We start from the raw sequence: 72,089 nt of genomic DNA, 5'->3' as shown, positions 1-72,089 counted from the left end.
AATTAGGAAAAATTATTTGTCTTTTCCTCTCCCTCCTAAAGCTAAGGAGGTGAACTTCAAAATTTTAAATGAGATTTATCCTACTAAAGAATTTTTAAGATTGAAATGTAATTTTGAAGTGAATAATTGTGTTTTTTGTGAAACAAATATTGAAAATCTAGAGCATGTCTTCTTTGATTGTGATCTGGTGCAACCCTTTTGGAGTGAGGTGCAGAATTGGTTAAGGTCTAGGAGGGTTGAACTCCCACCTCTCACGTGGAAGTTAATTAGGTTTGGTGTTTGTCTGGAAAACAAAGATTGTGATTTTGTTATTAATTTCTTGTTATGTTTTGGAAAGTTTTTCATTCATAAATGCAGATGGTTTAAATCTAAACCCAACTCTAATCACTAAATGAATGAGGTTAAACTCTTGTGCAAATCTTTAAAATTTGTTAAAAATCAGAAAGCCCTTAAACTGATTTCTCTTTTGGATACGTTTAAATTAATTTAAAAAGTCCCTTTTTATTTATTTTTTCATTTGATTTATTTTTGTTTTTTTTTCTATTTAATTATTGGTTTGTTCATAGTGTGTTTTCTGTTCTTTGTACTAGCTATGCTCAACCTATGGCTGAACAATTGAGGTAATATTCAGAGATTTGTTGATGTACCTTGTTTGTTTGTGTTGTTGAAGGATAATTAAAAAAAAAAAAAAAAAGTATGTCGAAACAATTTATGGCAATTGTAGACAGTAGTTATTTGAGAAAATTGTTATGTATATTTTGATAAGTCACTTGTGATTTGTATCCTTTTTTTGGCAATAAAGATTACTTTATTAAGCTTTAAAAAAAAAATCACGAACTTCAGTAGTCTATAAACTGATTGGCCGTAAAATGAACCAATCACAAGACATCTTATGGGGGGGCACCTGGGGTGGCCAGTCGAATTTCAGGGGGGCGGTGCCCCCTGGCCACCACGTAGACCCGCCCCTGCAAGGACTGTAACCAGCACAAAAAAGGCGCTTAGTTTCCTTGGAACGGTCAAACATATGTTCAGTGAGCAGGCCCATTCGGCTGCTAAATGAGTGCAACAAATTACCAAATCACTCCAATGACTTGCAAGAAATACTCCACAAAAAAAACTCCAGCCAATAGGAGGCATAAGCACAAAGAACATGCAGATTCATCCACAAACTGTCCCAAAGGAGTGTTACTTCACAAAACAAACTCCAGCCACTAGGCGGAACCCTGTGAAGTTGCTCGATTTCCAGCTTATGGCCTGTTATGTCAAGCAGACTCGGAAAGAGCCTGTCTAGGAATTTCATCATAACCTGTCCTTCTTCGGCCTCAGGAATTCCAACAATATGGATGTTATTTAGCTTCTACGGTTCTCCAAAGTCCTCCAACTTCTCCTAGACATGCTATAAATCCACCGTGGTTGCTAGCGAATTAGCAGATAATTCCCTCTCCGATTACTCCAGATAATCAATACATTTCTCAATATCCCCCACTCTTGTTACCACCTCAGTGAATTTCATCTCCATCGCAGTGATCGATCGATGTATTACAGCAAGATCCTCCAAGTCAGCATTACATTCACATACTCACTACATTAAGTTAGTCAAATACTGTTTCACACACAATAGTTGCTCTAGCTTTTTGTCAGTCTGAAAATAGTGTAGCTCCTACATCTCCTTATTTTGGAACAAGATTTCCTGGTGCTACTGAACTTCACACGCAGAACTGCTTACTGTCTGATGAGACTGACTGAAACAGATGATTCTCTCTTTAGCTTTTTCTAAATCTGATCTGTATAAGTTTCTGACAAAGCAGTAGCACATAGGATTGAGGGATGAGTTGGTGAGCCCCAGCCATTGCGTAAAGGGTCTGCTCTGGAGAACCCAGTGAATGGCTCATCTCATCATTTCAATCAGGAAAGCTGGGAATGTTGGAGTTGATCCAGATGTCCACAGCGTGGAGTGGCAGCCAGGAGCAGGTGAAGAGCAGCACGAGCACAAAGACCATCTTGGCGATCTTCTTGCACATCTTTAATCGGCATTCTGAACGAGTCAGGGAGAGGTGGTTGGACTCAGTGTCTCCTCTACTCAGTTTCCAGCACGCCAAGAAGCGAATTACCAGATTAAAGACCACCGGGAATCAATAAAAAGTGCAAAAGAGTGAAAAGTTATAGCTTTGGCGAAATTTCACTTTGGACCAGTTTTCCACGCACATGGTCACCGAATGCAATCCGCCTAGTAAGGAGACCGTTTTGGTTGTGCATAAGACATAATCCACATCACAGATATCATGTATGGGGTTTCGACTGGCAAGACAGAGCATGGCCTGGTGAGACAGGGTGTGAGACGTGGCCTAGCGAAACAGGGTGTGGAGCATGGGAACAGGGTGGAACCATGGAGGCTCGAGCAGAGCCGTGGAGCAGAGGCGGGCCTGGACCATGGAGCAGAGGTGGGCTTGGAACGTGGAGCAGAGGCAGGCTTATGACATGGCAAGGAGCAGGCTGAGGTGTGGCTGTGACATGGAGCAGGGTGAGGCATGGCTGTGACATGGCATGGAGCAGGCTGAGGCATGGCTGTGACATGGCATGGAGCAGGCCGAGGCGTGGCTGTGACATGCCATGGAGCAGGCTGAGGCGTGGCTGTGACATGGCATGGTGCAAGCTGAGGCTGGGCTGTGACATGGCATGGAGCAGGCTGAGGTGTAGCTGTGACATGGCATGGAGCAGGCAGAGGTGTGGCTGTGTCATGGCATGGAGCTGACTCTGGCGTGGCTGTGACATGGCATGGAGCTGACTCTGGCGTGGCTGTGACATGGCCTGCAGCTGACTCTGGCGTGGCTGTGACATGGCCTGGAGCTGACTCTGGCGTGGCTGTGACATGGCCTGTCTATTTTAGTAGACATTAATCATGTCTGATTAATGGAAAGTAGGAGGCGAGAACCATCTTAACAGTATAAATATATTTAATTAAATAAAAATACACACACACACACAAACACACACAGGGCAGCTACCCGAAAACGCTCTCTCTCTCTCTCTCTCTCTCTCTCTCACTCTCTCTCTCTCGCTCCAACCTCTGCAGTCGTCCTTTATTCCTTTCGGAGGCTTGATTAGCCTGATAAGGGACCGGGTGTGTAGAATCACAACACAGCCCCGCCCTCCACCCTGTCACATTCCTCCCTCGTTCTCTCAGGCCGGGGAGCCCCCAGCATGACATAAGGCCCCCTCTTTCACTGGGGCCTTACACCCCGTCTGCTGGCAAGTCATGCCTGCCTTCCTGAATCTGGGAGGGGACAGGGTGAGGGAAACAATAATGATTAAAATAGGGGGTACTTCCTCTACCAGTGTAGTACCCCCAACAACAACAAAAAACACTGTGATATTTAAAAGAGAGGGAAAAGGCCAACGTGGAGCGGCATTGGGAGAGAGAGGAGAAAAAAAAAACACTTACTCACCGGTTCTCTGATATGCCGTAGCTTGGTCCTCGGCCACTCCTCCACCCACTAACGGATGACAGCCACGACTCCCTGGGCAGATCGGAGGCAGTCCTCCAGCCCCTGGCGGATGGAATGCCCTGCCATGTTCTCTGGGAACAGAAGGGTTCCCCACTCACGGTTGGCGGTCCTCTCTTGACCCCGCCGCATTTAGCGGCTGGTAGGGGTCTCCCGCCACCCCTGGCAGTGGCCCTGACCACTCCAGGCAGTCGGCTAGGAGCCCCTTCTCCCCTCGCAGTCGGCGGACGTTCCTCCGCTTCCAGGCGGCTGGGATCCTCCGTCCCCCGGCAAATGGCCACGGCAGCTCCGTTGGGGTGGATGGTAGTGGCTAAAACTCCACTATGGCGTATCCCTCCTCCTTACCGGGTTTTTGGCACAAGTGTAAAGGGGTTAAGGGAAAGGAGGAAGCGAGAACCGGCTTGACAATATAAATAATAGTTTACTGAAGAAATAAACGAAAAACACACAAACATAAACACACTGAGCAGCTGCCTGTCATACTCTCTCTCTCAAACCTCCGTCCGTTGTTGGCCTTTATCCCTCTCTGAGGCTTGATAAGCCTGATAAGGGACGGGGTGTGTAGAATCACGATCTGGCCCTGCCCTCCACCCTGTCACAATCACAATTTGTGGGCTTCTACTTGTCCACTCACTTTTTGAGGATTTACCACAGGTTCTATATAGGATTAAGATCCGGGGAGTTGCCTGGCCATGGAAACAAAATTTCAATGTAATGATCTCTTTGCCACTTCATTATCACTCTTGCCTTGTTACATGGTGCTCCATCATGCTGGAAAATGCACGGATCATCACCAAATTGCTCCTGGTTCATTGGGAGGAGTTGCTCTTGCAGGACGTTTTGATACCATTCTTTATTCGTGGCTGTGATTTTGGGCAGAATTGTGAGAGAGCCCACTCCCTGGGATGAAAAGTAACCCCACACATGGATGGTCTCAGGATGCTTCACTGTTGGCACGACACAGGACTCATGATAGCGTTCACCTTTACTTCTCCAGCCTATCGATTTTCCAGATGTCTCAAACAGTCGGAAGGGGGCGTCATCAGAGAAAAATAACTTTGCACCAGTCTTCTGCTGTCCAATCCCTGCAGAATTTCAGTCTGTCCTTGATGTTTTTCTTGGAGAGAAGTGGCTTCTTTGCTGCCCTTCTTGACACCAGGCCATTGTCCAAAAGTCTTCACTCACTGTACGTGCAGATGCACTCACACCAACCTGCTGGCAATATTGAGCAAGCGATTCCATAGCTGACTCCTCAGGAGGAGACAGCCCTGGCGCCTGCTGGACAGTCTGGGACATCCTGAAGCCTTCTTCACTGCAGCTGAACCTCTCTCCTTGAAGTTCATGATGATGCGGTAAATGGTTCTTTCAAGTGCAATATTCTTTGCAGCAATTTCCTTGCATGTGAGGCCATTTTGATGCAAAGCGATGATGGCAGCTTGTCTTTCTTTAGAGGTAACCATTGCTAACAAGAACACAATGATTGGAAGCACTTCTTCCCTCCTTTTATAGCAATCAGTCTGCTCTTATAATCCAATCTGCTCTTATAATCCAATCAGAATGATAGAGTGATTTCACCTGACTAGGACTCATTCACACTTTCCCAGGTGCTGCTGATATGATTAGTGAATTGATGTTTGCTGGTCATTTTGGGCCAGGGCCAAAAACTGTGAAATTAGTTTTTTTGTGATAAAGTACATTTTATTGAGAGTCATATCAACTCCCTTAGATTAAAGAATAATCAACATAAATTATTGTACAGCTTCTAAGGAGTTTATAGCAGTTGTGTTTTGAGTTCTTTGGGCAATTAGGTTACAGTAGGTCCTGCTTCGGCTGCTTCGGCCAAGTGATGACTTTTTTTTTTCAAGAAAAAGTCCTTTATGAGGGCAAGTCTTATTAGGCATTGATTTGTCATTCCCTTGTAGTATGCTACCAACACAACAACTTTTCAAGGTGTTCATTTTGTGATAGGTAAAACCTTTTTTTTTCATCTTTTTTATTAAGTGAACAGAAGTTAGTTGGTCGTTCTGAACTACCCACAGGGTCGGCGCCACGAGGGGGCACCAGGGGGCCTGGCCCGGCCACCTAGGTCACTGTGCCCCCTCACCTCTGGTCAGCACACCACCCTGCCTCGTAACGCGATTTCAGCCGCTGAGTCTCAGCAACAGGCAGGCTACCACTGTGCCCTCTTATTCCTGACCTATTATAATTAACTACATATATATATATATATATATATATATATATATATATATATATATATATATATATATATATATAAACTATTTTGTAAATTAATTTAGTTTTACCATGATTAAATCAGCTTTGCAACTTTGCATCTGCACTCTTGACAGGCGATTAACTAAATTATGTCAGCTTGTATGTATGTGTGCGCAATCTCCGCAGCGAAGATGAATTCTGCATTCTCTGGGACACAGTTACAGCGAGCACGAAAGATACACCTGTCCCAGCAAAACAAAGTCGACAGGTAAACATGAACCTCAGTATGTAGTTGAGGAAACAACTGGAGCCAACATCAATGATAAAGTGGAGCTACGCAGGCTGTACTTCAATGCTTTGAATCATATTCTTGGTGAAATGGAAGTGCGTTTCAGTGAACGTAATTCAAAGTTACAAAGCTCTTGACCCAGAAAATGAGACCTTTTCGGATGTAAAGTTCATGGATTTAACTAATTCTACCATTGTGGAAACGGAGTGCATTGTTGCAAAGCAATATATCTCCAGAATCAAAACGGAGGAAAGCCAGCAGATGATGACTACTAGGAGACTTCTCTCTGAACGTCACAAAGTACTTGAAGTGTTTTGTCCGCACTTAAACTCGCTGTCACATTCGGGGCCTCTACCGCTATGTGTGAGAACTTATTTTCTGTGCTCAAGAACGTTTTCACGGACAACAGACGAGCAATGAACCACACTTGGGTGACCACCTGTCCCGCATTCTCCGAAATTGGAAGCTTTCCCGCAAGCAATAAGCAGTGTCCCACATTTCAATTTTGTCTGTATTATCTTTTTTTTTAATTATTATTATTATTATTATTATTTCGGCATCATTTTATTTCATCGTCCTTTAATTACAAATTCACTATAAAAAAGATAAAAATAAGAAAATACTGAAAATGCGCAGCGCAGCCTTTTTTTCTTGCCAGAGCGGAAAAACGAAAAAAAAAAACTGCAACAGAAAAATGGGTCTATCCGTAGCTCCCGAGAACAAAATGTGTCTTTGTTTGTATAATAAATAATTGGAGAAAATATATACATGGTTAAAACCAGTTACAGGTGACCCTAAAAAAGGAGAGTGCAGGGTATGCCACCGAAGTATCACATTTAACATCACTGCAAAAATACATCTAATATAAAATCAATATTTATTCACCTAATACAATAATAGTAAGTTATCTCTCCCTCGTGTCCCGTAAAATCAGGTCTGCTGACCTGCAACAGAACAATAGCCAGGTGGTCACTCTAAACCACACCCTTAAGGCTCAGCTCGTGCAACTTGCATTTGAGCGGGACCTTACAAAGAAAATACTTAATTAATGGAAAGACCTTGTTCTAAGGAAGTTTAACACTTCCACTAGTCGACTAGAGCTTTTCTAAAGGTAGGATGTGTTTTTTGCTTTTAGGCAGCGTTGCTCTGTATCGTCGCGTCGGGTTGATGCGTGATGGTTGTTGTTGTTTTTTTAATTAAAAGTGGGTGTATTATTATTATTATTGAGGGTGGGAGAGCTAGGCCCCCCAGTGATACATCGAGGCCCCCTCGTTCCGTATGTCCTGGCGCCGACCCTGACTACCCAGTCACTAGTTTGCCATTCACTACGAACTAATTAAATACTCTTCCATATCAGTTAGCAGTAGTGACTGAAGAGTTAATGATATACTCTTTATTCGTCCTGCATTAGTTCATACATATTTATTAACTATGGATCATTATTATAAATTGTTACCGAATTAATGGTTCTTTGTTTCATTTGAGTACTATAATGTGCTTTTATAGTGAATTTGTTTTCCTTATATAAATATAAATTTAAATGATTTGATATCATGAGAAAAATGTACCACCGACAGCAGTAAAATAAAAAGACATTTTATATAATTAAGGGACAGTTGTCCAGCATCTGCGAAGAGCATCAAAACTTGTAAAAAAACAAAATAATTTCAATATCAAGTTAAACTGAAATGTATATATTTATGTTTAGCATGAAAAAACATTTACAGCACAAATTATGGTTACTACATGGCTGTGCATTAGCATTAGATGCTAGAAGTTTCCCACCCCTTACTGAAATGGAAAATATGATTGGTTAGCAAATATACAATCACATCTGAAATTAACTTTCCGATTGGTGGATCAGCTTAGTCGGACTCTCTGCCTTGCCAGAGCCATCAGCCAGCCTCCCGCTGCTCCTTACATGTTTAGATAGAATATGCTATATATTCTAAATATCTAAACGTGTCCGGAGCACTTTTTTTTTTTTAAATGCTGCGGCATTGTGTTAATAAAATAAAGGTTCCAAGTAAAAAGCCTGCTTGTTGTCCTGCTGGCCATACACTAGCAGCCATCACTTATTTTAGGTTGGGAATATGCAAAATCCTAAGAAAGTAAGCTGGGCATATGGCGTATGCCTGCGTATGCCCTAGACTACACTACTGCACTAAAGTCAACCCGGTTCATGATAAATTGTAATAATAGTACGAGATGGCCAAATCATTCAAGTTGGCTTGTAAAAAAAGTAAAACTTTTCTGGAGCATAGAAAAATATTAAGTAAAAAATAAAGTGTAACAAACACAAACCCTAAACCTAACCTTGATTTTAAACATTGGGATTTAGAATGAGAGTGTCACAGTGTTTTTCTGTCATGTTTCTAAGGACTCTTATTTTGAACTGGTTTTTGTCCTCTGTCTTCTGTATCCCCCAGACTACATTTTCGATAATGCACTCAAGCTCATCACTGCCATCTGTTCTCATTAGCCCTTGTGTGTATAAATACCCTCTAGTTTTGTTCCCTCTTTGTCAGTTCTAGTTTGTTGCTATTTGAGTTCACGTTTGTTTCTTTCACTTTCATCATCTTCATTAAAAGCCTGCAATTAGATCCAGTGTCTCACATCTCATCACAGCAACTACACGTTACAGAAGAACTGACCAAATATGGATTTAGCGGCTGTCGAAAATCTCCTCCTCAGACAAGGACAGTATCTGTGATTTTTTTTTTTAACTAGCGAATTTAGTGCACTATAAGTGCCCGCGCCAACGAGCCAGCATCCACGCATACCATGGCCAACAGGCCAACGGCCGCACCTGCCACGTCCGTCCCAGAGCCAGCGTTACCAGTCTCTACCTTTCCAGAGCCATCTTTCATGCCTGTTTCAGCCTTAGTGGACTTTTCAGTGGGGGCCACCACTGCTCTGCCCTTCGAGCCTCCCAGAGCTGTGCTCATGGTAGCCCGGAGTAGGAGAAGAGGTATCCTGCTCCCCAGTCACTGCCAGTTCTCAGGACCATGAAGGTTGTTCCACAGTTGCTGCCAGTGCTCAGGACCACGGAGGTCGTTCCCCAGTCGCTGCCATTGATCACGACCACGGAGGTCATTCCCCAGTTGCTGCCAGTGCTCACGACTATGGAGGTCGTTCCACCGATGCTGCCAGTGCTCTCGACCATGTTGGACATTCCCAAGTTGCTGCCAGTGCTCTCGACCATGGAGGTTGTTCCCCAGTCACTGCCAGTGCTCTCGACCATGGAGGTCATTTGCTGCTCTGTGGCCGTCTCCCATGCCTCCGGATCCTGTCATTACCCTGTAGCCACCCCCCAGACCTCTTGACCCAGTCCCTGCTCTGTGGACGACTCCCAGGTCTCCTGACCCTGTCCCTGCCATGGAGTCTCCTCCCTGACTACCTGAGCATAATCCCACCCTCCTCATCTGCCTTTTGGGGTGCCAGGAGTCGCCCATTAAAGGGGAGGGTTATGTCACAGTGTGTTTCCGTCGTGTTTCCATGGGCTGTTATTTTGAAGTTGTTTTTGTCCTCCGTCTTCTGTTTCCTCCAGACTACATTTCCCGTAATGCACTGCCCTCATCACTGCCATCTGTTCCCCATTGTTCTAACCTGTTCTCCATTCCCTCATTAGCCCTTGTGTGAATAAATACCCTCTAGCCGTGTTCCCTATTGCATAAATTAATATTGTCAGGGTTTGTGAAGGGATGACACGAGAGAGTGAGGATCCAAATTCAGAACTTTAACTGTAAACAAAAAAAGAGGATACAACGATGACAGTAAACATAAAAAAAAGAAAGTAACACAAACTCTACAGCAGTATGCTTGCTAACAAAGCACCACATACAAACAAGAACCGACACAGGAACAAAGAACAAGAGGGTATATGTACACATGGACTAATAAGAAGACTAGGAACACCTGGGATACAATTATGGCAGTTGACAGGAAGACAGACATAAGAGGAAGATCTTCAAAATAAGATGTAAATATTGATGTAAATATGCTCACTATGTCTATGTAAAATCCATGTAAACTAGTTAGATGTTTTAATAAAACTAAAAATAACTGATAAAATTTTGAATTTTAAGAATTTAAAAAAAATTTAATAAAGGGTTCTTTTTAATAAATTAATTAAATAAATTGGTTATTTTTATGGATATAATATTTCTACTGTATTTAAATAATTATAATTTTATAAATATTGTAAAAATAAAAATGATAAAACATTAAAGGAAACAAAAATGGTCTGCACAATAAGTGATTACACTTTTTTTTTTTTTACTGTGTTATTATTGTTTTATTTTTTTTATGAAATGACATGCAGAAATAATTGCTATTACCTTTTAGAAATCACTGAAATTGGTGCCATGAAATATCTCACCTCACCTGTCACAGCCCTATGCTCAGTAAACAGGTGGGAAAAGATGTCCACAGGCTACGGTCAGAAGATTTTCTGCCTGCCAATCATTGTGTGTGTTTACAGGGCAGCCAATATAGACCTTTTCAGCCGTGACATCAATTTGTATGTGAACCCGGAAGGCTAACTGATTAATGCAGAGTGAGACTCATGACACAATTCCGTTTAAAAACGTCCAGCCCACTAGTTTCTGGTTATATGTGTTTACCTAGGGTGCCTAGGGTGGATGCCTAGTATTAAGTGGGATAACAGTTTTAATGCTTTAATTCAGCCTAAGCCGATCTGAGAAAGTAATGACTGGTATACACTCAATGAATTTCACAATTTCTCCTCACACAGGGGTCTGAAGCAAATCATATTAAAATGTTATCCTCTCATCATTTCATCACCCTCATGCCAGATGTGCATGACTTTCTTTCTGCTGCAGATCACAAAGGAAGATATTTAGAAGAATATCTCAGCTCTGTTGGTCCTTTCAATGCAAGTGAATGGTGGCCAAAACTATGAAGCGCCAACAATCGCATAAAGGCAGGCCATATAAAAGTAATCCATAAGACTCCAGTGGTTAAATCCATATCTTCAGAAGCTATATAAGCGTGGGTGGTGAGAAAGTACTTTTTTACATTAAATCTCCACTTTCACATTCACATTTTTTAAATGAATGTAACTTAGGCTAAAAAGACTTTCAGAAACTATTTACTGTGTGAAATCTCTATTTGGAACACTTTAGCATAAAATATTGAAATGTGATTTACCTGAACCACAAATAGATTCACATTCAAATTGTACATCATAGCTGACATATTGGCCTAAATTAATTTCTGTTGTTGAAATGTATCTAAAATTAAATCTTGAGAGGCAAATGACACAGAGTTGTATCTCTGGTCATTATAGTGCAATACCTGACAAAGTGTTTCTGAAATAGATTATACACCAGTCAGCCACAACATTAAAACCACCTGCCTAAAATTGTGTATGTCCCCCTCGTGCCACCAAAATAGCACCAATCCGCATCTAAGAATAGTATTCTGAGATTATATTCTTCTCACCACAATTATACAGAGCAGTTATCTGAGTTACCATAGACTTTGTCAGTTTGAACCAGTCTGGCCATTCTCTGCTGACCTCTCTCATCAACAAGGCATTTCCGGAGTCACGTGACGCCATGTGAGGATCGGACGTGTGAACAGCGAGCTCTGCGCACTTTGCTAGGTTTGACACTTTTAATGACATAAACCAGTGAGATTCGATTTACTCTGTTCCATAACTGTTCTAGGAGGACAATATGTCAAAGTATTAAAAATTCTCAGGCTCTGGAGACATTAAAATACCAATTACATGCTGAAGTGGGCCACGAGCTTGGGAGTCGATTTAGTCGGTGAAGTGCAGGAAATGTGGCGAGAGGTGCTGAACATATCAGCAATGCTGACGAAGGCCGTTGTTGATTTGGAGGATCTTGCTGTGATTCGTCAAACGATCATTGCCATGGATGCAAAGTTCACTGAGGTGGTTACAAGAGTGGGGGATGATGAGAAACGGATCTATCTGGAGTCATCTGAGATGGAATTATCTGCTAATCTGCTAGCGACCAAGGTGGAATTGGAGCGTGTCTGGGAGAAGTTGGAGGACATGGAGAACCGTAGCCAGTGGAATAGCATCCTTTTCGTTGGAATTTCTGAGGGCAAGGAAGAACAGGTTATGATGAAATTCCAAAATGGGCTCCTTTCGAATCTGCTTGACATAGCAGTCCATAAACTGGAAATCGAGCAAGCTCACAGGCTTCTTGCTTGGCGAGCCTTGGAGGGAGTCAGGCCCCAATCAATTTTGGCCAAATTTCTGAGATCATCCGATAAAGATCTTGTGTTACGCAAGGCTGTTACCTAGTAAAGGAAGCCTAGTAAAGGAAGGCTTTCTTGGAAAAATTACAACATTTTCTTGTTCACAGACTTTGCAAATTCGAAAGAGAGAAATGTAATCAATTCAAGGAATGCAAAAAACTTTTACATCAACGGAATTTTTACATCAACAGTTTTATGAATGAACCTACATGCTTTTTAAATTTTTTTCTCCTATTGGCTGAATTTTGTTTTGCGGAGTATTCTTTCAAAGACATTTTAGTGACAATTGGCTGGAGTTTGTTTTATAGATGATCTTTTGCTGTGTAATGATGTTGCTGTGTGATTATCTGTCTCATAAAATTTGTATAGAATCACCACACTTAATCCGATGACAAAGTTGTCGCAGGGGCTCTCGTAGGCATGCATGGACTGTTTGAGTTTGGAGGGATGGATGCCAGTTGCCATTGTCATGTGCGGGGTTAATGCACACGTCTTTCTGTATGTTTTGTTCTGGGGAAAGTTCAGGTTTTGATGGTCGCTCCAATGTTGGAAAGTGCTCTTTGTAATCTTGTTTTTGACTTCCCAATAAATTTTTTCTTATATGTCAAAATGTAAAATGTTAATATGAGTGGACTGTCTCTCTCCACGTGAAATGTGAATGGGTTGAGGCACCCCATAAAAAGAAGGAAGGTTATTTCTCTTCTTAAGAGTAAGAAATATTATATAGTGTTTCTTCAAGAAACGCACCTCTCTCTGCAGGAAGCTGCAAAATTTGGAAAGATATGGGAGGGGCATTTTTTTTTATAGTGCTGGCTCGAGTAAGGGCAGGGGAGTCATTATGCTGATAAGAAAACATCTACAATTCAAATGTTTCAAACAGAGTAAAGATAAATTATGAAGATTCATCATTGTTTTATCTGAAATTCAGGGACAAAGTCTTATTCTGGCTAATATTTATGCACCTAAAGTTGATGATCAGGGCTTTTTTATAGATTTTGAAGGGATGTTGCAAGCTGCTGGCACCCTCGTGATATAATACTGGGAGGAGACTTTAATCTTTTGATGGACTCAGTCCTTGATCATAGTGAAGCAAATGTGTGCAAGCCCCTACAGCAACACTGACGCTTCACATGATGTGTAAAAATCTTGGTCTTACAGAAATTTGAAGACTTTTGAACCCATCTGTTAGGGACTATATATTTTTTCATCAGTCCATAAGATTTACTCTAGAATAGATCATTTTTTTTTTATTCCTAAGTCCCTCATTTCATCTGTTGTTGATTGCTCAATTGGAAACCTTTTAGTTTCAGATCACGCCCTGGTGTGTTTAGAGGTGCCACATACAGAGAAAAATAAATCATGTGCTCCAATGTATCCCTTTTGCAAAATCCTGAATTCCATCAAATGCTAAAGACTGAAATCAATGTCTATATGGAGACCAACTGGTCCTCAATATCCTCTCTGGGCGTGGCTTGGGAGGCACTTAAGGCAGTTCTTAAGGGTCAGATCATACAGGATGCCTCATTCACCAAATAATCCAAAGCACAAGAACTCGTGGAATTGTAAGGGAATAATAAAAGTGCAGAGGCAGAGATGCGGCTGTAACATGTGTGAATGCCTATTGGCACTTCTCTGACCACTGGACCGTGTCTGGAGCCCCTTTTTTAGTGAGGTCAGTCAGCGGGCTGGTGACGTCCAAATAATTAGGTATAAACCTCTTGTAATAGCCAGCCAGCCCCAGCAACTGCCTCACCCCTTTTTTGGTCTTGGGTCTCGGGCAGGTCGCAATCGCCAAAGTCTTGTCAAATTGGGGACGCACCTGGCCGTGGCCCAAATAGAATCGCGCACTTCTTGGGGTTTGCTGTGAGCCCCGCCCACTGCAGTGATCTCAGGACCGCCCTCAGATGTTGCATGTGCCGCTGCCAATCATTGCTATAAATGATGATGTCATCTAAATAGGCAGCGGCGTAAGCCGAATGCGACCGGAGGATACGGTCCATGAGACGCTGAAACGTAGCCGGGGCCCCAAACAAGCTGAACGGAAGAGTCAATCCGAACGGCGTGGAGAAGGCTGTTTTTTCGCAGGAAATCGGTGTCAAGGGGATCTGCCAATAACCCTTTGTCAAATCCAATGTCGAATAAAATCGAGCAGTGCCTAACCGATCGAGCAACTCATCAATACGGGGCATCTTGACCACACCCCACATCAAATTTAGACACAGCGTAAGACTTTTCTGTAATCCACACAGAAACGTACCGACCCGTCGCTCTTAGGCACTAGAACAACTGGGCTGGACCAATCACTGTGGGATTCCTCTATCACCCCCATATCGAGCATCGCAACTAATTCCCGCCAAATTATTTTCTTTTTGTGTTCGGGCAAGCGATAGGGACGGCTACGTACCACCACTCCCGGTTCGGTCTCGATGTGGTTCTGGATGAGGTTCATACAACCCGGTAGAAGGGAGAACACGTCCACAAATTCTAGTTGCAACTTGGCAACCCCTGCGAGCTGACACGGTCAGAGGTGGTCCCCAAAAGTGACCGGAGTGTTATGAATAGGTTTTGTGTTTACCTCCGGCCCAAGCTCCGCCCTCTCCGGAACTACCGTAGCCAACGTCACAGGGACCGCCTCCCTCCATAATTTCAGGAGGTTGAGGTGAGCAAACTCTATCGGTTCGCTTTACCTCTTAATCACGTTCCCGACTCGTCGTGTGACCTCAAAGGACCCTTGCAACTTGGCGAGTAATTTGGAGCTCGATGTTGGGAGTAATACGAGTACCTTATCTCCCGGTGCAAATTCCCTTAGCTGAGTACCCCTGTCTTACAGTCGGCGCTGTCGTTCTTGAGCCTGGAGCAAATTATCCTGTGTTAGTTGCCCTAGTGTGTGGAGATTTGCTCGAAGATCAAGAACGTACTGAATTTTATTTTTGCTATGTGAAGGTCCCTCCTCCAAAGCTTTGCGGATGACGTCAAGTACCCCACACGGCTGCTGCCCATACAGCAGTTCGAACGGGGAGAAGCTGGTAGAGGCTTGCGGGACCTCTCGTACTGCAAATAACAGGGGGTCGAGCCATTTATCCTAATTTCTAGCATTATCGTGCACAAACTTCCGAATCATGTTCTTAAGGGTTTTATTAAATCGCTCCACCAGACCATCTGTCTGCGGATGGTAAATGTTGGTGCGAATCGATTTAATACCCAATAATTCATAAAGCTCGCGGCGTGTACTTGACATAAAGGTTGTGCCCTGGTCGGTGAGGATTTATTTTGGAATCCCCACCCGGGAGATTATTTTGAAGAGTGCCTCCACAACACTGCGTGCTGAGATGTTGCTCAGAGGCACTGCTTCTGGGTATCTCGTTGCATAATCCACTAGGACTAATACAAAGCGATGCCTGCATGCTGACCACTCTAATGGCCCGACAAGGTCCATGCCAATTCTCTCGATGGAGACCTCGATCAGCGGGAGGGGGTGCAATGGCGCTTTTGGGGTCGCCGGTGGATTTACCAGCTGGCATTCACGGCACGCCGCACACCACCTGCGGACATCGCCGCCAATGCCCGGCCAATAAAAACAGGCTATTAAGCGGTTCAGTGTCTTTCTTTCCCCTAGGTGACCTGCCATCAGATTATAATGAGCCGCCTGGAAACCCATTTCCCGGTATTAAGAGCTGGGTTGTATCTTCCTTTGTTTGGGTGTCCTGCGTCACTCTATAGAACCGCTCGTTTATGATTGTAAAATAGGGATATGAATGTGCGACATTCGGGAAGAGTTGTTGACCATCAATCACTCTCACTTGGTCAAAGGCGTGCCTGAGGGTTTCGTCTCATGACTGCTCCAGAGGAAAATCCCCTTCGGGAAATCCCCTGAGGATGGGATGGGCTGCAGCCTCTCCCCCCCACATCATCATGACGTGGAGCTGACGAAGACGGCCCCGGCTCCGCCTCCCCCACCAGAGCATCACACGTGTCACACCTCATCGCTTTTACTCATCGGGAACTAACCGCAGCCTCCACTCTATGCTTTGTTCCCCTAAATTTAATCACCAGGGTCACCACAGGGTATTTGTGAATATCCCCATGCACACACTTCACCCTCACCAGGTGGGATAGCTGTGCCTAATGCCCAGGGTTGAACCAAGCGTTGGTGGATCGTGGTTTGATTACAACCCGTGTCCACCAATGCTTGGTGAGTACCCCCCTTGATCCTTAACGGTATCCGGTACGCTCCGGCTCGATCGGGGGCAGCTTGCGGGGTGTTGGGGACCCGGACCACAGTCCCCAGCTCCATTATGGGAGTGGCCCAGATCCCCGCAACCCCAACAGGCCGGCCCAGACACTACGCCTGCACCTGTGTCGGCGGACACTTCCACCTGAGGGGGAGGGCGGCGGAGCGCTGAAGAGGAGGGGAACTGGACGTGTTGGCAGAGCACCTCACCTCCGCTGGGCCGGAACGGGCTCTGGGGAGAGAACAGAGTGAGAGGGAGGAGGGGAACACACAAGGGGAGGGGGGAGAGAGAGAGAGAGGGAGGAAAGGGCTCTTCCGCCTTCGGGTATGCCACCAAATGGTCCTCTGTAAGCTGGACAGCTTCCTCCAGCGACGCCAGGTGGTGGCACTGGACCCATTCCGCTGTCCCCTTCGGCAGACCATGAATCAGCTGCTCCAGTACCACCTGGTCGATCACTCCCCCGACATCAGGATTCCTGATTCCAGTTTTTGCTTTACGAAGATGATCTTTAATTATTTGTCTCCAACCCTACTAGATCTATGCCTTGTCTCCAGAGTATTATAAATTCCTTTTCTACGTTCTCAGGATACAGAGGGGTTTGGTCTAAATCTGAAGCTTTGGTTCTGACAGCGTACTGCCCTGTGACAGCTTTTCAGCCGGGTGCCTTTCGGTGGCCCAAACAGGTTATTAAATATTTGGGTATTTTATTCCTAGCAAATTTGTGTGATTTAGATTTTTGAGCCTTTAATAAAATGGTTTTCGAGGGTAGATGGGCTTCATTACATTTATCTATGACTGGGAAGTTTAATGTTATTAAAATTAATTGTATTCGAAAATACAGCTACCTGCTACAGTCTCGCCCTATAGATGTCCCCCTCTCTTATTTCAAGCAATTTGATAGCATAGCGAAGTCCTTCATTTGGAATGGTAAATGTCCAAGATTACATTTCAGTAAGTTACATAGACCGGTTGACAAAAGTGGGCTAGGCCTATCCAAGATTTTGTTTTATTATTATGCATTCGGTCTCAGACATTTGGCTCATTCGTCGCTTCCACTTGAGAGAGCCCCTCCCTGGTTTTGTATTGAACAGGAAGTTCTTGTCCCTATTATGCCAAAGTCTTTCTATCAAACTAACCGGAGAGTTAAGTTACACCCTGTTATCTCGTATTTGCACTCTGTATGGACAAAAGTGTCTATTACTCCATGTTAATTCAGAGTCTGGGGGACGGAGCCTCAACTTCTCTCAAGAGATTATGGGTGAAAGATTTTAACTTGGTATTGGAGCAGAGAGTGTGTGCTAGGATTCTACAACTAGAGATGCAGAAGTCTACATCTAGAGATGCAAAGGTGTAATTTAAGATTTTACATTGATTCTACTGGACCCCCTCTAGATTGAACAGGCTTGGTCTTAAATACATACCCACCTGCTGGTGATGCCAATCAGAAGATGGTGACAAAACCCATGTTTTTGATGGTGTGTTAAGATCCAAGAATTTTGGTTGTGGGTTCAGAATTTTATGTGTGACGTATTGGACACTCATATTTAATTTTGCCCCAGACTCTATATTTTAGACGATGGGGCAGTCATTAATATAGGGGATAGATACATAAAAAGTTGGGTCCTAGCCAGAGTTATGAACGGAAGACTTATTCTAGGGGATGGAAGTCATCTGGAGCACCCTCATTTCAGTAGTGGTGCACAGATGGTGGCGGCATAAGAGCAGGTGACATGTAGAAGGCTGGGAAACTTAGATTTGTTTAATAGGAAGTCGGGTAGATATTTGGAGTTTTTAGAGGGTTCTCGGGGAGGGGCAGAGGAGAGGGATTTGTAGTTTTAAATGTGTGTGTGCATTCTTTTGTTTTTTGAAACTATATTTGTAATGTTTTTTTATGTTTCTAAATAATTATGATCACTGGAGTGTGTGTTGTGTGTTGAATGTTTGGGGGGAAGGGTTTAATTTTATATAATCTGATTCCGTATTTTCTCTTATGTTTATTTAATGTGTTGAAGGGAATAAATAAAAATTGTTAATAAAAAACAAAACAAAAAACAAGGCATTTCCATCCACAGAACTGATGGTTGATGTGAACATTATCTGAAGCTCCTGACCTGTATCTGCATGTTTTGCATTGCACTGCTGCAATGCGATATGCTGATTAGATTATCGAATGGATGATTATTGGTGCCAGGTGGGCTGGTTTGCGTATTTCTGTAACTGCTGTAGGGTATCTAGGTCAGGTTTGGGGAATGTACGACTAATATTAATGATCGTAATCAATGATTAATCATACGGTTTTGACTAGATAACAATACATACAAAAACACCCCAAAAAGGGCTTATATAGTCCAAGAGTCTGTTTCAAATATATATAGATAATTAAACACAACGAATTATAATTAATTAGGAATATACATCATATGCAGACAGGCTATATTAATTTTAATAACACCTTAATGGAATTGACCCGTAGGCTACTGCAACCAGTCAGTTCGTCCAGCGAACCGCTTTGCTAAATACTCCTGATCAATCCTCCAGAAGGTTTATTTTTAGTATAAGCTTATTCATCAAAAGCACGTTAACTTACTTTGATAATATCAGCTCATAGCTTAAAATCGCACATTGAAGAGGCTTTGTTTTATGACCAACAAACACAGACAATCAAGCGTATAATTGGGTTTAATACAAGGAACTAGGATATATCACTACACTTAACAAACAAACATTTAACATATAACATAAAATAAACAAAGTAAACACAATAAGGAAAATAAAGAGATTATTATAGAGATAGTAAACTTATTTCAACAGTTAACCCTTGAGAGCCAGCACGGAAATTACACACTGTAACGCATTTGAATTTCAATGAAATAATACTTGCACAATGGACCTTTGTGTGTCGCTGAGCAAGACTGCGTGTATGTCGTGTCCTCGTGGCGTCCATGAGATGGGCTTTCATTCGGTGCTTCCAGAGCGTGGGTTGCTCGGGAGTCCATGGGAGGGGAGAGAGTTGAAGTGGGAGCAGCAAAAGAGAGTAAGAGAGTTGTTCCGAGGGGGTCCAGAAGAACGGGGGAAGAGTGCAGAAGAGAAGAGAACGATTCAATACCAGACCTGACTTTTAAAGTAGGGAGGTCACACCTCCTTTGGGAGAAGTGACCCAATGTGACTCCTCCGTTTTGGGCGCGAGTTTGCTCCCTTTGTCCTGTCAAGGCTCATTTGCATATCAGTTGCATAATTTATGACTCGGTCAGGACTTTGGGTTGACTCACTCAAAAGGCAGTAAAAACATAGCAGAAAACAATTTTAAAGTAACCTTATATTTATATTCAGCTAGGACGTGTATTTGGTACACTTAAAAGTGGATATACACTTTTAGGCTTTTTATTTAAGGCCTCAGAGTTTAACTAACACAACTAAACAAATTTTAACTAGTTTAATCTAACAGCAGACATACACAAACATACGGGGATTAAACATATTTCCTTAAAAATAAGCCCTTCTAGGTTTTAAATGAAAGACACACACTGTGTTGCCAACTTTTCACGTGCCTTTCTCACATGGTAAAGCACGAGACTTTGGAGCATCTCTGTCAATAGCGCATTGTACTCCCCAGACTAACTGGCACCATTTCAGTGATCTTACAGGGGTTCTTTGTATTCAGAATCGATGAGTCCACTGATTCTCCGCCATACTTTACACTGCTGATCTCCTGAGATTTTCACACACCGTCTCTAGAAATTATCCAGAATGGTGCTAAAAACAAAAACATCCAGTGAGTAGCAGTTCAGCAGATGGAAATGCCTTGTTGATGAGAGAGGTCAACAGAGAATGGCCAGACTGATTAGAACAGACAAAGTCTACGGTAACTCAAATAACTGCTCTGTACAATTGTGGTGAGAAAAATATAATCTCAGACTACTTTTCTGAGATGCGGGTTGGTGCTGTTTTGGTGACACAATATTAGGCAGGTGGTTTTAATGTTGTGGCTGATCGGTGTACATTTGCAACATGTTCTCGTCTGCAATATGAATCTTGTATTTCAGACTAGGCTATATGTTGCTTAAGTTCTATCCATCTCTATATTTGAAGTGTAAATAATGTATCACTGTGCCTAACCAAACTTGCTAAATCATTTAATCTGCTAATGTAACCATTACATTTGTTTCAGTGATCCAAATTGCAATACTCTAAATCATGTTTCAATGTTCATTATTTTGTGTTTAAAACATCTTCATTTCGTAAATTCACCTCAACATAGCCCTCAGTAGCAAACTCAAATAGCAAACAAAGTCTTTGGGAGAGTGGAGGTGAGCACAATGACAAACCACTTGAGTGCTCCTAGTAGATTGAAACCACATAATAAGATTTTTCCTCCATATCTTAATCTCCTTATCATTATGTTTGCTTGAGAAAACTAACACATTGATATTCTATTTAAGCTTATTATTCTTCTGGGGCCCTACATTTCTGATTCCACTCGTAGGGCTTTCAAGCTACACAGACTTGACACAGACAATCAGCCTGTTGAGGATTGTCTGTCTGTCTGTCTGTCTACACTATCTGTCATACCCTAACAACAACCTAGTAACCACTTAGAACATGTGAGCATGTGAACATGTAACCTGGCAAGACCTGGCAAACTGCCAAACTATTTGAAGTAAACAAGGCATATAGAACCTCATTTATCCAAAAGTGTCTGCTTTGTGACAAAATGTAAATAATTTTTAAACTTCAAACAAAAATTTGTCAAGCCAATATTCAAAATGTCTTGACAAACTTCCTTTTTTGGACAGTGGTTGCACTACTGTATAGTACAAAGTATATTAGAATGGCTTTGGGATCCAAGGTGGGTGTTACTTAGAGTGGGACACAATACGACATGGAACACAGACTACAGGACATGCCCACTCTAAGTAACACCCTCCTTGGATCCCAAAGCCATTCTAATATACTTTGTACTATACAGTAGTGCAACCACTGTCCAAAAAAGGAAGTTTGTCAAGACATTTTGAATACTGGCTTGACAAATTTTTGTCCCGCAGATCGTTTGGAATGGCATACTACCATAATTCTCTTACTATTTCAACCATAGACAGAAATTGTAGAAGTGGTAGAAGTAGTATGAGTAGTATGCCATTCCAAACTCACCCATTCACTTGGGCATATGGGCACAGGTGAGCTCTATTTTCCCAAGTAAACGTCCACGGCGGGGCGCCAGGGCGAGTTGTGAAGCAAGTTGTTTTCAGTTGTACATGCTGTAATACAGTGTACCCAATGGTAACAATGGTAGTAGGAGTTTTAGAGAGTTTAATTTCATGGTTATACTTCTCCTTTTAATTAATTGCAGTACAGGACTGTATTGATATTTTTCAAACATTTTGGTTATAAAACCTAACGTAAGTCTATGTATGTAACCCCGGTTCTTTGATAACAGTGAGGTATCTCACTATGGGAAAACACCTTGTGCATGAAATCATCCAAGCAAGTTATAACACCAGGTCTGTCCAATGACAGACAAGTCACAGCAGTGACCAGGAAGCCTCACCTTCCAGATATAAGCTGCTGTCACCTGCCTTTACATTATTCACAGCATATCTCTTCCCTGTGCTGCTGCAAGGAGGGAAATTCATTGAAATACCAAACAAATGTCTGAATGAGAATGTAAGGTTACATAAGTAGATTGCAAATATGCTGTCCGAAGCAGAATATTGTATGAAAACATCTCCAAACTATATTGCCACCAGGGAATAGATATGAGGTACTTTAAACCTCTATTAAGACTGAACCTGTATGTGTGTGCATATACATCAGAATCAGACCTATTCACGCTAAGAAACATAAGGTGGCCATACCTCTTGTGGAATGAGCTCTCAATCACTCCAGAATCTGCATACCAGTGCTATTATAACTTCATATAATAGCCTCCACCACCCAATTAGACATGGCGTGACATAGGTTTACCCTTATGAGAGTCAGCCAATATAAAGAGCTGTTTACTCCATCTCAGCATCCTCGTCCTTTCTACGTACAACGGAGGGTGCGAATTGGGCACAACTAATGAAGCCTTTCTTCCTCTGACAAGGATTTGAAAAGTCAACAATGCAAAACACCGACTGGCCATTAAACGGTGAATCGCTTACCTTCAGCACAAATGCGGGGTTTATCTTGGGGATCACTCTCGAAAACCCTTGAACGAAACGCATACAAATTGATGAACCAACAAAGCATGTAATTCACTCACACGCTTTGCAGCAGAGAGAACTAACAATAAAGCAGTTTTTTATCGAAAGATGCTTCAAAATAATACTCTCTATTGGTTCAAATGGGGACTGAGAGAGTGCGTTCAGAACCATGGAAAGATCCCACTGCAGAATCAATGGTTTTAAAACCGGATGTAACCTCCATGCACCCTTCATGAGCTTACACTCCAGTGTGTGCTGACCCATTGTTCCGGAGTCAAACCCAACTTGGCATGCCGATATTGCTGCATGATACACCTTAACACTAGAGAATGCTCTACATTATCCAAAAGGTCTTGCAAAAAAATTCAGCACGTACAGAACATTAAAAGGAAATTATATACTGTATCTCTTTGCACACCACTGTTCAAACACACCCAACTTTAAATCATATAGCGATCATGTTGAGGCCTCTCTCACACTCTGACTTGTTTCAGTCACCCTAGGAGGCAACCCAGTGGCTGGTCGTAAAGGAGCTGAATAGGTGCATCTTCGCTCACCAGAGAAAAGAATAGATGACCATGTGCTTTCATGTGATGTGAAGAGATCTATGGCAGCCTGTCCGAATCTCTCCCACAGTTGATTCACTCTTTGTGGGTGGAGTTTACAATGCCTGTACAGGGTATTCTCGCTGGACAACAAACCCCCACTGTTCTTTACACCATGTACATGAGTTGCCAGTAAGGAAGTGCACACTACTCCACATGACCAGCTTCTGTGCCAGGCTGTGCAGCTGCTGTTAGTGCGTGCCTCCTTTTCTGTTTATGTATGCCACTGATGTCTGATCTGACTAGGACATGGTGGCCTTTAAGGAACTGTACAAAGTGCTTCAATGCTAGAAAGACTGTCAGTAGCTCCAGAAAATGTATGTGCGTGTCTTGCAGTGACATGGGCCGAACTCCATTCCCTATTTTGGGAACATCTGCGAAACGATCTGATGCGCTCCTCCGAATGGAGTGCCAGATACAGATCGGAGTTCAGTTTGAGACCCTGATCATTTATTTGAGGTGGTACCTGACAGCTCTTTGTGTAGTTTATCTCGAAATTCCTCAAGATTGCAATCTTGTTTGTCACAGAACCTCCTCATCTACGCTTGCACACACTGGGACTGCCGGGATGAGTTGTTTCACATGAGATGGTTTCACAACTATCATAAAGCTTCCACAAATCTTCATGGGGAAGAAACCGAAAATGAAGTAAAGGCAGGTGATAGCGGCTTATTTCAGGAAGGCGGTTCTTCCAGGTCTCTGATGTGACTTGTCTGTCATTAGACAGATGTGGTGTTATAAATTCCTTCCATGATTTCATGCACGAGGTGTTTTCTCATTGTGTAATACCAAACAAAATTTTTAAAGAGAACTAACCCCTTGTATTTAAGGAAGGCTGGGAGTATGAACATTTAGTTTTCCAATACAAAGCCTATGCAGTCGTCATGGGTCAAATGAATGAAAAACTCATACCCGAGGACCCAGTCGAGAGGTGATATAATAAGTTCTGTTTCCTGTAAAGAGCCTGTGCAGCTTTCACCTGTCAAATAAACGAAAAATGCCCTGCATCTGAAAGTGCATTCAATGTGTCAATGAGTCAGGTTACCGCGGAAACTGTTGATAGCGGCAAGACCGGCGGTAGAAGATAGTGTGTAAAAAAAGAGAATTCAGGTCATCAAAAAAAACAAACAACATGGATAAAAATTGTAACTATTATATTTGACATGAAATTTGGTCTTTAACAAGATTGGACAAGGAAAAATAGCTATTTTAGGGGGTATGCTTGATTTTTGTAATTAATTTTTTTAATGACTTTTTTAATTTATATTATCCATCAATCCATCCATCCATCTTCAACTGCTTATCCGAAGTCAATTCGCGGGGGCAGCAGCTCCAGCAGGGGGCCCCAAACTTCCCTATCCCGAGCCACATTAACCAGCTCTGACTGTGTGGAGATGTAAGCTCTCCACCTAGTCCTGGGTCTTCCCCCTCCCAGCTGGACGTGCCTGAAACACCTCCCTAGGGAGGCGCCCAGGGGGAATCCTTACCAGATGCCCAAACCACCTCAACTGACTCCTTTCGACGCAAAGGAGCAGCGGCTCTACTCTGAGCTCCTCACGGATGACTGAGCTCCTCGCCCTATCTCTAAGGGAGAAGCCCGCCACCCTTCACTGCCACCCATATGGCAGCGCACCCGACTCCTGCGGTTTCTCCAATGGGTGGTGGCCCAAGGGATGTAGAGGGGGGTGTCACGTCGCTTCTTCGGGCTGTGCCTGGCCCCCTCACCTGAGACCACTTTACCTTGGGAGACCCTACCAGGAGCACCTGGCTCCAGACAACTCAGCCCTCATGATCATAAGGGCACACAAACCTCTCCACCACGATAAGGTGCTGGTTCCCAGAGAGGCTAATCATTTATATTAGTAATTTATTTTGAGATGGCTTCATTGTAGATTAAAAATATTTCACTATTCTGAGCATTCAGAGCATATATTCTTTGAAAATGTATGGCTGGGATAGAAAATGTCCTCCAATTCTGGATTGTCTCCATATAAACCTCCATTCATATGTACCTGCATAGCCTCCAATGATATGGAGCCAGAAATACGACAAAACAATTTGAATTTGAATTGTGTAAATCTGAATTATAGACTTTTGAATTTGAATTATAAGTGTGATTTTGAATTCAAATTCAAACCTATTTAAAATACAACGTAATATTAAATTTGGCAAAATCACACATATAATTCAAATTCAAAAATCTATAATTCAAATTTATACAATTCTAATTCATATTGTTTTGTCGTATTTCTGGCTCCATTCAATGATGCCTTTATTTATTTCCAAAGGCGATATTTCATAAGCCATGCTGAATGCTTGATCTGATTGTCTCTTTACTAAACACAGCTAAGAAAGAGAGAATGCTCTCTGACAAGAACTGCCTTTGCAACTGCATGTGATAAAACTATGGCAAAATGCAATAAAAAGTAAATCTATATGCGCTCCAAACTAATGTTTTTATGAAAACAATAATATAATAATAATACGATCACATGTGTTGCCAGCCTACAATATCAAATTATATAAATTTGTATTTTTTAATAGCTGAAATGGCTTGAGGTGGCTCATACTCTGGTCCAGTTTTCATCTCATGTGAGTGCTCGTGATTTTATACATAGGCCTATGTTTAAAAATTACTATTCAGTTCATTAGGATTAAAAACTTTTAAATGAGGAAATAAAATTGTGCAAAGATACTATGAGGCTGTGAGGAAAATGACCCTTGTACAATAAAATAAAATAATATAACATTAGACTTTGAGGCACACAACATTATTTAAAAAGTATTTATTATCTTTAAAATTGCTGATTTTTTCGTATTCAAATTTCAAATGGTTTATTATAAATGCCACAAGGTGTGCTAGGTTCTGAAAGGGCCCCAACTGTGCTCAGTGCTGTCAAAATATTACACACAATTGACAAATAAAGGAATAATTATAAAAACGACATTTAAACCAATTAAAAGACTTGTTTTTCATGTATTTATCTTTTTTTAATTTATTTTTTTAGCTTCAGTTGTTCATATTCAGTTCTATTTTGCAGAAGCTCACCGCGGACAGAAGGAAATTACTTTTATTTTGAAAACTAACCCTTTTGGTGGACAAATACGTTTCCACAGTTTCTAACTTCCTATGATTGTAGCGTTGTTGTTATTTTTACCCTAGTGCTCTATCAACAAATGTGGGTACGTGTTATTCCGTCTGTATCATACTTTTACCTGATGAACTGTCAAATGTTATTTTTTATTGGTAGACAAAACGGTTTGATGTCAATGGGCCGCTGGTCGGGTGTAAATAAATAATAATAAGTCTTGCTTTTATTTACGTTTATTTATTGTCATCTGCGCATATAGGCCTAACATGTTTATCCTTAGACGTTAAACTGTAAACAAATTCCGTTATCTAGGTCTAGTGCCGTTTGTGTACGTAATTTATTCATTTATTTATCTTGCTCGACTCACTGATGTATTTCTGTAATATTTGAGCTGGTGGATTTGGAGTCATGAGTGAATTCAGGATTCATCATGATGTTAATGAGCTGCTCGGCCTCTTGAATGTTCGAGGAGAAGATGGTGCGGAGGTTTACATCGATTTACTGCAGAAGAACAGGACACCATATGTCACCACTACAGTATCTGCACACAGTGCAAAGGTAAGCATTAATAATGGGTTTGTTTCTTACATTAAACATGTTATGAATGCAGTAGATTAAGTTACATTGTTTTACAGGTTAAAATCGCAGAGCACTCCAAAACACCTGAAGACTTCTTGAGGAAATATGATGAATTGAAGTCAAAGAATGCACGTAACCTAGATCCACTTGTGTATCTCCTCTCCAAACTCACAGAGGATAAAGAGGTATGTTTACTGAAGACTCATTGTTTATTTGCAAACAATAAATATGCATGGATGCATCTAATGAAACCTGTCAAGAATATGTCCAGGTCACAATACACCATCCAAACCAAAAGAAGGGAATGAGATTCTGATCTACTTGATTCTGATCAATCGCAGTATTCAGTGGACTAATATATCCATATAATGGGCCTCATTAATGAAACATGAGTAGAACGATTGTTTGTGTAAATTGTTCGTGAAGCCGTTCTGACGTAAATGTTCAGATTCTTGAAAGCTTTCAAGAATGGGGGGGGGGGGGGTGTCAGGACCCCCCATATCTGAGGGTTGTCCCCCCTCATAAAATATCATTAAAATATGTGTATTGTAAATAATATAATGATATATTCTTAAAATAATTGTTTAAGAAATAAAATAATACAAATGCAAACGGGGCAACAACAAAAAAAACCTTGGTGTCCCCTTCAAAAATTGCTCTTGAGAATTGTTATGTTTATTGTCCCACCCCAACATTTTGATGAAATTGTCACCCCTGCATGTGTTAATCTTGTGTTCTTTCAGACAAAATGCCATGACATTTTGACAGAAGTGAAATCAAATAATGAAAAAATTACATAAGAATTACATTTGTAAAATTTATCTTTTTTTTGTTTTTTGTTAACAACTGTTTATTGAGTTTTTCTTTTTTAAAATCAAGAAAATAAAAAGCAAAAAGCAACTATACAAATCTAGAACCCACCCCACCCCACCCCTGGTAGACTTCAAGAAAATAACAATAAAATCCAAACATAGAATGTAGACTCCATAAAAATAAAAAATTAATAAATAAATAATAATATTAATAAAATAAATAAGAAAATAAATAAATTACATGGATGTTAAAAAGGTTGATACACTATCAAAAGCAGCATGCCATAAATTCACAGTCTTAACATTGGATCCATGCATACGAGAAGTTGAGAGTTCCATCGATATAATATCCAGCAAAGACACTGTCCATGTTCGTCTGTCCATTGTGTGAGGGGGATTCCAACGGTTAACTAACATTTTTTTTTGCTGCTGTGAGTGCGGCTAACAGTAAATGTCTTTGTTGAATGGATAAGGTTAGGTCCCTTAAGTCATTAAAAAAAAAATGGTGTGGGGTCAAACAAATATCAGAGTCCAACAGATAAGATAAGTCCTGAGAGAGTTGGGTCCAAAAAGGTGAAAGAGAGGGACAGTCCCAAAAGAAGTGCAAGTACGTACCTAGAGATCCTTGAGAACAAAGATTACACTTGGGAGAGGAGGATAGATTCATATAGAAACGTTTCACAGGAGTCAAGTAAACCCTATGTAGTAATTTCCAGTGTATCATTTGATGATTGGGGTTCTTTGAAGACAGCTTAAACATCCTCCATATCTGATCCGAAAATAAGACATGCACATCTTCATTAAGATCCTTTGCCCAAACAGTTGTAATAGATAAGGGTTTGTATGAATGCTCAAGAAGATACCGATAAATAACTGACACAGAAGAGGGAGATCTCTCAGGAGGAAGGATTAATTTGCGCAGTGGGTGAATAGGTAAATGGGAGTCCCAAGGCACCCCATATGCCCGAAGGGCCGATCTTATTCGCAAATACATATAAAAAGATGTACCTTGTAAATTATATTGAGCTTTAATGTTCTGAAATGATTTTAGACCCATATCATCATAAATCTCTCCCAAAGTGTTTACTTTTTTTTCCCATTGCGGACATTGAAAAGGGGCCTCGTCAGACAAGAGATTATTATTATGAAAAATAGGCGAATGCCTATGCCAGATTGTAACTTGGTGTGTTTGCTTTTCGACTTCCCTCCAAGTAGAGAGAAGATGAGTTACAATAGGACCAAACTGAGATTTACACTGCCTCAGTGGAACCCCGGAAAAAACAAGATGCTTCAGTTCATAGGGATAAACCATAGATTCCTCAATTGCTCTCCATGACACAGAAGCATTAGGATCAAACCAGACTGATAAAGGGCGGAGGGTAAAAGCTTGAGCATAAAGTCTAAAATTAGGGAAAGACAGACCTCCATGTAATCTGCCACGCTGTAAGGTAGTCAGCTTGATTCGAGGACGTTTCCCATCCCATATGTAACGAGAAACGCATGCATCGAGTTTATTCCAGAAGCCAGCAGGTGGAGAAAGGGGAATCATAGATGAAAAGAAATTAATACGTGCAAGAACATTCATTTTAATTACAGATATACAGGCATGAAAAGAAGTAGGAAGACGAGACCAATTTTCCAAGTCTGAGGATATTTTTGCTAAAATACTATTCAGGTTTTTCGAGATAATTTCCTGAAGGGATGGAAAGATATCTATACCCAGTTACTTAAAAGATTGAACCACCGGAATAGATATGGATAGGGGTGTAAGGTCAATTTTAGAATTGAGGGGAAGAAGACATGACTTACTCCAATTAATTTTAAACCCAGAGAGGGATCCAAAATGGTCAAATAAATTCAACACCTGAGGGATAGAATGTGACGGTTTCTCCAAGAACAATAAGATGTCATCAGCAAACAATGAAATATGATGGTGTGTGTTCCTTATAATTATTAGGGAGATAATTTCAGATTGTCGGACCGCTTGAGCCAAGGGTTCCAAGGATAAAGCAAACAACAAAGGAGAAAGCGGGCAACCCTGACGAGTACCTCGCTGTATAAAGAATGGATGTGAACAAACTGAACCTGTAAGAACAGCAGCTGCTGGGTTGGTATACAGAATTTTAATCATGTTTATAAAACTTGACCCTAAACCCAGATGTTGTAGAACCAACCACAAATAGTTCCATTCTAGCTGGTCGAAAGCTTTCATCGCATCCAGAGACAATACTGCGCAAGGGGAAGTCAACATACTCGCTGAATTAACGATATGACATAGCCTGCGCAAGTTATCTGAAGCGGAACGAGATTTAATGAACCCTGTCTGATCGTAATGAACTAATCTATTCATAAATCTCTCTAAACGTTGGGCCAGCACTTAGCGTACAATTTAACATCCGTCCCTATCAAAGAAAGTGGTCGATAGCTAGAACAGGAAGTCGGATCTTTGTCTTTTTTTAAAAGGAGAGAAATAATAGCTATATTAATTGATGAGTGAAATGAACCTTGCGAAACTGAGAAATTTATCATATCCAACATTAGAGGACCTAAGTCAGACCAAAAGTTGTATAAAATTCGATTGGAATACCATCTGTGCCAGGAGATTTCCCCTTGTTCATAGATTTAGCTGCTAACTCCAGCTCCTGGAGAGTAATCGGTTCAGCCAGATATTCAGAGTCTGAGTCTGACAGCCGAGGTAAATCAAGATTGGATAGAAAGGATGAAGAAGAGTCAGGGTCCCCACTAGAAGAAGTATAAAGGTTAGAATAAAAAGTTCGAAAAGTGGTATTAATATCTTTAGGATCTGTCATAATGTCCCCAGATCGGGATTTCACCGCAGGAATGTTAGCAGACTTTTCACTATTACGTAATCTCAGCGCTAAAAGGTGACTTGGTCTACTCCCCCGAAAATAGTAATTCTGCCTGGATCTTTGAATCAAAAATTCTGCCCTGGATCTCAGTAATGAGTTGAGTTCAATCCTAACCGCCATGATTTTGCTGAGTGTATTGTCCGAAAAAAATCGTTGATTATCTCTTGTCAAGTTCTGAAGCTGCAATTCCAGCTCAACTATCTTTTTGTGTTGGTTTTTCTGGAGGAAAGAGGCATATGAAATTGAGTTATTCCTTATAAAGCCTTTAACTGCATTCCAAAGTGTTCGTGGATCATCCACCGAGCCTAGGTTAATTTCAATAAACTCAGCAAACCTTTTTCTGAACTGACTGCAAAAGTTTCCATCCTGTAGCAGCTTAGGGTTGAATCGCCATCTAGGGGCCCGAGATGGCCGAGGGACCAAAGATAACCTGCACAAATTACCATCATGATCAGACAGAGATAGGGAGAAAATATCTGCATCTTGAGCAGCTGAAGATAAAGAAGAAGAAATAAAAATATAGTCGATCCGTGAATAGGTTTTATGAGGGGCGGAGAAGAAAGTGAATGACCTAGCAGAAGGGTTTAGTAATCGCCAAAGATCCACCAGTGAGGATGAAGTTGCACATTGTCGTAATTTATCAGAACAAAGAGCTTGAGAGTGTGATTCCTTTGGCCCAGATCTATCTAAAGTATGGGACATTACAGAATTCATATCTGCACCCATTACAATTTCAAAGTCAGAGAATTTCAAGAGATAAACTGAAAGTAAAGAGAAGAAAGCAGGGTCAGGAGTACATGGAGCGTAGACTGAAAGAAATGCAATATTCCTATTCTCCACAACTGTTTTTATGTGCGTTACTCTACCATCCAAGTCACAGCCTTTATCCAGAATAGTGATGTTTAAAGTCCTCCGCACCAAAATTAGAACACCTTTAGTTTTATTATCAGCAGATGAATGAGATATCACTTCATAAAACATATTATTGCACCTGCGTACATCCTCCTCTTTCAAATGGGATTCCTGCACTAACGCTATATCAATCTTTCTTCTTCAGTAAAAATCCAAAAAACTTGTGCGCTTGTGAGGGCCATTTAGGCCGTTTATATTGCAACTTAGAATATTAAGCTCAGTCATAAGTATCCAACTGAAATGCTGCTTGATAAAACAAAGTACAACTTAGAAAATGAAACCATTTGAGTCTACCATCAAACCACCCCCCACCCTTCCCATCACCATTTGGAGAAACATAACCATATCCCCATAAACTATGGCGGATCAAACCAAGAACAAACCTTGATCCGCCAACCCCCCTTAATTCGATCCGTGGCGCCAACAGAAACCTGCACTTTACTGAAGCACCAACATTGGCCCAGTACTAGCATAATGGCTAGTAAGTACATCAAAAGAAAAAATACATTAAAATAAAAATAAATAAAAAGTCAAAAAAAAATATATAAAATAATAATATATAGACATTTAGATACACGTAAATAAAAAATAAAAATCCCACGTAACACAACCCGATAAGAAATACAATGTAGTGAGAGCTCAGCCTTTCAATAATTATGACGTCCAAAATAAAGTGAGGCGAACTCTATGAAATAACAGTCACCTAACGAGTTCGAACTTAGAACGAATTACCAGCCGAAGTTCAGCGGGGGTTAGTGGCTAACTGGCAACCGAGAAAGTGTCTGGCTTCTTCTGGGGAGTACAGCATTTTAGGTTCGCCTTGATTGAGAATGACCTTCAGCGTTGCAGGATAAAGGAGGAAATTCTGGATGCCAGCTTCCCGCATTTCCCTCCGAATTGGTGCAAACGCACTTCTTCTTTTTGCAGTGATAGGAGAAAAGTCTGGAAAGAAGGACAGCGCTGCTCCATCGCTTGTTTTCACCGGGGCATGCAGTCTAGCCGCCCGCAGAATGAGCTCCCTGTCCGTGTATCGCAGAAGTTTAAAAAGAAAGACCCGTGGTTTAGCGCGATCTGAGGTAGCCTTTGTATACACGCCGATGTGCTCGTTCCACTTCAATCTCTCTTCCGCCAGAGAAGGGAGCCACGTCGACAGCGATCTTTTCAAAAAGCCCATGGGATCGTCTTTTTCGGATCCTTCAGGCAATCCAACCAGACGCAAATTGCTGCGTCTGTTGCGGTCTTGTAAATCTACCACCTGTTGTTCAAGCGCGGCTAATCGCACATCGTGATCCGCGACTACTTTCTTTTGTTCACGCATCTCACCTGTGATAAGATCGAGTTTAGAGCATAGTGACTGGACAACTGACATGTGAGAACCTAATTCACTCCGCATCGCCGTCAACTCTGTTTTTAGAATGTCCTCAAAGCGTGCAACAGTGTTAGCCATTTTGTCAACCGTATCACTTGTGGTCGTCTCCGTCGATGCCTTGGATCTCTTCTTAATCGGAGAAGATGACGGCGAGAAATCTTGCTGTTTTCGATTGTGTGACATCTGGCAAACTACAATTATTGATTAAACTTAAAATAAAACAAAAAATCGGCAAAAAAGGACCAAATGTACGGAGCTCTACTCAAGTACGACAGGGTTCATGAGCACGTCACGTGACTCTCCTGTAAAATTTATCTTACAAATAAAAAATGCGGTTTGTCATTTTCGTTTTTTAAACCATAAACTTATTTAAAAATATTTCTTTGATATTCTGACATTTTTTACTTTAAAGTTTGTTCCCAAATCTGCATAGTTATTCCAGCAGAATGTCTTGGCATAGGGCAAAAAGCTTTGTGGAAAGACTTTGATTTTCTCAAAATGAATGAAAAGAATGAACTGTATAATTAAGTAATTATTGATAAATCAATAAATCGCATTTATTTGATAATGTATGGTCAGTGTTAATGCTGTTAGCCTATAAATAAACACATCGTGGGCGGTGTGCACACAATACAATGAAAAAAATAGGACAAAAATCCTTGCACACACTCATAGCTTGCAAATCTTAATTTTGATTTACCCAACTAGTTTCACAAATGATGCTGGCAATGTGATCAACTGAACCAGCTAGACTAATCTTAATGGTGGTGGGCATCCTCTTGTCGGCATGAACTGAACATATTTTACTCTAAAGCTTCACGTAAAACCATTTTTATTGTCCTCTTGGACTGTTTGATTCATAAAAGAACCTCCTGCTGCCAAAACATGCGATGACATTAAGTTCCTGACTCTCTTTGTGACCATGCACTTCATTTTAAAATCCTTTCATTACTGTACTGCATATCCCTATTCTCATTTACTAGCAAGTTGCCTTCCTTATATGGCGTTTTCATGGGTGTGAATTATGATAATTGTGAATGAACGTGCATATGCCTCCTATTTAGGAATATTTAAAAGTCACTTACATAAACACGTTGTACTAACAGATCTGGGGGGTACGAAGCATTCATGATTCAAGAGGATTCATGAAGGTCCATTTTACACTCAAATTACTCAGAATGTACTCCTATATTTATGAAAGTTTCACGAATGAAGCCCTATGATTGCTAAACTGTATGTTTATTCATAGCATTGAGCTGCTTCATGTTATGGTCCTGATCACCCTGTTGGTTTATTTTGTGATAAAGACAGGCTGACTGTTTATTTTATTTAAATAAGAAGAAAAAATATTGTATTACAATATTCATTTAATGAGAATCACCATCAAGAATAGTGAGAATTACAAAAAACATTTTTTGTAACATTCAGACTCATTATAATACTAAGACTTTAGGGGTATGTACTCTATTGACATGAAAATGCAGGAATACTGTAATATAGGCTTCATTCTCATTATGTAAAATAAAATTACTAATTTCTTTTTTTGGGGGTTTGGGGTGAAATGTGACATAGACATGTTTTCTTGAGATTCAGCCAATTCACTGACTTCTGCTCTCCAGACTTTGAAGTTCTTGCAGCAAAATGCCAAGGAGAGATCAGAGATTTCTGCAAATGCTACATCAAGCAACACCACATCTTACAGTATTCCTGCAACCAGCAGCAAGATGTCCATGCATGAACTGGAGGAGTTACGGAAAAAGCTGGGCAATGTCACAGCAAGCTCCAATGTGCCTCAGGTACCTGTTCAGTTAGCAGCAAGAAGGACAACAAAGATTATTTGTTTAAGGAGAGACGGTTTATAACTACATTTGGCCTCTTCATTGCATCTGAATTTTCATGATGGGTTTGTTTCCCTCACAGTCTTCTGAGGTCATCCGTAAAATGCTGAGAGACAGACATAACAAGAAGAACCCCACTCAACCGAACCCTGTGTTTCCAAACTGGGTGTACGACCGTCTTGCCCTGATAGGAGATTTCATCACTAGCCCCACCCCTGTTGGAGAGCCCGTCGTGGCTATTGGTATGGGACCTTCAATATTGTTATTTTACAATTAAATTCAATGTGATTGTTTGAAGTCAACATAATATGCAATATTGCTTTTGCAACCCTTTTTTCTTCCATAATGTTTATGTAATTTCTGCGACACCAATTCCACTGAATGGAATTGCAAAAATAAATGATGGTTTCAAAGCGACTTTGTCCACCCCTCATCCGCAGTTGTTCAAACAGTCAGATAGTCCTGTCTCCAACTCACATCATTGGTTGAGTAACATTGTTGGGGGGATCACCCAAAACAAACAGAGTAAAGGAAGTGCTATATACTTCCAGAAAAGTTATTTTTCGTTCAGACACCTGCACACAAATCTAATTTATTATTTAATTAAAATAATCACCAATTGTTGTTCTCAAAGACTCTATGGCAAAACGGAAGGAGGAGGAGTTACCCTGCCCTGAGGAAGCCCGGGGCCCCCGTCTGGAGCCAGGCCCAGATGGAGGGCTCGTCAGCGAGCGCCTGGTGGCCGGGCTTGTCACGGAGCCCGGCCGGGCACAGCCCGAAAAAGTGCGCTGCCATATGGGTGGCAGTGAAGGCCGTGGGCCTCGACGGACCAGACCCGGGCAGCAAAGGCTAGCTCTGGGGACCTCACTGGGGGGGGAAGGAGCCGGAACTGGTGAGGGAGGTGGAGCGTTACCAGTTGGATCTGGTGGGGCTTACATCAACGCACAGTTTTGGCTCTGGATCCGTACTCCTGGATAGGGGATGGACTCTGTTCTTCTCTGGAGTTTCCCAGGGTGTGAGGCTACGGGCGGGTGTGGAGATACTCACGAGCCCCCGGCTGAGCGTCACTACGTTGGAGTTTACCCCGGTGGACGAGAGGGTCGCCTCCCTACGCCTACGGGTTGTGGGGGGGGAAACTCTGACTGTTGTCTGTGCATATGCACCGAACAGCAGTTCAGAGTATTCGGCCTTCTTGGAGACCCTGAATGGAGTCTTGAATAGGGCCCCAGTAGGGGACTCCATAGTGATGCTGGGTGACTTTAACGCACACGTGGGAAATGACAGGGACACCTGGAAAGGCATGATTGGGAGGAACGGCCTCCCCGATCTGAACTCAGGTGGATGTTTGTTATTAGATTTCTGTGCTAGTCATGGATTATCTATAACAAACACCATGTTCGAACATAAGGATGCTCATAAGTGTACGTGGTACCAGAGCACCCTAGGCCGAAGGTCGATGATCGATTTTGTAATCGTGTCGTCGGATCTGAGGCCATATGTTTTGGATACTCGGGTGAAGAGAGGGGCAGAGCTGTCAACCGATCACCATCTGGTGGTGAGTTGGGTCAGGGGGTGGGGAAAGACTCTGGACAGACCTGGGAAGCCCAAGTGAGTAGTGCGGGTGAACTGGGAATGTTTGGAGGAGGTCCCTGTCCATGAGATCTTCAACTCACACCTCTGGCGGAGCTTTTCAGGCATCCCTGCGGAGGTTGGGGACATTGAACTGGAGTGGGCAATGTACAAAGCTTCCATTGCCGAAGCCGCGGTGGAGAGCTGCGGCCTAAAGGTTTTAGGTGCCTCAAGGGGTGGTAACCCTCGAACACCGTGGTGGACACTGGTGGTCAGGGAAGCCGTCCGACTGAAGAAAGAGGCCTTCCGGGATTTGTTGTCCCGGAGGTCTCCGGAGGCAGTTGCAAGGTACCGACAGGCCCGAAGGGCTGCGGCCTCGGCCGTGAGGGAGGCAAAGCAGTGGGTGTGGTAAAAGTTCGGAGAAGCCATGGAGAAGGACTTTCGGTCCACACCAAAGTGCTTCTGGAAAACCATCCGCCACCTTAGGAGGGGGAAACGGGGAACCATCCAAGCAGTATACAGCAAATATGGGACGCTGTTGACCTCAACTGAGGAGGTTATTGGGCGGTGGAAGGAACACTTTGAAGAACTCCTAAATCCCAACACGCCCTCAATGCTAGAGGCAGAGCTGGAGGCTGATGGGGGATCAGATTCTATTTCCCTGGGGGAGGTCACTGAGGTAGTCAAACAACTCCACAGTGGCAAAGCCCCGGGGATTGATGAGATCCGACCAGAAATGCTGAAAGCTTTGGATGTGGAGGGGGTGTCATGGATGACACACCTCTTCAACATTGCGTGGAAATCTGGGACAGTGCCTAAGGAGTGGCAGAACGGGGTGGTGGTTCTCCTCTTCAAAAAGGGGGATAAGAGAGTGTGTGCCAACTACAGGGGTATCACACTTCTCAGCCTCCCTGGTAAAGTTTACTCCAAGGTGCTGGAGAGGAGAGTTCGGCCGATTGTCGAACCTCGGATTGAAGAGGAACAATGCGGTTTTTGTCCTGGCCGTGGAACGACGGACCAGATCTTTACTCTTGCAAGGATCCTGGAGGGGGCCTGGGAGTATGCCCATCCGGTCTACATGTGTTTTGTGGATCTGGAGAAGGCGTATGACCGGGTCCCCCGGGAGAGACTGTGGGAGGTGCTGCTGGAGTACGGGGTGGGGGGTCCTTCTTAGGGCTGATCCAATCCCTGTACGTCCAAAGCGAGAGCTGTGTCCGGGTCCTCGGCACAAAGTCGAGTTCATTCCATGTGGGGGTTGGTCTCCGCCAAGGCTGCGCTTTGTCACCAATCCTGTTTGTGATATTCATGGACAGGATATTGAGGCGTAGTCGGGGTGGGGAAGGTGTGCGGTTCGGTGGGCTGGGGATCTCATAGCTGCTTTTTGCTGATGATGTTGTCTTCATGTCATCATCGGTCCATGACCTTCAGCTCTCACTGGATCGCTTGGCAGTCGAGTGTGAAGCAGCTGGGATGAGGATTAGCACCTCTATATCTGAGGCCATGGTTTTCAGCAGGAAACCGATGGAGTGCGTACTCCAGGTAGGGAAGGAGGTATTGCCCCAAGTGAAGGAGTTTAAGTACCTCGGGGTCTTGTTCACGAGTGAGGGGACAATGGAACGGGAGGTTGGCCTGAGAATCGGGGCAGTGGGGGCGGTATTGCACTCGCTCTATCACACCGTTGTCACGAAAAGAGAGCTGAGCCGGAAGGCAAAGCTCTCGATCTACCGGTCATTTTTTGTTCCTACCCTCACCTATGGTCATGAAGGCTGGGTCATGACCGAAAGAACTAGGTCGCGTGTACAAGCGGCCGAAATGGGCTTCCTAAGAAGGGTGGCGGGCTTTTCCCTTAGAGATAGGGTGAGGAGCTCAGTCATCCGTGAGGAGCTCGGAGTAGAGCCGATGCTCCTTTGCGTCGAAAGGAGTCAGTTGAGGTGGTTTGGGCATCTGGTAAGGATGCCCCCTGGCCGCCTCCCTAGGGAGGTGTTTCAGGCACGTCCAGCTGGGAGGAGGCCTCGGGGAAGACCCAGGATTAGGTGGAGAGATTACATCTCCAAACTGGCCTGGGAACGCCTCGGGGTCCCCCAGTCAGAGCTGGTTAATGTGGCTTGGGATAGGGAAGTTTGGGGCCCCCTGCTGGAGCAGCTGCCCCCGCGACCCGACTTCGGATAAGCGGTTGAAGATGGATGGATGGATGTTGTTCTCCTGTGCACGTTCATGAGAATGCACAAGACCAGCTGTTTACGGAGCCCCTGCTCGTGAGATGGGGCATTCAACTGAGAACTCGCTTTGTTTTCCTTCAACCGGATCACCACAGTGATATTAAGAACACAACACAGCTGCACACAAACCAGAGAACCGATCTTACAAAACATGCCTGAAAAGTTTGAAGACGAAGAGGAGATGCATTATGAATCGAACTGAAAGACATGATAACATTTTATATATACCTATAAACTACTCCTGACCTGAGAGCGGCCATACACAGACATCATTGTTCATCTGTATGAACTGGTTTATCAATTCTCAGCTAAACATTGGTGTAAAAACAATTTATACTAAGTAATAAATTCGATTTTGACTTTTTTCACCATCTTATCGAATGCCTTCAGAACAAGTCATGTGTCCTGTAGAATAATTTGTTAGACCTCTGAAATATACTTTTGTGTCTTTTTGAAGCTATAAGTGATGAGTCAATATGTACTCTACAATTCTCAACAGCCAAAAAATCAACACCCTTTACTAAAGATAATGATTAAAATTGTGCGCAATACTTGCAATCCTGCACCACATTTCAGGCCTTATTTTCTGTTCCACTGTTTACATACACTTTAGACATAACTTTTTTTTATTATTTTTTTTTAATTTATTTACAGGGGCAATGCACATTAATAAACATAAATGTAAACGTGCCAGAATTAGCCCAAAAGGCTATTTTTCATCTGTAGACCCTTGACAGAATGTTAAACGGTCACCCTTAAAACAAAGACAGAGCATCACACATATACACATCATATGAAAAAAAATAAATAAAAAAATAAAAAAAATACAAAATAAACGTTAATTATCTAAAACAAAGTAAACATGAGAGAAAGGAAAGAGAGAGAGAAAGATGGCAACAGAAGAGAGCAACATAGCCAAGAACAATTAGTACAAAGAAGTCTATAGTGAAGAATAGAATATTAATGTTGACAGTGCTGAATTGTCAATAACCATTTTTTAAGATGAGACTGAAAAGAACCAAAAGCATGTAATCGTCTAATTGTTGAAGGTACGGAGTTCCATTCCCTTGCAGCTTTGACTGAAAATATAGACTGGCTAAAGTTACTTCTTTTGAGAGGGATAATACAGTCCCCTCTTTCCCCACCCCTTGTAGATCGGTGAGCAGTTGTTCTAATGTTCACAAACTGTTTTAGTGGTGAAGACAGGCTATGTATAGTCTTAAACAGCAAACAGATATGTACATATTTGATCAAGTTATCCCAGCTTAGCAAGTTGTATTTTTTTAATATTGAGCAGTGATGAAACCAAACTGATTTTTTATCAAGAGTTTTTAGTGCTTGTTTATACAAAGACTCTAGTGGTTTCATAGTAATACTAGCTTGCGACCAAGTAGTTAAACAGTAGGTAATATGAGAAATGATCATGGAATGCATATACATCAAAGCGGCTTCAGATGACATATAATCACGAATAAATCTAAAATTTGATAAACTAAATCTGACCCAGTTACAGAACTTTTTAACCTGCGCCTTAAATGAATGTTTGGAATCAATCAGAATACCAAGGTCCTTATATTCTGATACAACTTGTAATCTTTCCCCTGATACAAATACATCTGGCACTATACTTAAATTCTTAGTTTTTGTGATAACTGACTGTGTTTACTTGAATAACTTGCCAAAAATGGTTTATTTGACCATTCAGGTGTGAATCCGCTAGCGCAATTGCTCTCAGAGCACACTTACACATAAAGCATGCTACAGAATTGAGGAAATAAAAAGTAAATCTTTAAGATTCTAGTTATTTGTGTGGTTTCTCTCTCTCTACTCTCCCTATTGACATGTTATCGAGAACGGCCAGTGGTTGTCATGAGATAACGTAATGAGTACCCCTGAATTACAGGTACGATGCCACTGGCTGCACAGGAGCAAGCTCTGGTTGAAGACCTGCTGTATGTGCTGATTGGTGTGGATGGGAGAGACATCACTGCTCAGCCTGTGCTGGGTAGACAGAGCCGCTCCTTCATAGTAGATCCTTCCCTGGACATGTCCATCAAAGAGCTTGTCAACCGGATATTACCTGTCGCGTCTTGTTACTCCACTATCACACGGTCAGTAAGTTATATGACCATTCTTGATTGTAATATGGCTGTCAACAGGGCTGAGATACTAAATTAGAATTTTTACCTTAAATATGATCAAAATTCAAATTTAATTAGAATTTTAAAGCCAGCAGATATTTAAATTGATGCTGTTTCCTTAGTCCAAAAGAGTAGGACTATGTATTTCTATGTATTTCTATGTATTTATCTATATAATGAATACATAGAACTCAAACAGCACTGTGTTATATTATTGCAAAGAACATTCCTTGCTTTTAAGAACAGGATTTCATTGACACACATTTAAAAATGTAACTCCTTTCCTGACAAAGCGTTTTAAAACCCATTGCTTAATCTGAGAAATGCTGATAAGAGAGCAAGACCCATTAAACTAAAAACCTCCTCCTAAGGGGATGTTCACACCGAAAACTTTTACAACCATCCAGTTTACCATTTGTTTTTCTACGTAAACATGCAATAGACAAACCTCTTTGAAGGCATCTCGTCCAGAGTGCTGTTTTTAAAGTGTAGTGTTAAAAAGAACATCAACCTTTAAAAATGTGACTCGATACTTGTCTCAGATGCCTTTTAGAGGGATATACAGATGCTGAGTGCAGCACTTCAACATTAAAATTCGCAGAACTGCTAAATCAAGTCAAGTGGTTTTTATTGTCGTTTCAACCATATACATTTAGTACAGTACACAGCAAAACGAGACAGCGTTCCTCCAGGACCATGGTGATACATAAAACAACATAGGACAAACCCAGAACCACATGAGACTACACAGACTAAATAACATACCTATATAAAGTGCACGTGCAAACGTGTACAAAAAGTACGAGACAGTACAATAAATTACTAACAATGAACAGGACAATAGACACAGTAAGGGACAGTGTAGCGCCGACCAGTACAGAGTAGTGCAAAAAGATGACAGTTTCTAAAAATGCCAAATGTAAACATAACATACTATGAGATAGTGTTCTATCCACATAGCAGTTATTGAGGTAGCAGCCAGTTATATAGGTTTTTTTCATAAAGTGACAACATAATTAAAGTGCAACTAAGGACATGTGTGTGTGTGTGTCAAACCAGTCTCTGAGTGTTGAGGAGTCTGATGGCTTGGGGGAAGAAGCTGTTACACAGTCTGGCCGTGAGGGCCCGAATGCTTCAGTACCTCTTGCCAGATGGCAGGAGGGTGAAGAGTTTGTGTGAGGGGTCATCCACAATGCTGGTTGTTTGCAGATACAGTGTTTTTTGTAAATGTCTTTGATGGATGGAAGAGAGACCCTGATGATCTTCTCAGCTGTCCTCACTATCATCTGCAGGGCTTTGCGGTCTGAAACAAAATATTGTATGTACACATCTAGTTCACGTCAACACATCAAGGTGGCGCCAGTGTGTTCGTCGGCTGGCCGTCTACTCTGTCTGATTTTGTATTTTTTATCTGCTGTTTTATATGTTAGATCTACGTTTGCCTTGTCTGTGTTATGCATATTGACGCTTTTGAGTGGTGTTGAACCGGTGATGACTTATGACCGGCAAACTTTAATCCAGATCAAATACTCTATGGAAACTCATCTCCTTGAATGCCCTGCTCTACACGATCGCCACAATTTTAAATCCCTTCATCCCTCTGTGGAGTCTATACATCGGCCTCCTTGGTGCATTCCCCTCCAAAGGAAACGCCGCAGGAAGAGGGGAAATCGTGGTGGTATTCGCGTGAGGATTAGGAGGGCATCGAGTGTTTCACTTCTGCAAACTTCGACTGACCCTCCATTGCATAAAACAGTTTATGGGGGTCTTCATTTGACTCGTCGTTCCCTGGATTTTAGATACTCATGCCATCCGCTCATTACCCCGGATTCGACTTGTCCACCTGTTCTCTCTGCTCCTCCACGGCCACGTATGCTAGGTGGAGGAATACATTTGTCAAATATTCGTCCACTTGAGTTTGTGCGTTGGCATCAGGCTCCGGTGCCTCATTCCCATTTAAAGCTGGCGCTGGTAAACGCCAGGTCGGCATCCAATAAGACTTTCATTTTAAATGACTTTTTTATCCGTCGGGATTTGGACTTTCTATTCCTGACGGAGATGTGGGCTTCTCCTGGTGAGTCAGCAATTTTTGATGAACTTTGTCCATCTGATTGCTGTTTTATAAGTACCCCTTGGAGTGTTGGAAAGGGTGGCGGTGTGGTTGTGGTTTTTAAGAACTTGTTTAAACTCCAGACAGTTTCTGTCGGGTCATTCTCTACTTTCGTGCTGGAGTGTGTTCTAATGGAGTCTGCCTCTACATCTATTTTCTGTGCTCTGGTCTACAGACCTCCTAAGCTGGACAAGTACTTCATAGTACAATTCTCTGAATTCTTATCTCTTATAGTCCCACTGTATGACCGTATGTTGTTGCTGGGGGATTTTAATATTCACGTGTGTTGTCCCGGTAGACCTTTGGTTACCGAATTTAATAATGTTTTGGACTGCTTTGGTTTTAACCAGCATATAACGAGCCCCACTCATGTTCTTGGACATACTCTTGATCTTATTTTGTCTTATGGAATTCCCGTTGATAATATTGTTATAGAAGATGCATGTTTTTCAGATCATAAGCCCATTGTTTTCAATATTACTGCTTACAGCCCTCTATCTACTGTCAAGTCTGTTGGCCATTATTCCCGTTTTATTAATTCTTCCACGATTACACATTTTTCTGACAGCTATCAGGAACATGCTTTTGAAACGTTAATTTTAACTACTGCTCAAACCATATCTAGCCCTGATGAGTTAATTTTATTATTTTATTCATTCTGCTTAACGATATTAGATTGTATTGCACCTCTGAAGTACAAAGAATCAAAAACAAAAAATTCTCTCTATTGTCTAAATGAACATACCCGGTCTTTCAGGCAGACCTGCCGTAGAGCTGAGAGGAAATGGAAGAAAGATCGCCTTACTGTCTCTTACCAGATTTATAAAGATTGTTTAAAGATCTTTCAGAACGCGTCTAAGTTGGCAAGAACAAATTACCTTTCAAATTTAATTAATACACATTCTAATAGACCTAAGATTTAATTTTCAACTATGAATTTGGCAATAAATCCAAACTGTCATTATAATGTTCCTCTAAGGCGATCTGTGACAAATTCAAGACTTTTTTCCAAGAGAAAATTACTACCATTCGCTCGTCTTTCACCAATACTCTATCAGGTATTGTATTTAATTCGGTTACTGGTTCTGCTGTTTTCTCTGGTTTTCAGCATGTCTCTCTCTCTGATCTTAGTGAAATGATTAGTGATATGAGGCCCACTACCTCTTCACATGATATTGTTCCATGTAATGTTTTAAAAACAGCTTTTGCAACTATTGGTCCAAGTATACAGTGGGTACGGAAAGTATTCAGACCCCCTTCAATTTTTCACTCTTTGTTATATTGCAGCCATTTGCTAAAATCATTTAAGTTCATTTTTTTTCCTCATTATTGTACACACAGCACCCCATATTGACAGAAAAACACAGAATTGTTGACATTTTTGCACATTTATTAAAAAAGAAAAACTGAAATATCACATGGTCCTAAGTGACCCTTTGCTGTGACACTCATATATTTAACTCAGGTGCTGTCCATTTCTTCTGATCATCCTTGAGATGGTTCTACACCTTCAATTGAGTCCAGCTGTGTTTGATTATACTGATTGGACTTGATTAGGAAAGCCACACACCTGTCTATATAAGACCTTACAGCTCACAGTGCATGTCAGAGCAAATGAGAATCATGAAGTCAAAGGAACTGCCTGAAGAGCTCAGAGACAGAATTGTGGCAAGGCACAGATCTGGCCAAGGTTACAAAAAACTTTCTGCTGCCCTTAAGGTTCATAAGAGCACAGTGGCCTCCATAATCCTTAAATGGAAGACGTTTGGGAGGACCAGAACCCTTCCTAGAGCTGGCCGTCCGGCCAAACTGAGCTATCGGGGGAGAAGAGCCTTGGTGAGAGAGGTAAAGAAGAACCCAAAGATCACTGTGGTTGAGCTCCAGAGATGCAGTCGGGAGATGGGAGAAAGTTGTAGTAAGTCAACCATCACTGCAGCCATCCACCAGTCGGGGCTTTATGGCAGAGTGGCCCGACGGAAGCCTCTCCTCAGTGCAAGACACATGAAAGCCTGCATGGAGTTTGCTAAAAAACACCTGAAGGACTCCAAGATGGTGATAAATAAGATTCTCTGGTCTGATGAGACCAAGATAGAACTTTTTGGCCTTAATTCTAAGCGGTATGTGTGGAGAAAACCAGGCACTGCTCATCACCTGTCCAATACAGTCTCAACAGTGAAGCATGGTGGTAGCAGCATCATGCTGTGGGGGTGTTTTTCAGCTGCAGGGACAGGACAACTGGTAGCAGTCGAGGGAAAGATGAATGCGGCCAAGTACAGGGATATCCTGGACGCAAACCTTCTCCAGAGTGCTCTGGACCTCAGACTGGGCCGAAGGTTCACCTTCCAACAAGACAATGACCCTAAGCACACCCTGCTAAAATAATGAAGGAGTGGCTTCACAACAACTCCGTGACTGTTCTTGAATGGCCCAGCAAGAGCCCTGACTTAAACCCAATTGAGCATCTCTGGAGAGACCTGAAAATGGCTGTCCACCAACGTTTACCATCCAACCTGACAGAACTGGAGAGGATCTGCAAGGAGGAATGGCAGAGGATACCCAAATCCATATGTGAAAAACTTGTTGCATCTGTCCCAAAAAGACTCATGGCTGTATTAGATCAAAAGGGTGCTTCTACTAAATACTGAACAAAGGGTCTGAATACTTAGGACCATGTGATATTTCAGTTTTTCTTTTTTAATAAATGTGCAAAAATGTCAACAATTCTGTGTTTTTCTGTCAATATGGGGTGCTGTGTGTACAATAACGAGGAAAAAAAATGAACTAAAATGATTTTAGCAAATTGCTGCAATATAACAAAGAGTGAAAAATTTAAGGGGGTCTTAATACTTTCCGTACCCACTGTACAAATAATTTAGAAAATGGTATTGTCCCAGGATGTTTTAAACATGCAGCAGTGAAACCGGGCTTAGATCAAAATTGTTTAAATAACTATCGGCCTGTTTCCAAGCTGCCATTTCTGTCAAAGTTATTAGAGAAGGTGGTGCTATCCCAATTACTTCCATTTTTAAAGTCATCAGACAACAGACAAGTATTTAATGATCTACTGTCTACGGTTGACTCTGGGAAAAGTGCTGTATTCTGTTTGACCTTACTGCTGCTTTTGATACAGTGGATCATAGCATTCTCCTTGCAAGGTTGGAACATTGGGTTGGTATAAAGAGCACAGCAATAGAGTGGTTTAAATCTTATCTTACAGATAGGTTTTTTTCTGTTAGTATGGATAAGTTCTCTTCATCTGTAGCTCCTGTTCTCTGGGGTTCCTCAGGGATCCATTCTGGGGCCAATTCTTTTTAATTTGTATATGCTCCCTCTTGGAAATATTATTAGGAGACATAATATTTTGTTTCATTTTTACGCTGATGATACACAACTTTATCTGCCATTGAAATCAGGTGATTCTGTTCAACACCTCTTGGAATGTATTGAAGACATAAAAAAGTGGTTATCGAGTAACTTTCTCCAGCTAAACAATGATAAGACTGAAATTATTATTTTTGGTTCTGCTGAATCTAGAAGCTTGGCCAACACTTCCACCATGTTAATTCGCATGTGAGGAATCTTGGTGTCATTATAGATTCTGACTTGGGCTTAGTCCGACAAATAAATTCAGTAGTGAAAAATAGTTTTTATCAGTTACGAATTATTTCTAAATTTAAATCAGTTTTATCTTTTCAAGACCTGGAGACTGTTATTCATGCTTTTATCACCTCTCGATTGGATTATTGTAATTCTCTTTATGTTGGTCTTCCTCAATCCTCTCTTTTCCGTCTTCAACTGGTTCAAAATGCTGCAGCCAGATTTTTGACATCATCTAAAAAAAGGGATCATATTACACCAATCCTGGCCTCTCTGCACTGGCTTCCTGTTTATTTTAGGATTCAATTTAAAATACTGTTGTTTGTTTTTAAGGCTCTTAATAACCAGGCCCCGTCATATATTAGGGATTTAATACAGCCATACTTTCCAACTAGGTCTTTAAGATCTGAAGACAAAATGTTATTGCATATTCCTTGGTCACGTTGTATACGTAAGGGTGATGGAGCATTTGCAGTTGCTGCCCCAAGGCTATGGAATCAGCTACCACTTGACATTAGACAAGCTTCATCACTGTCTATTTTTAAACGCAGGCTTAAAACACATTTGTATTCTCTAGCATTTTGCAGTATTAATGAGATTGTTTTGTTTTATTAATGTATTTTATATTCATCTGTACTTGGCATGTTTGTTTTATTTTAATGTATTGTATATTGAACTGTACAGCACTTCGGTCAGCTTTCCTGTGTTTGAGTGTGCTTTAGAAATAAATTTTACTTACTTACTAGTTCACGACATTGAGCAGTTTAAACCTTTTTTACAGCAACTATTTATTTAAGCAGTGTCAGACAGAACCAGCAAAATACTTTAATCTCTCCAAAGCACACAAAAAATACAGGAACATTACTCACAGCAGAGGATTTAACATCTGACTGTGGTCGTCTTGTAATGTGTTGATGCAGTGCTTTGATGGTTGAAGATTAAAATTAAGATTCAACTTTATTGTCATTGCACAGAGTACAGGTACAGAGCCAATGAAATGCAGTTGTTTGCATATCCCAACTAAGCTGGGGTCAGAGCGCAGGGTCAGCCATGAAACAGTGCCCCTGGAGCAGATAGGGTCAAGGGCCCAACAGTGGTATCTTGGCAGTGCTGGGGCTTGAACCCCCAACCTTTCGGTCAGTAACCCAGAGCCTTAACCGCTGAGCCACCACTGGCCCCCACTGGCCCCCCCAGCAGTGCATAAATGGACTAAACCTAAAGCATTAAAGAGACGAAACATCTTGAAGAGGGGTTTACTGTGCTGGCTATTATTCAGTTTTAAGCACAATAAGCAATTATCATGCAAAAGTTGTCTTATAGTAATTGTGTCTCAATTAATTTGAGAATTGCGTCCCCATTAAAACACCACCACTAAAAATAGTAGTCGAACCCTTTAATCGACTAGTCAGTTGTTGGAAGATTAGTCGACTGTTGCACATCAATAATATGTTGTGTTGTATCTAGCGCAAGAATGCGATCGGTCTGAATTCATCGTCAGTTATTGACACACATCCAAAAGTAGAATGGACATTTTTAGATATTAAATATGATATTATTTTTTCTTAAATGCAACACAAACACCCTGTCTACACCACACGCAAGCAGTGCAGCACGAAGCGACAAAAGCAAATCGCTTCCATTATAATCAGTCATGCTGTCTACACTGGATGTGTCCATCACGCCTTGTTGCACAGACCACAAATGAATGCCCCGTTCTATTTTGCGCTGCTGCTACACCTGCCAAGTCAAATAACCTTTTAGAATGTTCACTTTGATGCATCCAGTGTAGACCGCCTCAGGGTGTTGCGACGCAACTTGACATTGCTTGTGTCCGATGTAGACAGGGTGTTACATAATAGGTAATATTTGTTTTGTTGATACTACCATATTTCGATTGTATTTTTGTAAGCATGCTGGAAAGTGTCTAGTTCACATTGTCTTGGAAAACTTGGAAATATCAGTGAATATTAAAATTGTGATTTCCAGGCCTTGAAAAGTAATGGAAATTAGTGATGGGCAGATTAATCAACCTACATTTGGCCATTTTGAGATTATTGGCATTTGCCAATAACTGTTACTACTTGACAGATTAACAGACGTGATCATTCCACCAAATGTAAGCTCCAAACTTGACTGAATGCCTTTTCTTTACATTTGGTTCTATCGGCCATCCCACTCAGCCAAAAAAAATAAATAATAATAATAATAATTTTATATATATATATATATATATATATATATATATTTAACCAGTAATGGAAATTAATACAACCTGAAAAAGTCCTGGAAAAGTCATAGTCATTTCTATAGTAAATATAGCTTTTCTTGTTACAGTTGAAGTCAGAAGTTTACATACACGCTTTTTCCGTTCTGCCCACAAATTTTCTATTTGATTGAGGTCAGGGTTTTTTGATGGCCACTCCAATACCTTGACTTTGTTGTCCTTAAGCCATTTTGCCATAACTTTGGAGGTATGCTTGGGGACATTGTCCATTTTGAAGATCCATTTGCAACCAAGCTTTAACTTCCTGGCTGATGTCTTGAGACATTGTTTCAATACAGCCACATAAATTTCCTTCCTCATGGTGCCATCTATTTTGTGAAGTGCAACAGTCCCTCCTGCAGCAAAGCACCTCCACAACGTGATGCTACCATCCCCATGCTTCACGGTTGGGATGATGTTCTTCGGCTTGCAAGCCTCACCCTTTTTCCTCCAAACAGTTTAATTGTTGTTTCTCCAACATTCCTCCAAAAAGATCTTTGTCCCCATGTGCACTTGAAAACTGTAGTCTGGTTTTTTATGGTGGTTTTAGAGCAGTGGCTTCTATCTTGCTGTGCAGTCTTTCAGGTTACATCGATATAGGACTACTTTTACTGTGGATATAGGTATTCAGATAATTAAAATGCATTACATTCTTGTGGCAGAAAAGTGAATCATTGTTAAGACAATTCAAAAAGCGGCTTTAAAATACAATGTATTGTTTACTACCATATTATTTAACATAAGTCAATCATTCACATACAGTTCACAGCAAACCATTTCACAAGTGGAGATTTATTATGAGGGCTTGTTTAAGGCCCCGTCAATGTCCACCTGTGTCACATGCTTGAGTAGCTTCTCGGGTGCATTGCGTCATAAACATAAAATGTTTAGGTCACTGTGTCAAGTTAAATATAGTTTTAAAACTCAATCTTTAAACACATCTTGAGATCTCATAGTTCGCATTTGCGCTCCAAGTGTTTTGAAATCAAGAACGTAACGCATGTCTGTGTTGTGGGTTGTTTTCTTCACTGTATAAACTGCGCGTTGCTCATACAGCTGAAATTTTAATTACTGCCCTCTGAAGTAAACAGGTGGTACTACAAGCTTGCATTTCTCAGGAATCTTCTTTTTTTTTTTTTTTTTTTAATTAACGCATTAAATCAACAGCCCTACTTAAAATACATCCACAGGTACACCTCCAATTGACTCCAACTAGCCAATGAGCCTATCAGAAGCTAATTGACCTAATGTTTGGCATAATTTTCTGGAATTTTCCAAGCTGCTTAAAGGCACAGTTAACTTGGTGTATGTAAACATCTGACCCACTGGATTTGTGATAGTCAATTAAAAGTGAAACAATCTGTCTGTAAACAATTGTTAGAAAATTGCTCATGTCTTGCACAAAGTAGATGTCCTAAACAACTTGCCAAAATTATAGTTTGCTAATATGAAATCTGTGGAGTGTTTAAAAAATTAGTTTTCATTACTTCAACCTTAAGTGTTTGTAAACTTCTTACTTCAACTATATGCTCTGCTCTAAAATAGTTGGCTAGCTCAAAATTGCTCTTTGTGAGTACAATCTCTAAAATAAGAGTTCTTAAATATTCTTTTCCATTAATCACTTCCAAAGTCATGGAAATTCATTGGTCAAAAGGAACCCTCTACTAGTTGTCTGCACAGGCCTAAAAATTAAGCCCCATCCCATTCCCATGGACTTTATTTGGGACAGAACAATCTTGAATCATGTGTAGTGGTTTAACAATCACATTAAGTCATTTTTGCAGCCTGTCCTTTCTTTCTCAAGGTCTTGGAAGACCAGGAAATGTCAGAAAATATTAAAATTGGGATTTCCAGGCCTGGAAAAGTCTTGCTAAAGTCTTTTCTAGAGAAATGTCCATAGAGAATACACATTTTTGTAGTTTTTTTTTGCCTAAAACAATCATTAAAAAACTGCTTTGTAAGTGAATCACTCTTTTCAGAATGATTTCAAGTAAAAATTTACAAAACGGTTCACAAATCCATCTAAATGATTCATTACCGAATTGATCTGAATCAAAATAATTTTTAAAGTCTGTATCTAGTAGGGCTCCCCCCTAATAGTCAACCAATTGTTAGTCAATGAGAAGAGTCTTGGTTGACCAAGTTTTGATTGGTCGGTTGGTCACAGAATAAAAAAAGAAGGCACGCATTCAGTGACAGACAGAGGAGATCGTTTACATGGCTGGTCCATGCGGTAATTAATTATTCCCGTTCAAACAGACGAACACTGGTATCACCGCTGGTTGGATGCTAGGTGGTGCTATGGAGTCATTTTCATTAAGCAGGGTTAGGGTTAAGCCTACACAATAAAGCAAGACATCTTTATTTTTTTACATTTATTTTAACAAAAAATTCAAATGAAACTGAAAAAAAAATTAAGTGCAGTTAAGTGTGTTGTTCAGCTTTTTGAAAGAGGGCTTTACAACAGTTGTGAAGGGCAGCATCTCTCTGGCAAAGAACCTTCTTCATCTGTGTATTCTCTACCAGTCGGGTATTTCGTTGTCTGGGAAAATACATTGTATATGTGAATACATTTGTTTTGTCCCCCACACATTACACCACCACCACCAGCCTGCACAGTGGTAACAAGGCATGATGGATCCGTGTTCTCATTCTGTTTACGCCAAATTCTGACTCTACCATCTGAATGTCTCAACAGAAATCGAGACTCATCAGACCAGGCAAAATTTTTCCAGTCTTCAACTGGCCAATTTTGGTGAGCTCTTGCAAATTGTAGCCTCTTTTTCCTATTTGTAGTGGAGATGAGTGGTACCCGGTGGGGTCTTCTGCTGTTGTAGCCCATCCGCCTCAAGGTTGTGCGTGTTGTGGCTTCACAAATGCTTTGCTGCATACCTCGGTTGTAACGAGTGGTTATTTCAGGCAAAGTTGCTCTTCTATCAGCTTGAATCAGTCGGCCCATTCTCCTCTGACCTCTAGCATCAACAAGGCATTTTCCCCACAGGACTGCAGCATACTGGGTGTTTTTCCCTTTTCACACCATTCTTTGTAAACCCTAGAAATGGTTGTGCGTGAAAATCCCAGTAACTGAGCAGATTGTGAAATACTCAGACCGGCCCATCTGGCACCAACAACCATGCCACACTCAAAATTGCTTAAATCACCTTTCTTTCCCATTCTGACATTCAGTTTGGAGTTCAGGAGATTGTCTTGACCAGGACTACACCCCTAAATGCATTGAAGCAACTGCCATGTGATTGGTTGATTAGATAATTGCATTAATGAGAAATTGAACAGGTGTTCCTAATAATCCTTTAGGTGAGTGTATATACACACACAATTACATTGGCAACCGATGTAGGGCTGAGGGATTGGTGAATATTCTTGCTTTAGTGATTTCGCATTGAAAATGTAATTAAACTTAAATCAAATACATTTCTAAATTTAAATTGCACTCCAAACAAAATGAAAAAGTAATTAAAATAACGAAGTGATCAACATTTTATATATATATATATATATATATATATAAGTAACCACCTTTCCATTTACCGTCAGGCAAGTCTAAAGATGCAGGCAGAAAATTACTTACACAAATTAAGACAATAATTCTAAATGTAAAAGTAATAATTAGTATAATGATAATTATCACTGAAATTTAAATCATGGTTCAAGGTGAACGTGTTTTAATCACAGATGTATAGGCTGCAGAGTTGTAGTCAAAATGAACTGCTCTGTGGAAATAAAGCTAACTGAACTCAAAGCACCTCTTGAGCTGAGATGTCTGAGATCATTTGCAGCACTCATAGACGATACTGTTCTTGCAAAACAAACATTTTGAAAATGTTGCGTGTTCCACATGACTGCACGCCTCCGTACAAACAGGCGGCTTTTCTGTCATCTGTTATTAATGATATAATAAAGTGTTTCTTCAAGTGCGTATCTACAGGAAAATTATTTGTAATATTAATTAGATAATAATAATAATAATAATAATAATAATTTAATACATTAATGGGAAAACGAGCCAAATGTTGTCTTGACATCATCAAAGGCATCAGCTATTGGCAATTACTCTGACCATTGTCAATCCCCGAGATCATCGTCTGTCGGCACAACCCTAATATGCATTTCTCTCTATAAATTAGCAAAATGTTCAGATGGTCTCCTTGCTGGTTTTACAACACATTCAGAATCATTACCACTTTTACGTTTTTACGGCTGTGCTTGTGCTTGTAAAATTTCTATTTTAAAGGCTCATTATTATGGTTTAGTATATCTCTGTAATGTAGAGCAGTGTTAACAATGTTGCTTATAACATTCTTTCTCAGCCCTTGAACTCATATCATGTTCTGATGCCCCCCAAATATATATATTTTTAAGTAATTAAATTAATATCATAAATGTACGACAACTAGTCGACTAATGGCTTAAACTAACGACTACTAATAGACTACGAAAATCTTTGGTTGGGGGCAGCCCTAGTATCTAGCAATCCCAAATGACTTGAAAGATCACGGAAAAGTCATGGAATTGCATTGGGTAAAAATGGTATGTTCTGAAATCATTCTCTGAAAAGTAATGATGAAATCAGGTCTCACACTTTGTCAGAAGCTCATTTAAATGTCATGTAAAATACTTGTAGTAGTGTCATTTAAGCTGTGTATTCTGTGTGTAGCTTCACTGAAGAGAAGTCATCATTTGAGTATGGTCAAGTAAATCACGCCCTGACTGCAGCCATGAGGACCCTGATGAAGGAATATCTCATCCTGGTAACACAGCTGGAGCATCTTCACAGACAGGGCACGCTCTCCCTGCAGAAGCTCTGGTTCTACATACAGCCCACCATGCGCACCATGGAAATCTTGGCCTCCATCGGTAAATATGTCTACACGCAATTACTGCTGAAAGAGCTACAATGAGCATTTTGAAAAGAGTTACAAGTTATTTATTTATTTTTTACTTTTAATGAGATTGTTCTTGCTCTTATAACAAGAGGCAATATATATATATTTTTCATGTTTTCATGCTGGTCTTTCTCTTTGATAAATATTTGTTTGTTGCAACAGCCTTCTAGTCTATAAAGCAGCACTCACATCTTGTCTTGTTGAGATTTATGTGATGATATAACCTGTAGCCTGCTAATGAGCTTTCTCCCTGCTCTCTCTTTCATTTAGCCACCTCTGTTGATAAGGGTGAGTGTATGGGTGGATCAACGTTGAGTCTGCTTCATGATCGTACGTTCAATTACACCGGAGACAGCCAGGCTCAAGAGCTCTGCCTCTATCTAACCAAAGCAGCCAGCGTCCCGTACTTTGAAATACTTGAGAAGTGGATCTATAGGGGCATCATTAAAGATCCCTACAGGTAAGATCTGACTGCTGACCATCAGAGTTGTGTGGCATTCAGAATTAAATTGAGAATGCTTTTTATTCCAGATCAATACCGGAATTTGAATTGCGGTTGCAAACAGAATGCAGAATTGGAATTGGAATTTCTACAAAGAGCAGGTTTATTGACAGTTTGAAAAGTATTATTATTGATCCACATGGCCAAGAAATAAGGAAGGAGGAACGCACACACATTGTGCTCCCAGAACTGTATGACATGCTGTCACTCCCATACATTAGACAAGTTGTTTACAGGATTTTGTCTGTGTGCTCTAAAGTAAGTATTTTATTATAAAAGAGTCACAGTGGCTACAGTTTCTCCGGAAATTACAATTAGTTTTTTTTTAGCACATGGGATGGAAATGTGGCTTTATTTGTACATTGTTTTTGCAATAATATAATTTTTTATGCATACATTAAATTCACAACGTGGATGGAAACAAGATGTGCTCATAATCAAATCAAAATTATTTTAGTCCACAATTATGATAAGTGTTTTATTAGAAGAAACCTTCTTGATCACATACTGTGTGTTTTTTATAGCGAATTCATGGTTGAGGAACATGAGCTGCAAAAAGAGAAGATTCAGGAGGACTATAATGATAAATACTGGGATCAGAGATACACTATCATCCAGCACAGGATTCCTGCCTTTCTTCAGAAGATGGCAGATAAGATATTAAACACAGGTGAGGCATTTACATATTTGACACATTATGATTTTGTCAAAACCTTGAGACCTGCCTACCTAAACTAGGCTTTGGGGCAGAACTACTATATATATATATATATATATAAATATTTGCTGAGAAAGCCCCTCATATAACAATAATTCAACATATAATGATGAAATAATTATACATCGTTATCTTTTAAATATAAAAAAATTATAATATATATATATAAAAAAGAAAATATTCAGATAATTAAAATGCATTACATTCTTGTAGCAGAAGAGTTAATCATTGATAAAACAATTTAAAAGTGGCTTTAGAATACAATGTATTGATTACTACCATATCATTGATCATAAGTCAATCATTGACATACAGTTCACAGCAATCCATTTCACAAGTGAATTTGTCAGTCAGTTGGAGATTTATTATGAGGGCTTGTTTAAGAACCCGTCAATGAACACCTGCGTCAGATTTTTATTTGTTTTTATTTTAGAAACAAGCCAGGGTTACATAATACACAATACTACAAAAATATTTTACAATAATGCCAAGACATTATATTCATTACATAGTGCAATGCTTTTCATTGCTTTGGAGTTGTTGGAGTTACAAAGAGTATTTAAATAATATATTTAAAAACACTTCTCCAAAATACTACTGCATGGGCACATTCCCAAAAAAGGTGAGGGGCATGAACACGAGAGAGAGATAACTTATTATTATTATTGTACTAGGTGAATAAATATTGATTTTATATTAATGTATTTTTGCAGTGATGTTAAATGTTAATGACAGCGCTGTGAACGTCACTCAGTTTGGCATAAGGTCTACGATACAAACTAATTTTAACTGCTCAGACCTACTCTATGTAAATATATTGAAGTGAAAATAATAATCTAATCGTTAAAAAGCACATTTCCAAATAAGCACATCAATTCCATTATTAAATACTAGAAAGATTAAATGCGTTCATACCGAATTTAGTGCATCTTGAATTTAAATTCTTTGTCTGATCTTGCTGCTTCGAGTAGGGCCTTCTCATTCATTATGACTGTAGAACTCCTGGCAGGTGTAGGTGTTCACTTTCACCAGGAGTTCACTTTTGATGATGTCCACAGATGCTCAGTTCCTTGTCTCTGTCCACGCAGCGGTCATCAGTGGAAACACCCTCTCCACGAACTCGTTGGTGACAGGAATGCTCAAAGCCAAAGATATCAGAGCTGTCATGTTTGGGGCACTGAAATGCTTCAGCAGAGCTGTCCATGAAACTTCGGTGGCATACCCTGCACTCTCCTTTTTTAGGGTCACCTGTAACTGGTTTTAACCATGTATATATTTTCTCAATTCTTTATTATACGGACAAAGACTTTTTCTTCTCGGGAGCTCCGGATAGACCCATTTTCTGTTTTTTTCCCAGTGTTTTCCCACTCTGGCAAGAAAAAAGGGCTTTTTTTTATAGTGATTTTGTAATTAAAGGACGATGAAATAAAATGATGCTGAAATAATAATAATAAAGATAAAAAATTATACAGACAAAATTGAAATGCGTGACACTGCTTATGACTGTGGACTGGGACAGGTGGTCACCCTACCATACGACCTGCGTCAGACATGCTTGTGTCGCGTCTCAGGTGTGTTGCGTCATAAAAATAAAATGTTTAGGTGACTGTGTCAAGTTAAATAGAGTTTAATACTCAATCTTTAAACACATATTGAGATCCCTTAGTTCGCATTTGAACCCTTAGTAACGCATATCTGTGTTGTTTTCTTCACTGTATAAACTGTGTGTTGCTCACACAGCTGAAATTTCACTTACTGCCCTCTGGAGTATACAGGTGGTACTGCGATTAAATGCGTAAATTTTTTTAACGTGTTATTTTATTTATAATTAATCGCTCGTTATTAACACGTTAACTCGACAGCCCTAATAATAATATATATTATATACACACACACTGGTGGCCAAAAGTTTGGAATAATGTACAGATTTTGCTCTTCTGGAAAGAAATTAATACTTTTATTCACCAAAGTGGCATTCAACTGATCACAATGTATAGTCAGGACATTAATAACATGAAAAATTACTATTACAATTTGAAAAAATTACACTTAAACTACTTCAAAGAGTTCTCATAAAATTCCTCCATGTGCAGCAATGACAGTTTTGCAGATCCTTGGCATTCTAGCTGTCAGTTTGTCCAGATACTCAGGTGACATTTCACCCCACATTTCCTGTAGCACTTGTCTAGTCTTGTCGGGCACTTCTCACAAACCTTACAGTTTAGCTGATCCCACAAAAGCTCAACATCACATTTACATCACATTTAGTTTCAGCTCAGCTTGCTTGCTTGGAACCTCGACCGAGGTGGTACTAAAAAAGTATCAGGTACCAGGTTCTATCCACAGTGGAAAACCCCACAAAAAAGCAAGCAGAGTCGAGTTGATTTGTACCGTGCAGTGGAAAAGCCCCATAAAAGCGAGTGAAATGTTCTCCTGAACAAATAAGGTTAAGGTTAATGCTCTATTAAAGGTGCAGTATGCAAGATTCAGAAACCCTTGTTATTAATGACACCTGTGGCCATTAATTAAACTGCAGCCAGCTACCTGTTGCTCGTGCGCACACTCCATAGTGATGTGAGCATCGGCCACAAACAATGACGTAATGTAGCCTACAAAAGACAACGTGATTCACCGACATCATGCAAACAGATGAGGTAACAATTACACAGTTATGATTGTTTTACAACAATCTTTGAGACTGTATATTATATTTGACTCTCCAGTGCTGAAACGGGGCTAAAACAAAGTGTGGATATAGGTCTTGTATTGTTTGCATTCATGCCAATAAAGCCCCTTTGAAGAGAGAGAGAGAGAGAGAGAGAGAGAGAGAGAGAGAGAGAGAGAGAGAGAGAGAGAGAGAGAGAGAGAGAGAGAGAGAGAGAGAGAGAGAGAGAGAGAGAGAGAGAGAGAGAGGGGAGACTGTTCCGCAGCTCTCAGTATTGTGCTGATTGGTTTTAATTACACTATAATGTTGTTTACGTATCGTATGATACATATGGTATTATATATGTATTGTATGATACATATGGTATTATATAGTGAGTGTTGTATTGTATGATACGATGCAATATTTTCCTACACCCCTAATATATATATTTATATATAAGCTTTAAAGATTTTTTCTAAATTAATTTGGTTCTTTCTCATCTCAGGGAAGTATCTGAATGTAGTGCGAGAGTGCGGCCGTGACGTCACCTGTCCAGAAGCCAAAGAAGTTCTTTACACTCTTAAAGAGAGAGCGTATGTGGAGCAGATTGAGAAAGCATATTATTATGCCAGTAAAGTTTTGCTTGACTTCCTGATGGAGGAAAAGGAGCTTGTTTCACGCCTGAGGTAAACCTTCAATTTCTGAAATACATTCTAATATGACTGTGATTTGCTTTTTACATAATCTTATACATTTGATGTGATGTAGGGCTATTATAATTTGACTTTTAAATCTTCTGTTCAACAAAAATATCAATGTAAACCTTCTGAAATATGAGTATGTGATTTGCTTTTAAAAAAATATATTTTCTCCTCATCTCCTACATTTTGTGTTGCAGGTCGATCAAGCATTACTTCTTAATGGATAAAGGAGACTTCTTTGTGCATTTTATGGATCTGACGGAGGAGGAGTTGAAGAAGCCGGTTGATGACATCATCCCACCACGGTTGGAGGCCCTGCTGGAGCTGGCTCTGAGGATGAGCACTGCCAACACAGATCCCTTCAAAGATGATTTAAAGGTGAAATGCTTAACTGTTTTCCAACCAGTTAGTTCTTAGTAACCTCAAAATTGGCAATTGATGTATGCTTACCAGTCAAGAGTTTGGACACACTTGACTGAATTTGTTTTTCATGCTCTTTAAAACCTTTTGTCCTTATGCATAAATGCTTTAGATACAAATAAAATGTGCCTACTAGAGTTTCCGCTAAGATATTTTGGTGCCAGCCAATGTGTTTGGGAATGATACATTTTGCCAGACAAATTTGAAAAACTCATGGTGTTTTTTGTTTATTGTGCGCTGTAACGCAATGGACTATGCATAATAATGCAATATAATAATGACACAATTGAGTCAAATGAAAGATAAACATTTGTTCATTATAACTGCTTTTCCATAAAAAATGTAAAAAACGTCAATTTAGAGTTAAAAAAAACATTCAACACGGGGCTGTTTTAATGTGATTCTAAATTGAGAAGCTTCTCACGGAAATGGAAAATGGGAATAACGCTGGTTGCTTTTGCCAGTGTGCCGAATACAGCATGCTGTAGTCACTGATTAGGACAACGCAAGATTCAGTAAAAGTTTAAACCTCCGTGGCAGCGAAACGCTGTTATGATTGGCTATTTTACAGGTAAAAGGGTCAGTTACCATTTAGATACAGACATCGGCGTTCAATCATCTTGAGAATGTGTATGCGCATTAGTCAAGTTAAGTACTTTTTAATTGTATAGCGCTTTTCACAACACACATCGTTTCAAAGCAGCTTTACAGGAAATCATGCATTAACAAAAAATGAAACTGTAATATCTATAAAGTCTTAGAGTGATCATTGTGTAGCTTGATTAAATGTATTTAGAACCCCTGTGAGCAAGCTGAAGGCGACTGTGGCAAGGAACACAAAACTCCATAAGATGTTGGTTAATGGTGAAATATAACCTTGGGAGAAACCAGGCTTACTGTGGGGGCCAATTCCCCTCTGGCTGAACAACATTAATATAATGCCAATATTAGTTATTTATGTGCAGTGCAAGTCATGGTTTTAAATGTGTAAATTAAGCGTTAAGATCCATTTGTTTAAAAAAAAACTAAAAAACTTTTAACTTGATTCATAACTGATGTCTTTGAAGTCCATCCTGGTCCCTTGAGTTAGAAGTTGAGAAAATTGCATTTTCCTTGTGTAGTCTGAGGTAAAGAAGCACAATTTATGATACCAGTGTTGGCAGTTTTACTGCTAATTTGAAATATATACTTTGATCATAGTCTTGACCAACCATTTTGGAGATTTAGGTCTTTCCACATTCAAGTAGATAGGAGCTGCAATGTCATTACTGGAAATTGATTCCCGGGAGCATTCCAAAGATGGCCGACAGTGGACTGACTTGCTAGAAAGCCTATAGCTGCACTTTGATGACAAAAATAAATAAATATGCTAATTCAGTTATAAAAACATGAAATTAAAAGCACGTCGATTTTACTTCTCTATGTTCATCTGTTTAATGTTTACTTCACAGCAGCCATTTGCGCTTCGTTGGTTGCTTGGTTTGCTTAGACATGAGAGTTGATTATTGAATTCGATGGAGTGGTTTAGATCTACTTAATAAAATAGATAAAATAACATTTTATAAGATAAGAATGTTATTCAGTGGTTACCAAACAGATAAGATTAGGATATTTCTGTAATATGGGCTATGGGCTATCATGGGAAATGCTAACCTTCTTTTTTTTTCTCCTCCAGATTGACTTGATGCCCCATGATGTCATCACCCAGCTGTTGCGTGTTCTCGCCATAGATACCAAGCAAGAGAAAGCCATAATTAATGCAGAACCCACAGAGGTGTCACTCAGTGGCTTAGAGGCTTTCTCCTTTGACTACATTGTCAAGTGGCCCCTTTCACTTATAATTAACCGGTATTCATCTTTTCTAAATGGCAGGATTCTTTTCAATTCAAACAATTAGTTTAGGTGGTAATCATGGCCCTATACAGTGCATATAGAAAGTCATCATACTTTGTCAAAATCCTTATCATTTGTCACATTACACCCTGGAAATATAGATAAATACAATTTATCCTTTTCCATAAACTTAACCTTTTCCAGCTGTATTTACACATTATAGCCTTCAACATCAAAATGAAAATAACATGTAAAAAAAATCTGAACAATTATTAAAAATTAATTAGTAAAATACTAATTAGATAAGTAATCAGCCCCCTAAGAGTTTGCCTGTTCAGTGAGGATTCCATTACTAATAGTGCATGGTAATGAATTCAAGAATTCATCATGGTTGGAAAGCTGCTTTGAAATGGGCTCCAAGATCAAATTGTGGAAATGCACAGGTTAGGAGAAGGGTACAAAAAGATTTCAAAGATGTCTTTAAGTATCCTTCTGATTACCGTTCAGAGCATTATTAAGAAGTGGAAAGTATATGGCACCACCAAAACCCTGGATTGTGCATCCCTCCAAACTGGATAACCGTGCCAAGAGGATAATAACCGTATTCCCACTGTCACTGCTGGGGCTTTCTCGGGGACAACGAACAATGGCCTTTGGCCCGGCAATTACCGCTGTTAGTGGAGAGACCACTCGGGACACTATGGCAGTCGGTGAGTTGTCAACGCTAACTTATCTTGCTGTTTACATTCAATATAAACTCGATATTCTAGATAACACGATACCTCAGCTTGAGCTTTTCTCTTGCTTCTGAAATGAGCGGTGTGTGTGACGTTGGCACCGCAGTGGCATAATAAGGGTGGATTTTTGGGAAACGCTGCAGAGTTATTGGCCCGATGGTGGGAATGTAGTTCTATTTTGGCTTTGTTGCTCAAGGTCCAAGGATATTGACCCCAGCTGGCCAGTTGATAGGCCAGATAGTGGAAAAGTGGCTATTGATTAGGGAAGCTATCAAGAAGGGGCCGGTGGTGGCTCAGCGGTTAAGGCTCTGGATTACTGACAGAAAGTCCCAGCTCTGCCAAGATACCACTGTTGGGCCCTTGAGCAAGGCCCTTGACCTATCTTCTCCAGGTGTGCTGTTTCATGGCTGACCCTGCGCTCTGACCCCAGCTTAGTTGGGATATGCAAAAACAACTGCATTTCATTGGCTCTGTACCTGTACTCTGCACAATGACATTAAAGTTGAATCTTAATCTTAAGAAGACAAAGGCAACTTTGAAGGATTTACAAGCCCTTATGGCTGATGGTCCTTATGGTCTGTGCATGTGACAACAATCTCCCATGCTTAACATAAAGCTGGCCTGTATGGCAGGGTGGAAACAAAGAAGCCGCTTCTGAAAAAGTGACACTCTAAGTCTTGTTGGAGGATTCTAATGCCATGGTGCAAAATGTTTTATGGTCAGATGAGAAAAAAATTTGAACTTTTTGAACTGAGCTCCAAGTGCTATATTTGGAAAAAACCAAACACAGGACACCACCGAGAATATACCATACCTACTGTGAAGCATGGTGGTAGAAAATGGATGCTGCCATTTACACCCAAATTCTTGAGGAAAATCTGAAGGTGGGCAGGTGGTTCACCTTTCAGCATAGCATTGGCATCGCCTAAATAAACAGGCAAAAAAACAATGCAGTTGCTTAAAGGGATAGTGCACCCAAAAATTTACATTTTCTCATAATTTACCCAACCTCATGCCATCCCAGATGTATATAACTAACTTTCTTCAGCACAACACATTTTAAGTAAAATAGAAAAAGCTATCTTATCTCAGAAGGTCCTTAAAATACAAGTGGGCTGTGAGATGACCTTTGGAGCTCCAAAAAGAACAGACAGTCAGCATAAATGTCATCCATGTTCCACTTGTTAAATGAATGTCTTCTAAAGCAAAACAATCACTTTTGATGATTTGAAACAACCACTTGACTTGACTTTGTGCGAAAAAGATCAATATTTAAGTACTTTTGATCTATAAATCATTGCTTCCGGTCAGCAGCAGTACACGTGTGTGACATAATTGCGTTGGCATGTTCACGTGAGAACAAATGCACGTGCGATACACCCGGAAGAGGGGTGCTGTTTACAATTGAGTAGGTGGAACTCTGTGCAGAAGCTTCTTTGGTTTTGGTTTAGATCTGTATTTGTATCTGTTCGTTTTGATTTCAGGCTGTAAGATAAAAAAAAGGGACTGTTCCAAAGGGGTATGATGATTTTCTATAGGCACTTACTTAAAGGAATGGATCACCCAAAATTTAAAATTCTGTCATTATTTGGTCACACTCCTGTTGTTCCAAAGCTATATGACATTTATCTGTGAAGTGTATCCTGGCCAAACTTTTCAATGAAAGTGAACGGAAGAAAGAAATGATATGGGTTTGGAACAACATGAAGGCGAGTACATAATGACAGATTTTTTATTTTTACGTGAACTAGTCCTTTAATGTGATCTGTCCTATAGGAAAGCTCTTACGAGATACCAGATGCTGTTCAGGCACATGTTTTACTGCAAGCATGTGGAGAGGCTGCTGTGTAATGTGTGGATCAGCAATAAAGCAGCTAAACAATATTCACTACACTCTGCTAAATGGTGAGATTTGAAGATTTATTCATTTAACAGTTATTGAACATCTTCAAGTGGGCATCTTACAGAGTAGCTCTTGTTTATTGCAGGTTTGCTGCAGCGTTCGCATTAAGACAGCGAATGCTGAACTTTGTTCAGAACATCCAGTACTACATGATGTTTGAGGTTATGGAGCCCACATGGCACATCATGGAGAACAACCTCAAGTCTGTGAGTCAAATGTGCTTTTGAGCTGCCTTGCTGTCTACTGCCTACACACAGAAGGCGGCATTGTAACTAAAAAGGAACTTCATAAAGAACTGATTTGGAATGCTCTATATAGGCAGCAACTCCACAAATAGTGCTCCTCATGGGAGATGGGCATTGGATACTTGACTCACAATTGATTTCAATAGAGCTTAATGATTAGCACACAAACATTGTCATCATCTTCTTTTTTTTTTTTTTTTTTTTTTATAATTTTTTACTTATTTTTACAAATAAGTGTATTTAAATTTTTTTTCTAACTTGTCGCAAAACTTTTTGCTACCTTAGAATTTGGCCAAACATGTTATCTTATCTTGATGACTTTTGAAGTAGCCTTCACATTGGGAGTGATGCCTTAAAATGCTGCCTGCATAGGCTGCCCACAAGGTTTTGGATCAGAAAGATTATGTATTGGATTTAATGCTATTTGGGCTGGGGGTCAATTTCACCTTGTTTGTTTATTTAATTGCAGGGTATTGAGCTGTTATAAATACAATATTTTAATGTATATTTATCCATTGATTAACTATATGCTTGCCGAATGTAATGAATTTGTGGAGTATGAATGGAGTTTAAATTAGACCATTCCTGTTTATTTTACTTATCTGTTTTAGGCGTCCAACATTGATGATGTGCTGTGTCATCACACCAGTTTCCTGGATAACTGTCTGAAGGACTGTATGCTAACCAACCCTGAGCTGCTCAGGATCTTCTCCAAACTCATGTCTGTGTGTGTCATGTTCACCAACTGCATGCAGGTAAAAATATTGACATTATGGAGACAAGTGTAGTGAAGAGTTAAAGTCATGTTATCAAATGCATAATGACTGTAATTTTAAATATTTCAGTTTTTTTTTTTTAACATATTTTATGATTAATTTAGTTTTATTTTATAGTTTAACTGTTGCCTTTGGTTGTCACTTTAGAGTGCAGCAGTGACCGCCCACTTATTCAAAAGCCTTGGAAGTATTTTTTTCTTCATTCTTTTTACCATAGGGATTTTTTTTAATTATTCAATAAAGAGTTCTAAGCCATCAGCTCAGTGGTGAATCACAACATGACAAACTTTGATTTGAAGCAAACAATATTTAAAAATACAAAAGGTACATATCTGTATTTTATGATAATGGCTATAAACCACTTATCTCATGAAGCATTTCAGATAATGTAATGAAGTCATAAATGACGTAACAATATAAACTATTCAGGTATGTTTGATTATTGTTTTATATTTATATATACTGATCAGCCACAACATTAAAAGCACCTACCTAATCTTGTGTAGGTCACCCTCGGGCCACCAAAACAGCGCCAACCCGCATCTCAGAATAGCATTCTGAGACTTTTGTGGTAAAAAATATTATCTCATTGATTTGGACCATTGCATGATCGTTGGTGCCATATGGGTTTGTTTGAGTATTTCTGTAACTGCTGATCTCCTGAATGCAGAATTATTCTGTACTTTCCCTCTAAATTACTTGCCAAATCTCAGTTACAATCAAGGTTACTGTTTGTCATCAAAGTATTGCAAGAGAGCTGGAGATATCATGGCATCTGTGCTTTCAATCAAAGCCAAGTGTGTCAATATTTGTAATATTTTGATTCTTATTGAATCCTAATCTACTCTATTGGTATTTGGTTCTTGTTGAAGTCAAGTCATACAACCCAGTGGGCGAGGATCTGCTTTTATGGTGGAAAGAAAATGTGAAGCGGTATGAGAAACTCTGAAACTTATCAGACCAGTATGTGCGTTAATTATCTGAACACAAAAAGAGTGCATTTTATAAAAAGCCAAATTTTACCACTTATTTTTCTGAATAACAACATGAAATTATAAAAATCTCATAGCCCTAATTTAGTCTCAGAATTTCTTTGTAAGCTCCGGGTGAGCTTACAAAGATCGCCTTCTCTTTTCCCAAAAGAGAAGCATAGATTGTTGAAGATATCTTACTTGTAAACTATTCTTGATAATGTTTGAAAATAAAATAAAATGAAATAAATGTCATGTACTTGTCATAATTGTTATTTTTAACTTACATTTTTACAATTAAACAAGTAAAAAAAATGTTGTGGATTAGAGTACTCGACTACATAATTACATACCTGCTTTATGGGAGAGGGCAATAGCTGCTGAGCTCTTTTGCTACAGTTTTAATTTCAATGATAGCAGCGACTTTTCTGATTGGTTGGTCTCTCTCTAGGATTATGGGTAGTGTAGTTCTTCATAGAATTCGGCTAATGAACAGTTTTTTTAATTTAAGTTGAAATTGCACTGACTTGTGGCTTCTACAGAAGCATTTACCATCACTTTACAATCTTGGCGCTCATCGTACCGTATGTCTGTCTAGAAAGATGTGTATGTTGTTGTTAAAGCTAAAGGAGAAAATTAGTTTTACCTCCAGAACCCTATTGTTGTGCAATTTGAAATAAATTTGCTTTGACTTTCATAATGAGGGGTTCCTTTTAGGACAGGGTGCATAATGGAGTGTTTATGTTAATTGTTTTGCAGCGGTTCACTCAGAGCATGAGGATAGACAGTGAGATGAAACATCTAACTCTCGGGCATGGCACCATGGAGGGTTCTTTAGCTCAGAGCAAACGAACTGAAGAGGTAGAGAAAAAAAGACTGGCCTCTAAAGTGAGTGACTTTCAATTAACCAATTATTCAATAATACTTGAAACAAGGAGGCTGTAATAATACTCCTGGATAAATCTGGCATTACTGACACCATAAAGGTAATACGCCTCTAATATATTATTATACTTTTTCAAGACTATCTATATTTCCGTTTCTCAGTTTTTGGCTGAGCACTTAGATGCCCTGCAGTCTGACTCAGGGTTTGAGGGGACCATCAGCAAGTTTGACAGCAACTTTAGCACCTTATTGCTGGATCTTTTGGATAAGGTCAGCATTTATAGCACCAACGATTGTGAACACAGCATGATCAACATCATCTACAGGTGGGTGGAGCTTTTCAGCAAAACTCTGAACATATTCACATGTGGACATGCCATAAAAATCCTCCCTCAATGCATGTAATAGTGCTAAACAAAAAGCCTCTTGTATTAACTTTTTCACCTTAGTGACAATAGAAACTATTTTTGTCCAGATATATTAACAGGGCTCCCATGGTTTAGAAGTCATAAAATAAAAAAAATGAATACAAAGATTACTTATTTTAACTTGGCACAACTGGATATCAGATATTTAACACATCTCTCCTTTTTTTATTATTATCTCGGACATCCTTATTTGTCATTGACCCAATACCATTTTAACATGACCTTATGCTGCTTTCACGTGCTATTGGAATTATCGTAAATAGGAGTTTCCTACACCGAAGTTGCACATGAAGACTAAACAATTCGTAATTACTACTGAGAACCTTGATGCCTGAGTTTCCGAGATGGAAGGAGTCCTAAACTTTCAACATGGTGGAGGAGATTGCTGTTTTTGTAGTGAATGACTCATTATGGTTTTATTCATTTTTCTAAATACAGCAAATTGTTAGCGCTTACCGATTTGGTCATATTCATTCATGTATATCTGCAACTATTTGATGCATATTCTACATTTTTACACCATAAAAATAGCTTGTATTTAACCAAAATTCCATTATCGTCAGCAAGCTAAGTAATGTTTTATAATGTATGGTGTCAAAATAAAAGTTCCTCAAGAATTATATACGAATTAAAAAAAAATCCAACAACGAAGCACTTGAACGTGACGTACTTGTCATTACCACTTCAGAAGTGGGAAGTAGGATAATTCCGATAGCACATGAAGGCAGCAGTAGTAGTGACAATAGAAAATTGTATTATGTGATAAAATAAAGCTTTTGAATTCTAACTTTAATTTTCTTTCCTTTCTCAACCCTTATTGTAATTCAATCTCTTCGACAGAAAAATGGTACTATTATAATACAACTTATTTTTATAGGCTGGACTTTAATGGGTTCTACACAGAGAGACTGGAGCGAATGGCCATTGAGAGGAGCCAGAAGTCTACTGCATAGCATTATCAAGCATAAAGAACGTCAAGGACATCAGAAATAAAGAAATGGTGTTTTTCAAGTGTACAGTGTGGTTGCCTTTGCATATGTTATACTGCTATGTGCTGCTGTAACAAAGGATTCATTGCTTCGTAACTAAATAAAACCTTGTCTTGTTTGAACAGTTCCTCTTACCCATTGAAATGTATTTAATGTTCTTGTTAAACTATAATTCGAATAAAATATAAAAGGGAAAATTTAGTTGTTTTTTTTTTTTAATTTGGTTTCCCTTTCTCTGCTTCTTACTCTAAACACAATTGTGTTACTTTCTTAAACTTTAAAACCTTAATGTGATAATAGTTGAGTAGATTAAGCTTTTATCCAATGACTTACAGGACACTTATTACATGGATAATTATAGTTTTTGTATATTTATACATTATAGTGTGTCTTTTTACAGAAGTTTCTTTGTCCTATCAGTAATTGGTACCCCAGAACTGGTGTAATGATATTTTGATCCATTGTATACTGGAATATGGCTGGAAAGACAATAAACTAAATTAAACCTCAAGGGCAATTATGATCATAAATCCTTTCGGCTCCCACCATCCCAGATATTTAACCACTACACTACCACTTAAACCAGGAATTATTTTGTAATATGCCATTGACAATATGCAATGTGGCCTGGATTATATAAAGGGTATGATCTGTATATGTAGTTTAATTACGGGTTTAGGATGCACTATCCCTGAAAAATGCGGGTCCTGTTTTTTTTTTGTTTTATCTATCTATCTATCTATCTATCTATCTATCTATATATATATATATATATATATATATATATATATATATAATGTATTTAAGCCTGACCCTCTACAGGTAGTATCTCACCACTTTCACCTTATGATTGTTGGATTGAAGAGCATGTTCAGCAGGATATTTAACCATATGCATCATTTACGAATGGGGGTGGGACATGTCCATTCCACTTTTTACTTTGCCAATTTTGTCCCCACTACTTTTTGAAATGTAAACTATTGTCAGGTAAGTGTCTAATGCAGAAGAAACATCTCCAGTTTTCGACCAGGAGTTTCCAATTCATTCGTGTGTGTTCTATCGTATGTGTTACATTACATCGGTTGTGATTTTCTCTCGTGCATCCAGACACCCAATACTCGCTCCGAAATTGCGTAGCTCGCGCTCCTTTTCAGGTAAATCGCAAAGCAAAATGCAAACAGATGTGTCCCCGCTCATGATATACATCCACTGACGAATAGATGCAATCTTCGTTTATTAAATTAAGCTGTTATATTATTGCACAATACAGGGACTTGTGCTAAAGGAAAAAAATTGTACCATGAAATAAATCAGTCATTCTTTATCAACGTAGTGATCCATGCATTTATCAACTGCCTAACCAATTCATTTCAGTCCTGACATGGTTAGATGTACGGATCAAGTTATTAAATTAACTAAAACAGTAAAATATTTTTTTATAATATTCAACCGTCCCCACCACTTTTTAAAACAAAGAGACGCCCCAGCATCCAACCATGGTTCAACAAATCTATCCACAAGATCATTCTTGCAAGGCCTACTCTGCATATTGTACATCTAAATTGATTAAAGATTAAAATATTTAGTATTTTCATGGTAGCCATATACAATTTATTTATTTTTGCATTCAGAGCAATATTGATCTGGCACAAAAGCAATGAGTATTTCGATTGAGTAAAAGCACTTGAACAGAATAAATATTACATATAAAACTAGAAAACGCCATAATTCCATATTGATTAACAGCAGCATTTGACTAAATGTTATATGATTTTCTTAATTTGTAACAATAAATATTGCTACAAAATGATAAAAAAAAAAATCAATATTTTTGTGTTAATAATTTTTTTTTAAACCCCATTCACGAACTGATTCTTTAAAGGAGTAGTTCACCCAAAAATGAAAATTCTCTTATCATTTACTCACACTCATACCATCCCAGATTAATTCTTCTAAAGATTTTTAGAAGAATATCTCAGCTCTGTAGGTCCATACAATGCAAGCGAATGGTGATCAGAATTGTCACATGACAAAGCCCAGTATCTTATGCTACAGAACTGGCTCTCTCTTTTGTTAGAAGTTAAAAGAATGGAAATCTTCCCCCAACCATGACACAAGCCCGGAATAAGTCTGATTCTTAAAAAGGACAAAGATCCAAGCGAGTGTAAGAGTTACCGTTCAATTTGCATTTTTTACATTTTGATGTGTAGAAGGCGATCTAACAATGCTAAATTATTGGGAGCATTAAAATTATAGCTTAGTTATGTCATGAAATGCTAGAATTAATTTTTCAATACATGAAAACTGTTGCTTCATATATATATTACTTATATAAAAATATATTACTTATTACTTATAAGTTACTTAATTACTTATTTAATTATCTTTCTGAAAATCAAAATGAAAATACACTGTGAACATTCATAATTTTATTTGTTGGCCCTACAATGCATTTAATTAACAGTGTTAACCTGTCTTAGAATTGACCATGCTAGACGGTAGTGATAGACTAAAATAGAGTGGTTCAACTGAAACATCACTCATAGGCATATATATATATATATATATATATATGTCCTTATTTTGTTGTAATTATATGTGATACACCTTTAAAGTTACAGAGGATTTTTTTGGAGTAGAGTAAAGCTCACATTCTTTGAATAAACACATTTGGACTGATAGCTCAGGAGTATTGTGCAAAAGGTCACCGGATCAAAACTCGCTTTACTTAACTTATTGTTTGTTTATAATAATTACAAATTTGACCATATATAATAACATTTGATATTGCTGAAGTTAATTTCAACATTCAAAACAAATGCAGACATTATTTCAGTATTGCATGGTTTTTTGCACTGTATTCCATTTTGCACTGTGGCTGCTACTGATTCTGTGTCCAATAAGACTACTGTTGGATATTTGGTTTACACTGAATAGAATGTATACATTTAATCTTATATTTGTCACCACAAATGTGTATTAAAACCATAGGCAAAAGCATTCATGATTACATGATCAACTTTATGATTCAACTTAATTACATTATACAGAAAAATAGCGTGAGGGTAGTCCACTTATATTTATCCAAATATCTGGTGAAAATCTAAACTTCCAAATCTCCAGCAAGTGTTTACAATGGTTTACGTTGTATACGTTGTTGGTTAATCACAATTAAGAAAAATGTATTTACATTTTTATAAATTGCATGGAGTGGGGGGGAGTCACGTGATGCCATGTGAGGAGCAGACATGTAAGCGGCGAGCTCTGCGTACTTTGCTAATTTTGTATTATTTTTATGTTAAAAACCTGTGAGATTCTACACATCCTGTTACATATCTGTTCTTTGAAGTCAACGTGGCAAAGAAGTCCAAATCCTCGGGCTCTGGATATATTAAAAGACACTTACGTGCTCAAGCTGAAACCTCTGACAGGATTGTGGACCAGGGACTTGGTTTGGGTGGTGCGGCGGGAGAAATCGGAGAGGATTTGGCTGTAATATGTCGATCGATTACGGAGAGTAATCGGAATTAGCAGCTAATCCGCTGGTGACCAAGATTGATATGGAATGAGTTTTTGAAAAAATTTTGGATTTGGAGAACCACAGTAGGTGAAATAACATCCAAATTGTTGGAATTCCTGAGCATGAAGAAGGCAGAGATATGGTGAAATTCCTAGACGAGCTCTTCCCCAGTCTGCTTGAATGAACAGGCTACAAGCTGGAAATCCCGGCTCGGAGATCCACTGAGGGAGACAGGCCCTGATCAATTTTGGCCAAATTTAGGTTATAAAACTCAAGTTTCTATTGGAAAAGGACACAAGGCATCAGTGTATTACTCATTGCTAATTCAGAGTTTGGGTGACAGACTTCTATCAAGAGATTGTGGGAGAAAGATTTTAACTTGGTATGATCTCATGCCTTTTGGGGGTGTGTTAAGATTCAAGATTTTTGGTTGAGGGTTCAGAGTTATTTGGGTGATGTTTTGGGCACTCAAGAGAGAGAGTTATGACAGAGAGAGAGAGTTACGGGCAGCTGCCTGACACCTGTGTCTGTGTGTCATTTGGTTTCAGTTTATTATTAAAATATTATTTATATTATCCAGCTGGTTCTCGCCTCTCCCTCTCCCGCAGACCAATACATAATCATGCCCCCCATGCAACAATATGTTTTTGCTTTTATTTGCTTTATTTATGAATCAATAAAAAACGTTAATCACAAAAAAATTAAAAATCCCTTGTGTTAAAGTATTAATTCTGACAGCTCTAATAAAAATACTCATAAATGATCATTCTCTTTATTGAAATGTAAATTAATAAAATGCTAAATAACTCTACGATGCGTGGGAGTCCTCGTGAATGCTTGATAGCTGTGTCCTTACAGCAATTCAATGTTGTGGTGTTTTTGCATTTGTTGTTCTTCTATTATTTGGTGGTTGGCAAAATAAGCTTAACATACATTACCTCCTCCAACTGAATGATCGTGTCGTTCAGAGACAGAACTTTGAGGAATTCAGCTCTGGACTGTTGAAATGTTATTGTTATAGCACCTCTTGGCGGTTTAGAGCTGGTAATGACACATTCACGTGGTGATTGTGGCGGTAAAAAGCCTACTCTGGTTCGATACCTAGTGTATTGCTCTGTTTTAGCATCCCACCTGCTGGACACAGCAACAAAGACTGAATGTTTATTTTTGCAATTCTGTTTGGTGGCGCAGAAATTACACACTTTAGCTATGAAGGAACTTGATTTGATGCATCGTTCATGTCTGTAGTCTAAACA

The 72,089-nt window shown here is 40.0% G+C and overlaps 1 protein-coding gene across 3 annotated transcripts; it reads left to right on the top strand.

Moving 5' to 3' along the window:
• The first annotated feature begins 26,334 nt into the window (after nucleotides 1-26,334).
• On the top strand, nucleotides 26,335-67,820 carry LOC127626992 (gamma-tubulin complex component 2-like). Of its 3 annotated transcripts, XM_052103173.1 has the most exons (19): nucleotides 26,335-26,466; nucleotides 26,767-26,933; nucleotides 27,011-27,139; nucleotides 34,537-34,713; nucleotides 34,838-34,997; nucleotides 40,447-40,654; nucleotides 53,330-53,529; nucleotides 53,829-54,018; nucleotides 54,090-54,161; nucleotides 54,585-54,730; nucleotides 57,931-58,111; nucleotides 58,324-58,504; nucleotides 60,222-60,394; nucleotides 62,893-63,021; nucleotides 63,105-63,225; nucleotides 63,876-64,019; nucleotides 65,771-65,899; nucleotides 66,059-66,222; nucleotides 67,202-67,820. In XM_052103173.1, the coding sequence occupies exons 2-19, from the start codon at nucleotides 26,784-26,786 to the stop codon at nucleotides 67,275-67,277; spliced, it is 2,730 nt and encodes a 909-aa protein (XP_051959133.1). In that variant the 5' UTR covers nucleotides 26,335-26,466; nucleotides 26,767-26,783; the 3' UTR covers nucleotides 67,278-67,820. The 3 variants fall into 3 exon arrangements, with proteins under 3 accessions (XP_051959133.1, XP_051959134.1, XP_051959135.1); XM_052103174.1 differs by lacking the exon at nucleotides 54,090-54,161; XM_052103175.1 differs by lacking the exons at nucleotides 26,335-26,466; nucleotides 26,767-26,933 and adding an exon at nucleotides 29,724-29,873 and having other exon boundaries at nucleotides 27,010-27,139.
• The last annotated feature ends 4,269 nt before the right edge of the window (nucleotides 67,821-72,089 follow it).

The sequence above is a fragment of the Xyrauchen texanus genome, chromosome 33, assembly GCF_025860055.1.
Source record: "Xyrauchen texanus isolate HMW12.3.18 chromosome 33, RBS_HiC_50CHRs, whole genome shotgun sequence".
Lineage (NCBI taxonomy): Eukaryota > Metazoa > Chordata > Actinopteri > Cypriniformes > Catostomidae > Xyrauchen > Xyrauchen texanus.
Note: the sequence above shows the minus strand (reverse complement) of the source record. Positions and strands in the feature narration are given on the sequence as shown.

Coding starts and splice junctions, on each gene's coding strand:
- LOC127626992 (XM_052103173.1), top strand. CDS start 26,784: ATGAGTGAATTCAGGATTCATCATGATGTTAATGAGCTGCTCGGCCTC. Junction 34,714..34,837: donor CAAGCTCCAATGTGCCTCAG/GTACCTGTTCAG, acceptor TTTCCCTCACAG/TCTTCTGAGGTCATCCGTAA. Junction 64,020..65,770: donor TGTTCACCAACTGCATGCAG/GTAAAAATATTG, acceptor ATTGTTTTGCAG/CGGTTCACTCAGAGCATGAG.